This window comes from Helianthus annuus, chromosome 16 (genome assembly GCF_002127325.2).
Source record: "Helianthus annuus cultivar XRQ/B chromosome 16, HanXRQr2.0-SUNRISE, whole genome shotgun sequence".
In the NCBI taxonomy this organism is placed as follows: Eukaryota; Viridiplantae; Streptophyta; class Magnoliopsida; order Asterales; family Asteraceae; genus Helianthus; species Helianthus annuus.
This window is the reverse complement of record NC_035448.2, coordinates 13,328,764-13,400,852: the sequence shown is the minus strand read 5'-3', so window position 1 is coordinate 13,400,852 and position 72,089 is coordinate 13,328,764. Positions and strand designations below refer to the sequence as shown.

At 37.2% G+C, this 72,089-nt stretch overlaps 2 protein-coding genes across 16 annotated transcripts; one reads left to right on the top strand and one right to left on the bottom strand.

Moving 5' to 3' along the window:
* The first annotated feature begins 22,883 nt into the window (after nt 1-22,883).
* On the top strand, nt 22,884-24,902 carry LOC110918955 (protein FAR1-RELATED SEQUENCE 4-like). Its single transcript, XM_022163233.1, has 4 exons — nt 22,884-23,022; nt 23,350-23,485; nt 24,145-24,403; nt 24,603-24,902. The coding sequence occupies exons 1-4, from the start codon at nt 22,884-22,886 to the stop codon at nt 24,900-24,902; spliced, it is 834 nt and encodes a 277-aa protein (XP_022018925.1).
* Nucleotides 24,903-32,742: 7,840 nt separating this feature from the next.
* Nucleotides 32,743-42,889, bottom strand: LOC110915900. Of its 15 annotated transcripts, none has more exons than XR_004884820.1 (6): nt 42,389-42,884; nt 40,001-40,084; nt 39,175-39,254; nt 38,555-39,076; nt 37,281-37,433; nt 32,743-33,977 (listed from the first exon to the last, which is right to left on the bottom strand). XR_004884820.1 is itself a non-coding variant. In XM_022160647.2 (6 exons), exons 3-6 carry the CDS (start codon nt 38,587-38,589, stop codon nt 32,923-32,925), a joined length of 324 nt encoding a protein of 107 aa, XP_022016339.1. In that variant the 5' UTR covers nt 38,590-39,254; nt 40,001-40,089; nt 42,389-42,889; the 3' UTR covers nt 32,743-32,922. The 15 variants fall into 15 exon arrangements, 8 of the variants coding, with proteins under 8 accessions (XP_022016339.1, XP_022016342.1, XP_022016341.1 ...); XR_004884818.1 differs by having other exon boundaries at nt 32,743-32,969; nt 33,068-33,147; nt 33,894-33,977; nt 38,555-40,084; nt 42,389-42,872; XM_022160647.2 differs by having other exon boundaries at nt 32,743-32,969; nt 33,894-33,982; nt 38,555-39,254; nt 40,001-40,089; nt 42,389-42,889.
* Between the last annotated feature and the right edge of the window lie 29,200 nt (nt 42,890-72,089).

Below are 72,089 nucleotides of genomic sequence, written 5' to 3'. Positions count from 1 at the left end.
GATGGATGTTGAAGTGGACATGAGCCATTTGAAGGCATTAGTTGATCATGATGTAGTAGAGGATGAACTCCAGGATGAGCATAGTGATGATTTAGACAATGATACTAATGTTGATATAGACAACCTTGACACCAATAGTGAAAATGATGATGACGTTTCAGCTCTAAAATCGGCAGCACAGAGAATAAGGAAGCAAAGAGAAAGAAGAAAAATGTTGACCCATATAATCTATTTTATATTGGGCAACTAATAGAAGATAAGTAGCAGATGAATCTGATTGTTAAAGCATATGCACTTAAGTCTAGAAGAGATATTTACATAGGTAGAAATGAACCTTGAAGGTTATAGTAGTTTGCAAGGGTTCAAATCCGATATTGGTAGGTGTTAAAGGTGTAGAAGGGCAAAGTGCTCATCACTAGGGGTCAAAGTGTAAAAACAAAACAAAAACTTTGGAAAAGAAAAACCAAACCAACTTGCCCATTTGTTATTCAAATCTCTAGATAAACAAGCTGAGATTTTTGGTTTGTTAAAACAATTCAGCCTGAACACAAGTGTCTACAAACTAGAGAGCTTGGTCTTTATACCGTGAGTTTCATGGCGAAAGAAATAGAACTGATTGTTAAAATGTCACACCTTGTATTTCTCAGTGAGCCCGAACTTGGGGTACATGACGAGTTGATACAGATACACAGACAACACAACGGAAGTCTTGGGAATTAAAATACTATTACAAATTATAAGTGCCCAAATGTTCATATATTATACAGACGGGCGTGTTCAAAAGATCCACAGTCGGATCGAAAATAACAAAATAAATATGTAAGCAGACTACTAGGCTTCAATGCAAAGAGTTGCAAATTCCTCTTAAGCATTTACCGGGAAACTTCTAGCCTATTTACCTATCCTTGCAACCTGCGCTTAGGGTCTGTTTGGTATGGGGTAATGGAATGGACGAAGGAATGGAATGGACGAGGTAATAGAATGGACGAGGGAATGCAATGGACCATTACCATTCCACGTCTTGTTTGGTAACCATGTGTGAATGGAATGAATTATTATTGTGTATTGTACGATAGGCAAGAAAAACGGAGTAATAAAATAAGTGGTGAGTGGTGGTAGTGGTGGTGGTGGTCAGTGGTAGTAATTGTGGGTGGTTATAGGTGGTGGTGGTGGGTGTCGGCGGCGGCGATGGGTGGTGGTGGTGGCGGCGAGTGGCGGTGCGACGGTGACGACGAGTGGTGGTGGCGGTAAGGTGGCTGTTGGTAGTGGTGGTGGCCGGTGGGCGGCAACAGAGGTGGCGGTGGGTGGCGGCGGCGACGGCAGTTGATGGTGACGGTGGTGGTGGCGTCGACGATGGTGGTGGGCGGTGGCGGCGAGTGGCGTTGGCGGTTGGTCACGGTTGTGGGTGATAACGGTGGCGAGTGGGTGGCGGCGACGGTGGCTATCGGGGTGAGGTGGTGGCGGGTGGCGGCGATGGCCTCAGTGGTGGGTGGTGGTGGTGGTGGTGGGTTTTGGCGAAGGTGGTAGGTTGTGGTGTTGTTGATGATTGGTGCAAGAGGGGATGGAATGGAAAAAAAACATGGGGGGTGGAAGGAATGATTTTGAGGGAATGGAATGACTTTTGGAATGGGTGATTCCATTCCATTGACCAACCAAACATCCTTTTCTTCATTCCCTCGTAATCATCCATTCCATTCCACCTCTCATTCCCGCATACCAAACACTACCTTAGTCTTTTGGAGATACGTCAATTTTCACTAATAATACAAATAACCGACACATTTTGAAAATATTTCAAAATTTGTTTTAAGTGCACCAGGCACATGTAATTTCATAAATAACTTGGGAAATATAAAAATATCGTGTATACAGTTTTACTTGCTTGTCAATACATATGGGCCCGATACTAAACACCGATAACATGATTAACCGACACGCCACTTTAACCCATAAAGGGTATCCCCAGTATGGGTAGAAAAATATTTTATGATGGCAGTAGCATCTGCCGGGTGTATGCCTACACCTCGTGCTTAAGTTGTGGCCATTTGCAATTAAATGAGCCGAGGATATCCAGGACATGGTCACGTTAACCCCCCAATGTTTAAGTTATCAAGCAAAACAAATTAAAACGGGTTATGCAGATTTTTAGTCACAATCTGACATTGATCCCATACCCGACCAAGCGGTAATAATTTACCGTATCCCAAGCTCGTATAGGGAAAATAGGTTAAGAGTATTTACCTGGCTTAATATCTTAGAATCCAAGATATATATATATATATAAGCACACCCGATATAAAAAATAACTTAGCAAGGTTGCAATCTACTGGACGCCCTAGTCTGGAATGAATGGTATAATAACCAATTAGAATGTTAACAGGTCCTATTTAAGTCATAGACTTGGACCGGTTAACTTATAAATAAGGAAAACGGTACGGTACGCTAGATTAAGTGGCGACCGGATAGAATGTAGTTTAACCCTCACAAGTACTAAGATTGTATACTTCTGGAATATAAAAGAAATTTGAAGAATTTGACCCAATTCGATAAACTTACGTAAACTAAGTTACATAAGCTAACCGTACGCGCATAGGCGGTATCGGGTGATCGGATGAGTCATAAACAAGTTCATTATGCCAAAACATCTTAATTACATTACCAAGTCAGTAGGTATTCTATTTTATATGCACGTTATAGTTTTGCATCCCATTTATGCACAAAAGAGCATAATTGGTATTTTTATGGCATAATTCAAGAACTTGTATAAAAACCCAACAACTTATTATGATCAAGTAATATAACCACAGAGGGTTATCCTAAACATAAATATGATCATAATGCAACTTCAAATCAGTAGTTAAGTTGGCTAATTCGGGTCAGAATCGAAAGTCAAAGCAGAGAAATTACATGTGCCTTGTGCACTTAAAACAAATTTTGAAATATTTTCAAAATGTGTCGGTTATTTGTATTTACCAGTGAAAACTTACGTATCTTCAAAAGACTAAGTGCAGGTTGCAAGGATACGTAAATAGGTTATAATTTGCCCGGTAAATGCTTAAGAGGAATTTGCAACTCCTTACATTGAAGCCTAGTAGTCTGCTTATATATTCATTTTGTTATTTTCGATCCGCCTGTGAATCTTTTGAACATTTCCGTCTGTATAATATTTGAACATTCGGACACTTATAATTTGTAATAGTATTTTAATTCCCAAGACTTTTGTTGTGTTATATGTGTATCTGTATCAACTCGTCATATACCCTAAGTCCGGGCCCACCGGGAAATACAAGGTGTGACATGAAAGCAACCCTCAGATACCCTTGTCTGCTCTTCAAGATGTAATCCAATAAAAGCATCAGGTGTAGGTTTCACTAATGAAAGTTTTTAGAGCTAAATGTATTGCTTATAACAAATTAATTTGTGATTATAGAAATCAGTATGATTTGTTAAGAAACTAGTGTCAAAATTGATAAAGGCCAATCCAGGTGATTATAGAGATTTGTATGGTTTGTTAAGAAGTTATTGATTTTTATGATGTTTAAGACATGTTTGAAGACTCTATGTTTCAATGTTGTAATGGTTTTTAAGACAAGTGTGGTTTGTTTGCTTGTTTGTTTGATATTACTTTGAGAGATGTTTGACTTCAGTAAGTCAAACTGTTTGGTTTGTTTTTAAAGACAACTTTGGTTTGTATGGTTTGGTTTGACTTCAGTAAGTCAAACTGTTTGGTGTCTTTTAATACAACTTTGTTTGACTGATTTGAGAGTGAGTACTGCTAACTCATGTTTTAGTTTTTTTTTGTATTGGTTATATGTTTTGGTTTAGATTAGCTTTGTTTGACCTCAAAAAGTCAAATTCACATGTAAGTATCATATGGGTTGAATTCTTGACAACTTTGACTTATAAAAATCAAAATGCAATGTAACTTTGAAGATGTATTTATTAAATCACCCGTTTGACTTTTGCAAGTTAAACGACAACATGTAAATCTCATCATCAATTTGACTTCAGATAGTCAAACTAAATGTAAATCTCATATGTGTTGAATTCATGAAAACTTTGATCTTCAGTTTGACTTTCTAAAGTCACTTTCTGAAGTCAAATTGCAATGCAAGACTGATATGGTATGTAAATTGCAATATTGATCAAAAATAATAAACGAAAGTACCAATATTTGCCATTTCTAAATTCAAATATTACAATTCATAATCCAACCATTACATAAAACAAAAATTTATAATCTAACCACTTCATAAGTCAATTATGAGTTTACACATTACAAATTAATCATTTCGTTTCTAGTGAAAGTCTTCGTTTGGCCATTCAGAATCTGATTCATGTTCGCCTTAGTACGGATTATGATATCAATCGTCATCCTCTAATTCAAGGCTTTCATAGTCCCAAGCGTATTTCAACACCTCACTATCATATTCCAACTCCGTATCCTTTTTATACTGCTCTTCCACGTATTCTATGAAGCTGTTGTAATCCATTGCATATTTTGTTTGCAACTCTTCTTTGGACATATTGTAGATGTTAACAACATTATCTTTAACATTTCTTTCTCTTCCACGTTGAAAACTTTTTTTTCAACATCGTGGTTACAACAATGCTATCAATACAATCAACATATTAGACAAATTGCAACATACATCTTAGATCATATCCATTATGAGAAAGCTCCGTAGGAGAGGATTAGACTTAGCATGAGTAAGCTCTGCTAAGGAGGATTAGACTTAGCATGAGGAAGCTCTAACCTCAATTATGGGATGCTTTAATAGCCTTTCCTTAATAGAAGATTCATTTAAGATATTATTAATATGTATGCATATTTACAATACCTATGTATCTATGCATAAACAAAAGAAATAAAGGTTAAATGCTAAGTTGGTTAAACACTTTTTCGCTGCAAAATGTTGTTCCCCATGCTAGGGAAGATGTAGCAGTCATCATGTAAGGGGAGGCAGGTAGAAGAAGGAGTTAGTTCTCCTTGTGTATATATATATATATATATATATATATATATATATATATATATATATATATATATATATATATAAACGGGATCAGGAGAAAACACTCAAAAGTTTGAGAACGGTGAGAACGCATCCTGGCCCAACACGTGTCACGCGGCATAGAGAAGGACGGAAGGGCTTTTTTGTCATTTCATCTTCTCCTTTTCCAGTTCCGCTTTTCCGAATGTTGTTTTAATTTTTGGGGTTTAATATTTTTGGCGTTAACCAAATTCAATAATTAATGGCGTTTAATGGTTTCATCGTATTAACATTTTGCCGTTTATTCAAATCGTATGCCATTGGAATCCATGATGGTCAGGAAATCTATCTGAATGGCGTTTTTCAAGGCGTTTTAAAAAGATGGCCCGTTGTTCTATTATTTTTTATAAACATTTTGGCGTTTGTGGTATCTTGATGTTTTACAATTGTTAGATTATATTTCAGCAACATTAAAAAAAATACAAGCAAAGAAAATAAACTAAAAATCCTAATCGGTTCTCTTTTCACAATTTTCACTGTCATCAGTCTCTCTTTTCTTTAATAGTACAAGAACTGTCACCAAAAATATGGCGTTTATGTAAAACTTAACAAACCCATCGGTTTGGTTATTTTTCCTGCTCGTCTATTGAAGTGGCTTTTTTGTGGATGTTTGGGGACATAGATCTATGACATGTGGGTGGGTTTTTCTCTTTTTCTTCATGTTGATCTTCATCTTTATAATCGTCCCACTCTTCAGTGTCATTGATCTCTTCTCCTCATCCAAGCCTTATTCAAGAACAAAAAATACCAAATGCCATATGACTGGCATCAGTATCTTTTTCTTGGATTTTTGTCCATCTCATGCAGCAAAATCTTTCTGAGTTACTCGCCTCCGCTAACAATTCATTCAGTGAAACTTCACGAATAACAATTCTGAATATCCAAGAAAGCATATTAGTCATCTTTGATTTTTTTGGGCGTTTTACAGTGAGTGGTATTTAGTAGTATTGGCGTTTGTTTTTTTGGTTTGATGAAATGGAAGTTCCTGAGACGTATCATTTTATAGGATCTCTTTTTGGTGCCTAAGTTAGGCGGTGCGTTATTATAATAAAGTATTAGTCTTTTCAGTTAGTGTTTGTAATTATTGTATTTGAGAAGCTTTATATCTGAAGTTTGTAACACGTCCCATCTTTCAAGTTTGACGTTTTAGATTCTAATTTAATAAATTTTCCATATCTTCAGTATTACTGATTTGTAGTTACTGTTTCTAGTTACATTTTCAAATTTGTTTTTTTATTTATTTTATTTATTTATTTTTTTTTGGTTTTTTTATAATACTTGTCCAAAGTAAATTTATGATGGTTTGATAAACACCAAAGGCGTAAGACATTTGGCTTTTTGGCGTTTTTATTAGATATGACGTTGTTTCTATATAACAATCAACTGAAAAAGAAAATAAAACAAAATAAATATTGATCTTCTAAATCTTCACTGTCACCAGTCTCTTTCTTCTTTTGTAGCATCTTCACTTGTTGTTTCGACTTTTGTATGATTTTTTTTTTATTTTTGTTTTTTGAAGTAGTTTTTTGGTCGCCGTTTGGAAACCCAAAGTCTGAAATCAGCCTCTTTTTCTATACTTTTTGTCCATCTCATGCAGCAAAATGTTATTGAGTTTACACCCTTTCAGCCAAAATGTTATCTTTTTTGGCGTTTTACCGAGAAAAAGAACGCCATAAAATAAACTATCTTAAAACTGTAAATTTGATCATGCTAAAATCAATAAAGTGTTGTTGTATGGTGATGGATAACATTGTTAATCCTCAATTAAGAAAGATAACTGACAATGTTGTACACCCTTTACAGCTACACTTTATTGACAACAATATATTTGATGTTTGGGTTTTCTGGCGTTTTATCAGATGAATGGTGTATATTAAATATGGCGTTTGGGGTTTTTGTGTGTGTTTTTAATTGAAGGTCTGAGTTGTTGTCTATATAGGATTTTTTTTGGCAGTTTTTCAGGCGGGATTTTACTATAATTAACTTTGGCGTTTTATAACTAATGGCGTTTTTACTGGGAATGGTCTATGATTTTTGTTTGGCGTTTTATTTTCATGAGATGGCGTCCACGTAACAAAATTGATGTTATTTACGAAAACGCCACCGCGCCAATCTAGTCCATAGATTGTTTTGATCGGATGATCCATAAGCGTTCTCACCGTCCTCACACTTTCCACCGTTTTCTCTAAATCCCGACCCTATATATATATATATATAGTGAGAGAGAGAGAGAGATAGAGGATGTTAGTGGTGGTGTTTCCTATTTGTAAGTAAGATGCATCTTAATATATGGGGTGGCCTAGTGTTTATAGTTGAAAAATGAGCCTTGATGGGTTTTTTCCCTTGTAGGCCACCTTAGATTTAATTGGGCCTGTTATAGTCATGGGCTTCAATTGTTTTAGAAGGCAGAGGGGGAGGGACCAACCCTTTCTTTTCCTGTGTTGGTTAATGCTTATAGGAAGGGGGAAGTGCTTTTCCTGTTTTGACGTACCCACCACTCAGGGGAGGAGAGACTGACATGTCACACCCCTATTTTACACGTGTCACCGGTGGGCCCGGTGGGGTTTCCGTGACGTAGTTGATATCGTCATAGTCAAACAATACAAAATATAAATGCACAGCGGAAGCAAAAGATAGATTTATTTCAACCACATAAAATTGTAATATCAAGTATCACAAACAGTTGAAATAGATCCACAGGCGGATCAAAAACAAAGAGGAAACTTTTGTTCAACAGACTTCATGCATCCTAAGCTTGCGAGACTTTTATTTATGCTAAGGAGTGGCCAGCCTATTGCGCGTAGTACCTGCACTTAGCCTTTTTGGAAAATACGTCAGTTTACACTGGTAAATACGATTTAACTGACTCATTTTGAAAAGGTTTAAAATTGATTTGAATGCCCACGGCACAAAACTTTTTATAACTTGGGATAATTATTTGCTTATAATCTTGTAAAAGAATTACATGTTTGTTATGCGTTCAGTTTTCCGGGTCGTGCCGGGTTAAAGATTAACAGACACACCACTTAGTAAAGTTCTGCCGTGAGACTTATCTCGTACCGACGATTATACTTTATTGATTTGAACGCACTACGGGTGTACGCCTACACCCATGTGCTAAGGTCGTGGCCATTCTTTGAATGATGCCAAGGATATCCGGGACATGGTCATTAAACCCCCAAAGGCGTTAAACAAACAAAACAACATTTTCAAATGGGTCATTTTGACAACACTTAACCACCGACCGGTTAAGGTCAATTACCCGACCAAGTGGTATTTTATATACCGTACCCCAAGCCCGTATAAGGGAAAATAAGTTAAATGTATTACCTGAGCTAAATATAAATTTAATCCCAGCCGTATCAAATCAGCAAGTACAGATAGCTTTTACTGGGCTCCTATATCTGGAATGAAGGTTTTTAATAACCTATTAGAATCCTAACGGGTCTTTTTAATTCAGCCTAAGCTTAGACCGGTTAGTTTTAAATGAAGATTATGGTTTAAACGCACGATAAGGCGAAGATTATGGTTTAAACGCATGATAAGTTATGCTTAGCCTAAAATTAAATAAAAATATTTAAAAATCCTAAAATATTATTTTTATAGTAGGTACAAAGTTTTGTATAAAAATTGGGTTTAGATAGGCTATATGCAATTTATGCCATTTAATTACTAAAGAAGCTTCTAATTATGCTAATGAGCATAACTCTTAATCTATACCTCCAACTGATCTCAAATTTTAGGTGCAAGCTTTTAAATCAGTAGCTAAGGTGTGTACCCTTTTATATTTTCAAAAATCATATTTTAAGGTCATTTGGGCATAATGGTCAACATATAAGCATTTAACGGAAACATGCATGTGAATAGGATATCTAATGAACCAAGTCGTATAATCACAGAGGGTTATACTAACATGAAAATAGGTCCAAAAGAAGCTCTAAGGCAATCCTAAACTTGGCTTAAACGGATCAGAACTGAAAATCAAAGCAGAAGTCAAACTATGCGACTTTCGGTTCCAAACCGAGCCTAAACTGAAAATTGTCGAGTTGAACATGTTGGGACATGTTCTTACATCAATTACCAAGTTATATTAATGATCAAACAGGTTGCATGTATCCTACATTGCTAATTATGCATTAATTTGAAAATAAACATTTTGTTGACTTTTTAAGGTAAGCTTTGAGTCGACAATTAACATAGTTAGAGTGGGAATTTGAGAATACCCTTTTAAGGGTTTATTACCCACATAATTACCTACTCAAAGGTATTTTTAATTCGTGATTTGACTGGACAAATTTTAATTAATCACGAAGTCAAACCTTAATTACGACGGTTTGACTTTTAGCTAATTAACTAAGCTAAAACGAATTTAGAAAGGTTAAGAGCACTTACAAGAGTCCTAACTATGATTTAGGATCACTAAGAAGTTGGCTTGATGTCTAGAGAGCTCCAGAGATGAAGTTGTGAACTTTTGCAAATGAGTGCACAAAATGGTTACAACTTGAGGCAAAAGTTCACAACTTGAGCTCCATATATAGCCAATTTAATCTCTCAAGATGATGCCACAATGGTCTACAATTGTTACCAGATGTTTACAGGTGCCCCTATGCATGAAAAACCATTGGAGGGAGCTCTGGTATAAGAAAACAACCCTTTAAAGTCGGTTAACAGACCTGACTGGTAGCTGTGCATGTTTTTCTGTTACTGTGTCTCTCTCGCGGGCCGCGTAACCCTTAAGGGTTTCTTACGCGGGCCGCCTGGCCTGCCATGACCAGCCAAACAAGTTTCAAACTTTGCAATTTTGGTCCCTGGACCTTTGTTACGTGGTTTTAACTCTTGTTCTTGCATTTTTTCCCTTTTAAACTTATTTTTAAGGGTTCCAAAACATGTATAAACATAGGCAAGTCCTTGATCAACTTGTAATCACCCGAAAAGTCATAAATTTCAACGTTGACGCTTTTAACCCTTCGTACACGAATTTGACCATAACTTTCTTATACGATAACGAAACTTTATGAAATTTTTACCACATATTCTAGTTAGTATAATTTACCGTTACAAAGCTTCGGGTCTGCTAAAAGGTCACTCAGAGGTATGCTTTACACATGTTGACATATTTTGCCCCTGTGGTTTGTAATTCCTCACTTCCTTTCATATTTAGCCTCGTATGATCCATTATTTATTCGTTTGAAGGTATAAACATCTTGTAGGGCTATTTTTCAATATATTTATCCATTGTTGACACTTTGGACCCTTATATTCACATAGTTTCCTTGTTTGTCAACTTTAGTCCCTCTAAAGTATTCTTTAACACGTTCAGAGCTTATGACACTTGTTCATACATTATTGGACATGAATTTTCAAGGTGTTACATCCTCACCCCTTAAAAGAAATCTCGTCCTCGAGATTTACGGAAACAATTGAGGGTATTTCTCTTTCATTGTGGACTCTAATTCCCATGTGTATTCAGGACCTCTACGGGCGTCCCATTTCACCTTGACAATAGGCACAAGCTTCCTTCGAAGCCTCTTTACCTGTCTATCCTCAATCGACACAGGTTTTTCCACAAATTTCAAGTTCTCATCTATGTGGACATCTGTATGTGGTATGACTAGCGATTCATCAGCTAGACATTTCTTCAGATTGCAGACGTGGAATACATTATGGATACCACTGAGCTCTTCTGGTAAGTTTAACTTATAAGCCACTGACCCTACGCACTCGATAATCTTGAATGGTCCTATATACCTCGGGCTTAACTTACCTTTCTTGCCAAAACGCATCACCCCTTTCCAAGGTGATGCCTTGAGCAAAACTTTATCACCAACCTCAAACTTGAGAGGTTTTCGCCTTTTATCAGCATAGCTCTTCTGTCTATCCCGGGCAGCCTTTAGGCGGTCGCGAATCTGGAAAATCTTGTCCGTTGTCTCAAAGACTATATCAAGACCTGATAATTGAGTGTCTCCTACTTCTGCCCAACAGATGGGCGTTCTGCACTTCCTACCATATAATGCCTCAAAAGGCGCAGCCTGAATGCTGGTATGATAGCTATTATTATAGGAGAACTCGACCAATGGCAGATGCTTATCCCAACTACCACCTAAATCAATTACACATCCACAAAGCATGTCTTCCAAAGTTTGTATGGTACGCTCACTCTACCTATCCGTCTGAGGATGGTAAGCCGTACTGAAGTTTAAGCGCGTGCCCAAAGACTGTTGGAAACTTTTCCAAAAGTGTGACGTGTATCTGGTATCTCTGTCAGAGATAATAGCCACTGGTACTCCATGTAGAGACACAATCTTATCAACGTACAGTTGGGCTAACATGTCGGAGCTATAAGTCTCCTTAATGGGTAGGAAATGTGCTGATTTAGTCAGTCTATCAACTATGACCCATATAGTATCATTTCCTTTCTTTGTCTTTAGCAATTTGGTGATGAAATCCATCGTCACCATTTCCCATTTCCAAGTGGGAATTTCAGGTTGTTGCAGCAAACCTGACGGCTTTTTGATGTTCAGTTTTGACTTGTGCGCACGTCAAACATTTAGCCACATAGGCAGCTATAGACTTCTTCAAGTCTATCCACCAATAGTTTGCCTTCAAATCCTGGTACATCTTATCAGCTCCAGGATGAACGGAATATTTGGAACTGTGGGCTTCCTGAAGGATAACATCCCGAAGTCCTCCATAAACTGGAACCCATATTCGTCCATTTAATCTTAGGATTCCGTCCTTGCCATAGGATAACTGTTCTTCAGTCACTCCTAGCTTTTCAGTAGGATAGTTAGCTTCCAACACAGCCTCCTTCTGTGCAGCTAACAATCTTTCATTCAAACTATTCTTGATCTCAATGCTCTTGGCATTGATTCTTATCGGCTTTACTCTTTCTTTTCTACTCAAGGCATCTGCGACTATGTTGGCCTTGCCTGGATGATACCTTATCTCACAGTCATAATCATTCAAAGTTTCCATCCACCGTCGTTGCCTCATGTTCAAATCCTTCTGATTGAACAGATGCTGAAGGCTTTTGTGATCAGAGTAGATCACACACTTAGTTCCATATAGATAATGCCTCCAAAGCTTAAGTGCAAATACAACGGCACCCAGTTCCAAATCATGGGTGGTGTAGTTCTTTTCGTGCACCTTTAGTTGACGTGAGGCATAGGCAATAACCTTGCCTTTTTGCATTAACACACAACCCATTCCGGTGTGTGATGCATCACAATATACCACAAACTCATCAATACCTTCAGGTAAAGTTAGCACTGGAGCATTGCTCAACTTCTGCTTCAAAATATCAAAAGACTCTTGCTGCTTAGACCCCCAATCAAACTTGCTATTCCTATGAGTGACGAGAGTCAGGGGTGCTGCAATTCTTGAGAAGTTTTCGATGAAGCGTCTGTAGTATCCTGCCAATCCTAAGAAACTGCGAATCTCCGTAGGCGTTTTCGGCTCTTGCCAGTTTATGATAGCTTCAATCTTAGCGGGATCTACTTGGATACCACACTCACTAACAACATGTCCAAGAAATTGGATTTCACGAAGCCAAAATTCACACTTAGAAAATTTGGCATAGAGCTTTTCTTGATGAAGCAGTTTCAGAATGCAACGGAGATGCTTCTCGTGATCAGCCTGGTTCTTTGAGTAGATGAGAATGTCGTCGATGAAGACGATGACAAATTTGTCTAGATAAGGCTTGCAGACGCGATTCATGAGATCCATGAATGCGGCAGGTGCATTAGTGTGCCCAAAAGGCATCACTAGGAACTCGTAATGACCATAACGAGTCCTAAATGCAGTCTTGTGCACATCTTCATCTTTAACCTTCAACTGATGGTAGCCTGACCTCAGATCAATCTTGGAAAAGTAGCTCGCTCCTTGTAGCTGATCGAATAGATCGTCGATCCTGGGCAAAGGATACCTATTCTTGATAGTAACTTTATTAAGCTCACGGTAATCAATGCATAAACGCATGGACTCGTCCTTCTTCTTGACGAACAAGATTGGTGCTCCCCATGGAGACGAACTAGGTCTAATAAAACCTTTGGCTAGCAAATCATCTAGTTGCGTCCTTAATTCCTTCATCTCTGTTGGTGCTAATCTATAAGGCGCTCTTGCGACAGGTGCAGCTCCTGGAATGATGTCGATTCTGAACTCTGCTTGTCTATCTGGTGGCAAACCAGGTAGTTCTTCCGGGAAAACTTCGGGGTATTCAAAAATGACTGGAATATCTTTAATCTTGGGTTTCTGCTCATCAACAGTCACTTGTGCCATATAAATGACACAACCCTTCTTTAAGCATTTAGATGCTTTGAGCATAGACACCTGCTCAGGTAACCCGTACCGGGTGTCTCCTTGAATGGTAAGCGACTCACCAGACGGAGTCTTGATCACCACATGCTTCTTATTGCAAACTATCTGAGCTTGGTTATGCGATAACCAATCCATGCCTATTACTATATCGAATCCAGCTAACTTAAATGGAAGGAGGGACAAGGGAAAAGAGTGGTTCCTAATGGATATGACACATCCGTCTAATACAGTTGATGCGGTTTCTATGGTTCCATCAGCTAATTCCACTTCATACTTCACACTTAAGGTCTTAACAGGCATTTTCAACAATTCACAAAACTTATCATCTACGAACGATTTATCTGCTCCTGAATCAAATAATACTCTTGCGTAGACATCATTAATGAGAAAAGTACCTGTTATGACATTGTCATCCTGAACAGCTTCCTTCGCATCCATGCGGAAGACCCTTGCATTGGTCTTCTTCCCCTCCTCAGCCTTCTTTGCAAGCTTTGGGTAGTTAGTCCTAAGATGTCCCTTTTCATTACAATTATAGCACGTAGCATCCTTGATTTTCTTACAATCCAGTGCCTTGTGGTCTAATGACTTGCAAATCCCACATGCTTTCGGCTGGGACTGGGACTTCGACTCATACCTGCACCTCCCAAAATGGTGCTTCTTGCAAACCTTACATTTGGGTTTATCACCTGTCTGTTGATCTCCTTTCTTGGATCCCGACCCTTTCTTGTGGTCGTTGTTTCCTTTGTGCTTCTTATCTGAGCGTCGTGAACCGTCATCTTCGCGTTTCCTTTTCTCGGCATCCACATTTCTCAGCGATCTCTGTCTAACTGCGTCCAGCGTGAGGGACAGAGATATGTCAGCTGCTGATCTGAATGTAGCGGGCCGAGAGGCCTTGATACTTGCTTTTATTTCTCGGGCCAGACCCCTAATAAAATGAGCTATCCTCTTCGGTTCAGGTGTCACAAGGTAAGGAACTAACCTTGACATAGTATTGAAGCTCGTGAGATAAGCCTGGCAATCCAGGATCTTCATAACCAGAGATAGAAAATCAGACTCTATCTTTTCAACCTCATGCTGAGGGCAGTAGTTTTCCTTGATGAGGGTAACAAATTGTTCCCAAGACATGCTGTACAAATGTACCTTTCCGGTGGCTTGAATTAACGATCTCCACCATGCTAGGGCTTCACCCTTGAAAGACTGTGACACAAACTTCACAATGTCTCTTTCAGCACAACCACTTATGTCTACCACCGTGTCCATCTCATCCAACCAAGTCATGCAATCCACCGCCCCTTTCTCCCCAGTAAAATCTCGGGGTTTACATGAAACAAAGTACTTGTATGTGCAACCTTTGGCACGAGGCTTATCATCCAATACAATCCTTTTGGATGGAATGCTGTTTTCGTTAGAGGAATGTCTGTCATCATCTTTCTTAGACTTTGGTGGGATAGGTGGTGGCTTGTTGTGTGCCTTAGAATGGGTCTTAGTCTTGGAATGCGGCGTAGATAGGGTCTTACTTCTGGTCTCACTATATTCACTATACTGGCGTTCCATAGCCTTTGCAACAACATTGTCAACTAATGCTTGCAGTTCCGCGCCAGTAACCTGTATTTTAGCATTCTCGTGGTTCTCCACCGGACGACTGTTCACCTCGTCCGACCCAGCCATGTAGCTTCAATTGCTACATATAGAAAATAATGGGCAAGGTTTTATTTAGAAGCTTTTACAGAATTTTATAATTTATTAACCATGGTTTTAATAGCCATTTCTGGTTAATTTGTTAATTATTTATTTATTCAGGACCTTTATTATAATCCTATATCATATTTTAATATTAGCATAAAAGTCTAGTCCCAAGGACAGTTTTAATTTATAACCAGGATTTTCACAGAATCAAGGTATTTGGGTCTGAATCGCGGTTCAAAACCCCTTCTAGACAGTGAGTTGCAGACTTCTACTTTCTCTTAGTACCGGAAGACGTTAATTATTACCCGTAGGCACTTCATCCTTAAGGGATGGTCATATAATTATAGGGAAAATAAATTAACCCATTTTAAAGATGGCCTGTGTGATTTTTACTGCATCACAATTTGCCCAGCATGTTAACATACTTACAGATGTTAACAAAATTTGGAATCTTTTGGACAGGTTCTACCATCTTGGCCATGTCTACAATGACACGTGGCTAGGTTTTACCCCTAAGATTCTCTTTTAATATTAAACGCAGAACAATCCTATGTTGAGATGTTAATTATGGATCTGAATCTAATTATGGAGATACCATCTTGGCCTTGTCTTAAAATGACTCATGGCTAGGTCTTGTCCCTTTTTAGATTTTCCCATTTTATAATAATGGTAGATCTTCTTTAATAGGAATGTTATTTTCATTTTACTTTGTGTTTTAAGTTTATGCATATACTTAACAATAAACAAATATGAAAATTTAAATTTAACCATTCCATTACTAAAATTAAACAAGTACAACATTTGCCCTAAACGGGACTTTCTAAGAAACAACATGCCCACGCAGGGGCGAAATACAAACAAACAAACCCACGCAGGGGTTAACTAAAAGACATGCCCACGTAGGGGCAGATTACTAAAAGACAAGCCCACGCAGGGGCTGAGTACAGAAACAAAAAGTCCACGCAGGGACTGGATTACAACCAAATAAAATAAACAACAAAGGTCTTCAATGACCCCTTCTCTTGGACTTCCCTTTGATCAGGTCTGACAACCCCTTGAAGAAGCCTCGAGTGTTACTGCGCTCGGTTTGAATCTCCCATTCACATCGGTCCAATCTATCGAGGACCTCTTGTTGACGTTCCGGCGGGATTAGCTGCGGTCCAAAGACCACCATAGGGTCCCTCTGGGTGACGAGCATTGTAGTCCCATGCCTCCTGGTATGGGTCCACATTGGCATAGTCGTACTGGGTATGAGCCTGCTGCTCAAAAGGGTTATACGCCGCTGAACCAGCGTAGGCAGGAATTGGGTTATCAAAACCCAATGGTGGCGCCATAGGCGCAGAGTTTATCTCTGGGATGGGTTTGATGGACCCCCCATCTGCAGGTCTTCTTCTTCTTGGAGTGGCGGATAATGACTGTCACTCGAGGGCCGAGAAGTGCTGATGCGGACTCCTCCTCGCACGGACATCCGTGCGTTTGACCTTCTCCGCCTCGGTGGCTCCGGAGGCGGTTGCTGTTCCACTGGTGGTGGCGGTGGCGGAGTAACTGCCACAAATCGAGAATCCTCCGAAGGATCCTGCTGCTGTTGCTACTGCTGCTGCTGGTAAGGAGACGAGTGGTGAGAGGGAGTGAAATACCAGTCAATCTGCCTGAACCTCGCCTCGTAGCTGTCAGGACCACGGTAAGGTGATCCATGAAATGATGACCCATCGGAGATTTCGATGGGGTGGTTCGGGGTCCCAGTAGCAAGCTCCATGGGATCCGTATCTTCGTCCATGTCATTTTCTCCCGAGAAGTGATCCTCGGGTCCTAGTGGGTTAAAACCCACGGGTTCTTGAATAAAATTAGCCGGGTTGAACCGGCTCTGGAAAGCAGGGGTAGGGTCACCAAAAGAATGGTGCGAGTTTGACCGCTGCAACGGTATGAAGGAAGGCGCAGGGTTGTCGGGCTTGTTTTCGGATTGCGGCCCGAAAGAATGCAAATAGGACGGTGAGGAACTTAAGGAGACTGATCGCCTCCCGGGTTCAACGTAAAACCCTCCACGGCTCCTGGGGGCTAGTGCTCATTGTGATAGATGGGGTACGCCGGTGTGAAGGCCCGGCTTCATGGTCATGGCCCGTAACTGGGCCCTTGCCTCTTCCTCTCAAAAACCTTGGCGGCATTCTTAACTTGCAAACATGATTAAGATAACAACAACGAATATATAATAAAATAAAGACCAAATAAAACAAAACAAAACAGAGTTTGTCCTATGTTCTTCGTCTAGACTCGGAACTCGAGGAATGTACATTTATTTAACTGAGATTAAACACAAAAGGCAAGTGTTTGATTCACTCAGCATTGGCTCTGATACCAACCTGTCACACCCCTATTTTCCACGTGTCACCGGTGGGCCCGGTGGGGGTTCCGTGACGTAGTTGATATCGTCATAGTCAAACAATACAAAATATAAATGCACAGCGGAAGCAAAAGATAGATTTATTTCAACCAAATAAAATTGTAATATCAAGTATCACAAACAGTTGAAATAGATCCACAGGCGGATCAAAAACAAAGAGGAAACTTTTATTCAACAGACTTCATGCATCCTAAGCTTGCGAGACTTTTATTGATGCTAAGGAGTGGCCAGCCTATTGCGCGTAGTACCTGCAATTAGCCTTTTTAGAAAATACGTCAGTTTACACTGGTAAATACGATTTAACTGACTCATTTTGAAAAGGTTTAAAATTGATTTGAATGCCCGTGGCACAAAACTTTTTATAACTTGGGATAATTATTTGCTTATAATCTTGTAAAAGAATTACATGTTTGTTATGCGTTCAGTTGTCCGGGTCGTGCCGGGTTAAAGATTAACAGACACACCACTTAGTATAGTTCTGCCGCGAGACTTCTCTCGTACCGACGAGTATACTTTATTGATTTGAACGCACTACGGGTGTACGCCTACACCCATGTGCTAAGGTCGTGGCCATTCTTTGAATGATGCCAAGGATATCCGGAACATGGTCATTAAACCCCCAAAGGCGTTAAACAAACAAAACAACATTTTCAAACGGGTCATTTTGACAACACTTAACCACTGACCATTTAAGGTCAATTACCCGACCAAGCGGTATTTTATATACCGTACCCCAAGCCCGTATAAGGGAAAATAAGTTAAATGTATTTACCTGAGCTAAATATAAATTTAATCCCAGCTGTATCAAATCAGCAAGTACAGATAGCTTTTACTGGGCTCCTATATCTGGAATGAAGGTTTTTAATAACCTATTAGAATCCTAACAGGTCTTTTAAATTCGGCCTAAGCTTAGACCGGTTAGTTTTAAATGAAGATTATGGTTTAAACGCACGATAAGGCGAAGATCGTTTTAGAATGTGGCTTTGACCCGACAAGCTTGCATACTTGTTTAATATGGGTAACTTAATCACATTCTGGATTTTGAGACATAAATGATATGGTTTGACTCGTTTCGGCTAGAATGGGTAAACTAGTTACATAAGCCGACCCGAACGCGTAAAGTGCGTAACGAGTAACCATAAGAGTCATATACAAGTTTCCTAAGTTAATATGCCTTAAACATGTTGTGATATCAATAGGATACCTTCCATTATGCCCCAAATGGTTTTAAACCAAAACTATGCCTCATAAGGGCATTTTGGTCATTTTAAAGGGTGTAAAAGAGTTTAAATAATAACCTAGGTTACAGGTCTGATTAACTCAGTGAATATACTTAGTTTAATAAGTTATAACAGTAAGGTGTCATATATATGTGAAATTTATTACTTATAACCATACTATGCTCCGTAGGGGCATTTTGGTAATTTCACATAGGCCTAAAAGGTCAAAAGTGGAATTTTGAGTTTAAAATATTCACCTACTATTAAAATATAAAATTTTACTGAATACATCAGTAGGTTTCAACCCCATATGCTTAAAAAGGTTCTAGTACATACTATGCGTTAAAGACGCTTAAAAGGCGATTTGGAGCCATTTCCGGGTTTGGTATGGAAAGCTGACATTTTTAAAATTCCAGAAGTCTGAAAATACTTTATTTAACATATTAGATCAGTAGAAAAATGTTTGGGGTCAATAGGATTTATAAAACTCATTTTATAGCCCAAAAGGGCAAAACCGGCATTAGCCGAATTAAGCTTAGAACACTAAGTTATGCTTAGCCTAATATTAAATAAAAATTTCTAAAAATCCCAAAATATTATTTTATAACTGTAGGTACAAAGCTTTGTATAAAAATTTGAGTTTAGATAGGCTATATGCAATTTATGCCATTTAATTACTAAAGAAGCTTCTAATTACGCTAATGAGCATAACTCTTAATCTATAGCTCCAACTGATCTAAAATTCTAGGTGCAAGCTTATAAATCAGTAGCTAAGGTGTCTACCCTTTTATATTTTCAAAAATCATATTTTAAGGTCATTTGGGCATAATGGTCAACATATAAGCATTTAACGGAAACATGCATGTGAATAGGATATCTAATGAACCAAGTTGTATAATCACAGAGGGTTATACTAACATGAAAATAGGTCCAAAAGAAGCTCTAAGGAAATCCTAAACTTGGCTTAAACGGATCAGAACTGAAAGTCAAAGCAGAAGTCAAACTATGCGACTTTCGGTTCCAAACCGAGCCTAAACTGAAAATTGTCGAGTTGAACATGTTGGGACATGTTCTTACATTAATTACCAAGTTATATTAATGATCAAACAGGTTGCATGTATCCTACATTGATAATTATGCATTAATTTGAAAATAAACATTCTGTTGACTTTTTAAGGTAAGCTTTGACTCGACAATTAACATAGTTAGAGTGGGAATTTGAGAATACCCTTTTAAGGGTTTATTACCCACATAATTACCTACTCAAAGGTATTTTTAATTCGTGATTTGACTGGAAAAATTTTAATTAGTCACGAAGTCAAACCTTAATTACGACGGTTTGACTTTTAGCTAATTAACTAAGCTAAAACGAATTTAGAAAGGTTAAGAGCACTTACAAGAGTCCTAACTATGATTAGGGATCACTAAGAAGTTGGCTTGATGTCTAGAGAGTTCTAGAGATGAAGTTGTGAACTTTTGCAAATGAATGCACAAAATGGTTACAACTTGAGCTCCATATATAGCCAATTTAATCTCACAAGATGATGCCACAATGGTCTACAATTGTTACCAGATGTTTACAGGTGCCCCTATGCATGAAAAACCATTGGAGGGAGCTCTGGTATAAGAAAACAACCCTTTAAAGTCGGTTAACAGACCTGACTGGCAGTTGTGCATGTTTTTCTGTTACTGTGTCTCTCTCGCGGGCCACGTAACCCTTAAGGGTTTCTTACACGGGCCGCCTGGCCTGCCATGACCAACCAAACAAATTTCAAACTTTGCAATTTTGGTCCCTGGTCCTTTGTTACGTGGTTTTAACTCTTGTTCTTGCATTTTTGCCCTTTTAAACTTATTTTTAAGGGTTCCAAAACATGTATAAACAAGGCAAGTCCTTAATCAACTTTTAATCACCCGAAAAGTCATAAATTTCAACGTTGACGCTTTTAACCCTTCGTACACGAATTTGACCATAACTTTCTCATACGACAACGAAACTTTATGAAATTTTTACCACATATTCTAGTGAGTATAATTTACCGTTACAAAGCTTCGGGTCTGCTAAAAGGTCACTCAGAGGTATGCTTTACACATGTTGACATATTTAGCCCCTGTGGGTTGTAATTCCTCACTTTCTTTCATATTTAGCTTCGTATGATCCATGATTTATTCGTTTGAAGGTATAAACATCTTGTAGGGCTATTTTTCAATATATTTATCCATTGTTGACACTTTGGACCCTTATATTCACATAGTTTCCTTGTTTGTCAACTTTAGTCCCTCTAAAGTATTCTTTAACACGTTCAGAGCTTATGACACGTGTTCATACATTATTGGACATGAATTTTCAAGGTGTTACATGACTCCACCCTTGACATTATTCATTTGTTAAAAAATGGGGAAGTAGCAATGGGCCTACCCCTTTCATCAGCCCCTAGTCTAACTTGATGTAATTCTAACTACATTATACTAGACTTATTCTTCATATATTTGCTTTCTTCATATGTGTTTGCTTTGTGAACTTTAACTTTCCAAACTTTATTTTATGAGAAGTTCAAGGACCTTATATTAGTATGCCCATAGTAAGAATTCAAAGCTCTGCTAACATCATTGCTAAATTGATCCAGTTAGAAGCTCTTCTAAAAGAACTTGAAGTAGACATAAAATCTGCTCCTACTCGCAGAGTGACAATCTTAGTGCAACCTATCGTTATGCAATTCATGCCCGAACAAAACATGTTGAACTTAATTTCACTTTGTAAGAGAAAGTGTTACTCAACAAAAGATGCACGTACAATTTATATCAACAAGAGATCAGAATACAGATGCCTCTGCAAAATTGCTACCAACTCATATATATATATATAGTGTGAGGTTCATTGGGGAACACTAAATAAGTGGGGAACAGTGGGGAACCGATTCAAACGAACTCCAATTGGACTCATTCCAGCGGCGTTGGAACCGGCTCGTCGAACCCTAACTATGATCTCTTAACCCTAAACCCTAAATCATAACCACTAAACCCTAAATATATTAGGGTTTGGCTTTTAGGGTTTAGCTTTAGGGTTTAGCCTTAGGGATTAGCTTTAGGGTTTAGCTTTAGGGTTTAGGGTTTAGCTTTATGGTTTAGGGTTTAGCTGTAGGGTTTGGCTTTAGGGTTTCGCTTTAGGTTTAGCCTTTAGGGTTTAGCTTTTAGGGTTTATAGTTTAGATTTTACGATTTAGCTTAGGTTTTAGCCTTATTTTTTAGCTTTAGGGTTTAGAGTTTAGGAGTTAGGATTTAGGGTTTACGGTTAAGAGATCTTAGTTAGGGTTCGACGAGCCGGTTCTAACGCCGCTGGAATGAGTCCAATCGGAGTTCGTTTGAGTCGGTTTCCGGCTGTTCCCCACTTTTTTAGTGTTCCCCACTAAACCTTCCCCTATATATATATATATATATATATATATATATATATATATATATATATATATATATATATATATATATATATATATATATATATATATATATGGAGAGGATCATGAGAAAACTACGTATGAATGAGAAAACTAGAAAAAAAAACTAAAAAAAAGCTAAAAAACATACCAATTTTTTTTTTTACAATTTTTTATAAAAAAATCGCTAGTTTTTATATATAAAAAAATTTCAAAAAAAAAATTGTTGAACTGCACATGTGCATTATATGTGTACTACACATGCGCACTATATCCGTAATAGTGCACATGTGCAATACAACAAAAAACTTTTTTTTTATTTTTTTGAAATTTTTTTTCCATACATAAAAAGCTGCGATTTTTTTATAAAAATTAAAAAAATTTTGGTATGTTTTTTTGGCTTTTTTAGTTAGTTTTTTGGTGTTCTCATTTAAACTAGTTTTCTCTTGATCCATCCCATATATATATATATATATAGAGAGAGAGAGAGAGAGAAAGTATAATGTACAAAAACCCTAATCATACTTCACGTACACGACAGGGAGATTTGGACGCATGGCACTGATTAAGATTTCTCATTAAGGGCAAATTAGACATTTTACGTTCTTGAGGCAGGGTAATTCAGACATTTACTAACATCAAGAGAATAATGCGAGTTCGTTATCTCCTGCATCCCGGTAATTACGAATTGAATCAGTTTCAAATATTTTCCATTTTTCGAAGTATCAAATTAGCGGTTATAGGTGTTCAATTAGGGTTACGATCACTTATTGTTTGAAATGGATCCACATAGCAGTAACGCACGAAATGCAAATTATATTGAAATTGAAGATGCTGAAGTCCATGCCGTTCTTGATGCTGCTGAGCATTTGATGAATCCGACATCAGAAAACCCCGTTATATTAGACGCTCAGACCAGTAAGTTGTCAATTAATTCGTTTTAATTTCCAGAAATCATCGAAAGTATAGGTGGCTGATGTTTTGTGTTTGATCGTGCATCATTATTTGATAAATATTTTTTTTGAAATGAATCCGTCATAAATCACGCATGTTTTGTGTAATCCCACCAAACTTGCGTGATTATTATAAACTATACAGTTATGTCTGGTTTTTTTTACCTGCGTGATTTTATGAGCTTAACATGCGTGATTTTTTTCTTAGCGTGATTTATTTTTTTATTTCATAGATGAGTGATTGTGTGTCTTGTTTTAGAGCTCAATTTTTTTGTTATTTCAAAATTTGCAGATGAAAGATTGTATATTCATGAGGTAGCTTCATCGTGTGTTCCCGTTATAGGAATGGAATTCAGTTCCATAGAGCAAGCATATGTTTTTTTATCAGACATATGCCAAGAAGGCAGGGTTCTCTGCGCGAAAAGGAGGTGAACATCATAGTGGTGGTATTATAAAGACTAAATACTTTGTGTGTTCAAAGGAGGGGCACAAACCACAAGCTTTTATTGATCCTTATTTAAAGTTGTCTAAGCCATATAAAAGTAGGAACTGATCGACTATTCGAACTGTGTAAGCACAAATTAAGCTTTGTTCGACGGATGGGGTGTTGTATAAGGTTGATAAGTTTGTTCAAGCGCATAATCTTTCTGAAACACAAGAAGAGATGATATGGGAGCTTGGTACATTAAATCTTGGGCAAGTGAAAGCCTTCAATATAATGAGACAAAGATACAGAGGTTTTGAAAATGTTGGTGCAACTAAAGACGACTGCAAGAATTTTAGAGCTAGGATACATAGCTATATAGGAGAGTAGGATGCCGATACGGTTATCAATAGGCTGACCGATAAAAAGCAGTTTATGGTTGATTATTCATTTGTACATTCAGTTGATGAAAAGAAGTGATTGTCTGGCCTGTTTTGGGCTGATGGTTTGTGCAAACGTAACTATGCTGAGTTTGGAGATGTCATATCGTTTGATGCTACGTTCAAAACCAACAAGTTAGTGTTAATTATAGTTTTTTAACTTCTAATTTTTTCTTGTATAATTTTGTTGTTTTTTTATTCAAGTTATTTCATCATTTTGAAGGTATAATATGGTTTGTGTACCCTTTACTGGTATCGATAACCACTGTCGGAATGTGATGCTTGGAGCCGGGTTGCTAGCATCCGAAAGCATTGAATCATACAAATGGTTGTTACAATCATTTTTAGACTCATTTGGTAAGCAACCGAAGGTGGTTGTCACTGATCAGGACCCGGCGATGAAACAAGCTATTGAGGCAGTGTTCGATAAGAGCAGGCACGGATTATGTATGTGGCACATAATGAAAAAAGTTGCCGATAAGGTTAGACTCAACTTCAATATGCGTTATTATTGTTACAACTTGCGTAATAAGTATGAAGATTTCTGATTTTTATATGCACTTTTACAAAATGTTCATCATGCGTTATTATTTCATACACTCAGTTTTTTTTTATTACAAAAACCGTGAATAATTATAGAGATTTCTTATTTTTGTTCATCCCAATCCTTTTTTTTAATAGGTTGGATACAAGTTGTCTAACAATGAAGACTTCAAAAGACGTATGTGTGATATAGTGTGGATTGATTTGATTGCTCCAGAAACGCTTGAGAGAGAATGGAAATTGATAATGATTGAATACGGTCTAACCGAGAATAAATGCATTGACGATATGTTTGGCATGAGATCTTCATGGATTCCAGCTTTCTATCGTCATGAGCCTATGTCTGGGCTCATGCGGACCATCTCCAGATCAGAGAGCGAAAACCATTTTTTCTGTCAGGTGGCGAATTCTCAACTTACCCTTGTTGAGTTTTTTTAAGCATTTTGATGGTGCAATGGACGTTCAAAGATTCAACCATCGGAAAAATGACCATATTTCTAGAAACACAACCCCAGATAACATAACTGAAGCTACCTTAGAGGATGATGCTATGAAAATTTACACCAGGTCCATCTTTGCTGATCAACAGGCAGAGTTATATGGAACACTGTCTGAGTGCCTTCCTATGGAGACTAAAATCTAGGAACCGTTCTTGAAGATAAGTATGAAGGATTGGAAAGCGCACGGTGACGGTTTATTAGAGGTAACAGTATCTAGACCAGCTAACATGCGTTATTACATAAGATCTTGCGCTTTTTCCTTGATTTTTAATTTTCAATTTTTTTATTTAGGTTCGCTTCAAGAAGGGGGAGGATGTAATTGCATCATGCAGTTGTCGCAGGTTTGAACAATATGGATTGTTGTGCAAACATATATACTTTGTGTTCAAGATGTTCAAAGTGAAAGAAATTCCCAACAAGTATGCTATGAGAAGATGGACCAAAGAGGTGGTACCGAATGATCTAAATAACACATTTGATTTAAAAGTTGATGATAATGACGGGAATAAAAAGGCCAAGGAGGTTGCGTATGAGATAATGCAGACCGGAGAGTATCTTATTGGTCATTTGATGACAGATTTTGATCATCTAGTTATAGTCAGGGATCAGATGAGGGAGATGAAAGAAATGGTTGATGAACTTCGCATAACCAAGCCTATCGACCCTAAGTTTGATATATATTCAAGGTTAATCGGTTACGAGAAACCGGGCACTGATGCTCCGCCTACAGTCCGTGTGCCAACCGGTATTAGAAACAAAGGACGCGGTTCACATAAGCGGATGAAATCAAAAAAAGAACAGATAATTAGTCTAAAAGGCAAGAGAAGTTGTACATGCAGTGTTTGCAATACCAAAGGTCATGATATCCGAACTTGTGAAGTTTTAAAGGGTAAAGCTAGTGCTGCCGACAAGAAGGGGAAGAAAAGAAGAGCAGTTCAGTTAGATACTGATCCTGGTTTATTAGACGAAGAGGATGAGGAGGCAGAAACTGGTGAGGGAGAGGAAGAGTATGATGACGTAGACGAAGCCGATGATAGTGATTCTGAATGGGAAGAGGTTAACGATGATGACGAGTGATTTTTGAACTACAATTGCATACATTTGAACATCATTTTTTATGCCTTTTTTACTAAATAACATTCTGTGTTTTGTGATCTTGATACATAACTTGCATCATTTTAACACCAAACTTGCGTGATTTATGTTATTTCTCATAGCATGCGTGATTATATATAACATTCTATGGAGTTTACATCAGCTGACCCTTTTTTCCCCCAGCCTGATCGTTTCGAATTTCTTTCATTCATTTTTATGATGATGAGTGGGAAGAGCTTAAAGATGATGATGATGAGTGATTGCATTCATTTTTTCATTTTTATGCCTTTTTATACCAAATAAGATTCAGAAGTCAAATTTTTTTCTACTAACTAGTGTTATTAAAGTTATGATTTTTGCTAGCTTATATATTTCAACTAGCGTTAAAATGAGCTATTAACCTGCGTAACTTTTTCACCTTCCTTTTTGTTTTAGTTATCTGTTGAAACATCCAGCCAACCGTATCAAACATGTAAAAATTAACGATATTCCTAAACATATCCACATATCATTTCCGATTGCCAAATACTACCACAATTGTAAGTTTTCCAAATACCAACATTATAACATCCCAAAAATCATCAAAAGACGCTAGTTTCGAAAAACAGACATTCCAAAAACAGACATACCACTGCATAGCTACTTCGATTTGAATATCTTCTCAAGCTCCTTCTCACTTGTTTCCATCTTCTCTTGCATCATATCCACTACATCTTTCAGATACGAGTAAACCAAGTGATCAACAGATGACTGATCCATCATGAGGTTTATGCCTTCGTCCCTCAACGGAGATTTTGGCTCTTGTAGTAGCTTTCCCCAGATTTGTTGGTTCATCTTCTGCTGTTCTAGGACCTTCCTCTGCACATCAAAATACTGTTAGTGGAGTTTAGATTAGATGCAAGCTCTATCAAACTGCGGCTTGAGAGGAGCTCCTTGATTGCTGTGTTTGCTTGGTCACTCGACATTGCTGTAACTTAGTTAGGGTTGTTATGTTTGCCAAAAATGGAATGGTGGTTATATAATATGTATGAAAAGTTTGATTTAATAGGGTAGTTAGGGAAGATTTGGTAAGTAAAATTGAATATGCTACTTAATTAACAGTCTTGTCGATTGGAAGCCTATTTGTAGAAATCATGATTATTAACAATTTTTTATTTAAAATCAACTTGCAACTTTCTTACTATTAATAAGATATCCAACTTACTTAAATTCACTCGTTCAATGTACAAGTTTCATTTTTTATTAGGCAGAATATGCATTTTGCATTTTTTAAAACCATGCGTGATTATGTATCACATGCGTGATTTTATCAAAATGCGTAATTTTTGACCAGCCCCAATTTCTTTGATCAATTAATTTGAAGTACTACATCATGTGTAATTTTTTTATGCTTAGGCACATACATACGTGCGTTATTATTGAGCTTCAATAATATTCTAACATGTGTAGTTTTTATAAATATCTGTACTGGACCAACAAAATTCCAAAAAACACCAACAGTGTATTCTAATCCAATAATTGGTATGCTTTATAATAATAGATGTCATCTTGTTGGGTTTTTCATTTTAAATTTCATTGAAACAACATTTCAATATTACCTTCAAAGATGTCAGATTCTCTCAATTCATCTATTGGATCTTCTTCATCATCTGGTATGAGTGTTTACCTCAAAAAGAGGATCCAGGAACAAATTGCCTAAGACAGGTCTTGTAAAGACTTGTTGGAGACTAACGTTTCTAGGGTAAGAGAGAACATGAAGAGGAGAGAAGAAATATTCAACTTGCTGTCCGGAATGAAAGAGTCCTGTGTCCGAGAGGTAGCTATGATGTTCATGGTTGATCTAGGAGAGCGCGATGAGAAACAGCTAAAGGAGCTTTTGGATGCAATAGCCGTTTTAAGATGCTCTATGGACACCAAGATCAAGTTTTTAGAGTCCTTCTTTTGAAGTTGTCTAAGCATGTGTGTTTGTTGTATGTTTTCGAGTAGTTTAACCATGTTTTTTTTTTGTTTATCTAAGTGGTTTTCTATGTATTGTACCTGTTTTTGTATAACGAAACTTAGGCGTTGTGTTTTGTTATTAATGTCGTCTATTAGTATACTATACAGAAACATCAACACAAGAAAAAGCTGAATAAAAAATAATTACAAACACAACAATAATAATAAAAAATTTTGTTCACATATCACTGTAACAAAAACAGTTTAAATACATAACATTTTTGTTTACTTTTTTTTGAAGATTAAAGAACTCATCTAATCGTTGACTGATTTTTTTTTATCTAGATCTTTCAACATATCCACTTTGGCCGAGTTCTTCTCAAATTCCTTAGCTGCTTCAAAGACTTGTTTTCTTATAAGATTGTACTCCGACAATACAATCTTACTAAGGTAGCGATACCTCAAGAACCGAAGCTGTGAATCTTGAACGACTTTTCTATCTTCGTTGACAAACCCCGGATTCCATGGTGTTTTGCCCTTGTATGTCTCCATATGCCTCATAGTGAAGACACCACAATCAACCCCATTTTCAAGAGTCCTCCAATACATTTCTTTCCTTATTATTGTTGCTTTTTCCAATTTTTTTTATCCATTCTTTTTGTCGTATCTTGTTTTTTAGGTACTGAATGAGAGCTTTACGCTATAATCAGATAAAAAAATCATATTAGTACCTACGTATTATAGTATATAAAGATAAAATCTGTAGTTTTGCCAGCATTTCGGGACGCCCACGGTAACGTTTACCAAACGCTTGTTTGATCTTAGAGTTATCAATTAACTCAATATCGCCCTTCTTTAAGCGAAAACATATACAGAAGAAATGTTGAGATAACAGCACTGGAATGAAGATAAGATCCAGTGTTTCAAGATTCTTCACCCCATATTTAACCAGTGTATCTTCAAGGTTTGATGTAAATACATTCAATCGTGCATTGTCATTGTACTCGGGCCCATAAATTGGTTCAGGCTGCAAAAATGAGTATGTACCCGGTAAGTATAGTATCTACATATTTATAAACAAGCGTAATTCAATTATAATATGCGTGATTAATACATAATGATCCTACGTGCGGTATTACCACACATATTTCGTGAATATTTTTAAACAAGCGTAATTATTTGATAACATGTGTGATTAAATGAAAATGAACTCGCGTTATTAATTGTTTCAAATAAATAACTTGCGTTATTAACTTACAATCATTGAAGTTGGCAAGAACAGCCTGTACGGTGATGATTTTTTGTCCCTTTTTTTTCTTCATAGTTTAACACATCTACAAAAGCGTCCACTCCATTAGAAGCTACAAATTGTGATGGGTGGAAGCTTTCAAAAACTATTTTGAAGGTTTCCAACCCACTTTCTGACTTGTACATCACTGACCTGTTTGATATAACCAACAAGTCAATTAGTGGATCTTTTTAAGTGTTTTAAAGAAACAAAATGTATTACTTACCCAAAATTACCGACCGGAGATAAGAGGTATGAGATGATCGTTTTGTCACGATCCAATAGTGGCTTATATAAGCTTACTATCCTGTTGCAGTAAGGTGATCAGTATGCATCACCTAATTCTGTCATTCATTTTTCATTCATATCCTTAATCTTTTTAATATGCGCCCTCACTATTTCATCCTTTTCGTTTTCATTCAATATTTTTTTTTGTTTACGCCCGTAGTAGTATTTTGTGTACTCCCCGGTGAAGTTGTTTGTAGGATGGGAGCCAATTTTAAAAGCGTCTCCACCGACTGCATTTCTGCATCCGTTACCTCATCATTTGTTTCTTCAGCGGATGTGTTGGATGTCTTTTTTTACCATACACGTCAGGTTTATGTTTTCTAGCTCATTCAACATCGAGTTGGTTACCGTATTTTGTGTTGGTGTTTTTTGTTGACTAGACTCTGCTAAATTTACCTCTTGTTCTATTTCTTGTTCCATATCTGTCGCGGCGTCAATCACTGTTTGTATGATAAAGTTCATCAGTAAGAAGACAGTAACTACTGTAGTAATGATTAAATTTGTTACCTTCTCTCGTCTGGTCAGGGTGTCTGTATACTCCTGGTTATACAGTTTGTAATTGTGCCAGACATGTGTCTGAAATACCTCCATCTTCTTCAATCCCAATCTCATCATCGTCACAACCTTTATAAAACATAAAGGTTTTATCATAATTTAACTTAAATTTGTAACACCTCGAAAATTTTTGTCCAATAATGTATTGACACGTGTCATAAGCTTTGAACGTGTGAAAGATTACGTATGAAGGACTAAAGTTGACAAACAAGAAAAGTATGTGAATGTAAGGGTTAAAAATGTCAACAATGAATAAATATGTCTTTCAATAACCCTACATGATGTTTACATCCTTAAACGAATAAATCATGGATCATACGAAGCTAATTGTGAAAGAAAGTGAGGAATTACAAACTACAGGGGCTAAATTTGTCAACATGTTTAAAGTATACCTCTGAGTGATCTTTTAGCGGACCCGAAGCTTTGTAATGATAAATTATACTCACAAGAGTATGTGATAAAAATTTCACAAGGTTTCGATTAAGTATGAGAAAGTTATGACAATATTCGTATACGAGGGGTTAAAAGCGTTAACGTTGAAATTTAAGACTTTTCGGTGAACGTATGAATAACCGGGGACCAAACAAAGTTGGTTTATGACTTGAAGTCCTTAAAAGTCAAGTTTGGGGGTTTATAGTGCAAGAAATGAGCTTAAAATCAAGTTTGGAAGGACCAGGGACCAAAATTGCAATTTATGAAACTTTGTGACCGGATCAGACTAGCCACTCGGGGCGCATAAGATCCTTATGGATCCTTACGCGGGCCGCGTCAGAGTGCCAGTTACAGAAAATGATGGCAGCTGCCTGTTCCAGCCGGTTTAACCGACTTAACTTACCATTTTTCAATACCTGGAGCTTGTTTGATGGTTTTAAAGAGTATAGGGACACTTGGAATGATCCCATAACAATCCTAGACTTGTTTGGCATGATCAAATTGATCCAAGAAACCTATATAAAGGCCTTGAATTTGGGTTTTCATTTGCTCATTCACTTGTAACCATCACAACTCACTTCTTGGAGGTTCCTGGAGCTCAAGCATCTTTCCTAGTGATCATTAGTTGTGATTAGGACTATTGTAAGTATGCTTGACCTCCTTTAATTCAGTTTTGCTTAGTTTATTAGCGTTTAGTCAAACCGTCGTAATTAAGGTTTGACTTCGTCATTAATCTTAATTGCTCCAGTAATTTGTGAATATGAAAGTACCTAGGAGTTGGTAATTATGTGGGCATTAAACCTCTAAAAGGTCTCCCTCTGATTCCCACTCTAATTAGGTCAATTGTCGAGTCAAACTTGATTATAAAAAGTCAACAGGAAGCTATTTTGTAAATAAACACATAATTATTAATGTGTAAGCTATGAAACCTGTTTTGACATTAATATAACTTGGTAATTAATATAAGAACATGTCTAAACATGTTCAACTCGACAATTTTTAGTTTAAGCTTGGTTCGGGACCGAAAGTCGCATAGTTTGACTTATGCTTTGACTTTCAGTTCTGACCCGTTTGAGCATGATTTAGGAATGCCTTAGTGCTCTAATAGGACCAAGTTACCTATAAGTATAACCCTCTGAGATTATACAACTTGGTTCATTGGTTATCCAATTCGTATGCATGATTCCGTTAAATGCTTAAATGTTGACTATTATGCCCTTATGACCTAAAAACATGATTTTTGATAAAGTGAAAGAATAGAAACCTTCACTACTGATTTATAAACTTGTCCCTAGAATTTGACATCAGTTTGAGGTCTAGATTAAGAGTTATGCTCATTAGCGTAATTAAGAAGCTTTTAAGCAAATAAACCGCATAATTAGCATATAGCCTATCTAAACCCAATTTTTAATACCAAACTTATTACCCACTGATGTAATATAATATTTTGGGATTTTTGAAGATTTTTATTTATTTTTAGGCTGAGCATAACTTAGGATTCTAAGCTTGATTCGATAATTGCCGGTTTTGCCCTTTTAGGCTATAAAATGAGTTTTACAAATCCTTTTGACCCCAAACCTTTTTCTACTGATCTAATATGATAAATAGAACATTTTAAGCCTTCTGGAATAGTAAAAAATATCAGCTTTCCCTTAAGAACCTGGAAATAGCTCAAAATCGCCATTTTAAGCGTTTTTAAGCGTTTTAAGCACATAGTATGTATTAAAACCGTATTAGACATATAAGACTTGGTACCTACTGATATTTTAAGTTAACATTTATGTTTCAACAGTAGGTAAAAGTTTTGAAGTCAGATTTCCGGATTTGACCTTTAAACCTTAGGTGAAATTACCAAAATACCCTTTCGGTGCATAGAATGGTTAGAAAGGATAAATTTCACATATAGGTTATATCCTACTGACATGAATTAGTAAATTAAGTATTTTTACTGATTACATCAGACCCGAAACTCACAATTATATTTAAACTCTTTTATAACCTTTTAAATGACCAAAATACCCTTACGAGGCATAATTTGAGTTTAAATACATTTGGGGCATAATAGAAGATATCCTACTGATATCACAACATATTTAAAGCATATTAACTTATGGAACATGTTCATGACTCTTATGTGTTACACCCTAACACGTTTAACCTTAAAAATAACGCAGCGGAGAAAGAGCTTTAAAATTTTCTTCCGTATTAACAACATTTCTTTCACGAAGGATCCAAATCCTAAAAATGTTAAACGTACTATAAAAGAATTTTACAACATTCATACTAAAATTTAGATTTCCAAACGTTATATACTTCAACTATGTGACCAATCTATCCGTACAATCCTTGCTCTTGACTCGATCTACGTCCGCTTCACTTCCATAGCAGCAGAAGAAGTCCGTGTAACACCTGTGGGCATCACATACAACTTAACCATTAGTCAAAGGCAGCATCATATAACATTAATCTCATGTAATTAAAGATTGAATAACGTTCATCAATTTAACATTAATTCATCCAATTATTCTTTCTCATCCTCTTATTCCGGGTTCGGTTTAAGTTTCGTAAGAATCCGGTGTACTTGTTCCTGCATCACATACCAACCTCAAACGCATAATTAGTAACGTTAAAATTCTACGTATCTAAATCATGCACATGTACATGTTTACATGTATACATATGCGTCTACATACGTACATGTCCTCCTATATTTCTACATACCTGCATATACTCATACGTACCTTCTTATATACCAACCCCATATCTACATTCGCGCATGCATTACTACTTCTCTACATACATTCATATATACCTACGTATCTTCGCATACGCATAATACACATCTACATACATACATACCTTTACTTGCATACCCACGCATCGAATTACATACATACATGATTACATCTTCGCATATGTATTTACATACATACATACATAACTACATACACACATACCTACTCACATACATACATACATACATACTTACTTGCATCCACATATATATATACATTCGTACCTACACACGTATGTACTTTCATATTCAAATACATAATGCTCATGCTCATACATAACTACTTACGTACATACATACACCAATACCTACATATATACATACATGCATACATAACTCCATACTTACATACATTCATAAAATGAATCATAACTACACCCGTGCATACCTTAGCTCACACGTGCATGTACTTACGTAATTTTCCTAAATGCATTCATACATACCTACTTGTCGGCCATTTTATATACATCAATCATCCCATTCAACCATAACAAGAAAACTCTATATGTATACTAAGAAGTGAATCGAAAGTCACTTACCTCGAGCGTTAGTGTTCACGCTTGTTTCCTCGCCTCTGCTTGACCCGTTAACCTTCCGTTTTCGAGTCCTTGCTAATGTGATTCCTATTCTTTCATGTCATCACAATTACATTATGGTTAGCACACATGCTCATTCATACTACATTCGTTTCTTTCCATTCATACATTACTTGACTTTTTATTAACCAAATACCACATACATAAGGCATATAGACTAAAAGTCACCTTGTTCCTTATTCAAGCAACTCAATTATCATCATACGCGACACATAGATTATCTACTACAATACGCCTGACTTCTCTACTATTACAATCATATCCGAGAGGCTAACCATGCTGTACCTTAACGCCAATTTTACACATAGTAACGCTTTAAACACACCTTAACAACTGTAACATTCACCCGAAGCAATATTTAGTGTTTAGTAAATTGGTGACTAGAAAATCATATGTTTTAAGTTCACAAAACACATTATTTTCATTGCCGCATTTTTTTTTTCACGCAGCAGCTGTTCGGGGTCATTTTCCCCCTTTTTAATCACCTAATCCGACTTCGACTTTCAAATAAGAATTGTAATATGCGAAACAAGCTTTCCAACGATATAAGGCTCGTTGTCTAATTCCTAATAACGAATGAGATACGACCTTTACAAGATGGCTATCTAGGGCTGTCAAAATGACGAATTTACTAACTTTTCATGCTGTTTTGACCCACTAACTCTCGTAACCAGCATCTTGTGACCAAATAAGAATTGTAACATGCGAAACAAGCTTTCCAACGATATAAGGCTCGTTGTCTAATTCCTAATAACGAATGAGATACGACCTTTACAAGATGGCTATCTAGGGCTGTCAAAATGACGAATTTACTAACTTTTCATGCTGTTTTGACCCACTAAATCTCGTAACCAGCATCTTGTAACCAAATAAGAATTGTAACATGCGAAACAAGCTTTCCAACGATATAAGGCTCGTTGTCTAATTCCTAATAACGAATGAGATACGACCTTTACAAGATGGCTATCTAGGGCTGTCAAAATGACGAATTTACTAACTTTTCATGCTGTTTTGACCCACTAAATCTCGTAACCAGCATCTTGTGACCAAATAAGAATTGTAACATGCGAAACAAGCTTTCCAACGATATAAGGCTCGTTGTCTAATTCCTAATAACGAATGAGATACGGCCTTTACAAGATGGCTATCTAGGGCTGTCAAAATGACGAATTTACTAACTTTTCATGCTGTTTTGACCCACTAAATCTCATAACCAGCATCTTGTGACCAAATAAGAATTGTAACACGCGAAACAAGCTTTACAACGATATAAGGCTCGTTGTCTAATTCCTAATAACGAATGAGATACGGCCTTTACAAGATGGCTATCTAGGGCTGTCAAAATGACGAATTTACTAACTTTTCATGCTGTTTTGACCCACTAAATCTCGTAACCAGCATCTTGTGACCAAATAAGAATTGTAACATGCGAAACAAGCTTTCCAACGATATAAGGCTCGTTGTCTAATTCCTAATAACGAATGAGATACGGCCTTTACAAGATGGCTATCTAGGTCTGTCAAAATGACGAATTTACTAACTTTTCATGCTGTTTTGACCCACTAAATCTCGTAACCAGCATCTTGTGACCAAATAATAATTGTAACATGCGAAACAAGCTTTCCAACGATATAAGGCTCGTTGTCTAATTCCTAATAACGAATGAGATACGACCTTTACAAGATGACTATCTAGGGCTGTCAAAATGACGAATTTACTAACTTTTCATGCTGTTTTGACCCACTAAATCTCGTAACCAGCATCTTGTGACCAAATAAGAATTGTAACATGCGAAACAAGCTTTCCAACGATATAAGGCTCGTTGTCTAATTCCTAATAACGAATGAGATACGGCCTTTACAAGATGGCTATCTAGGGCTGTCAAAAGTGACGAATTTACTAACTTTTTAACACAAACTTGAATCAATTCAAGTTGCGTGTAGGCATTTTATCAAACACTTTGTGGGCGTACAACAAAAAGGCACAATGTACAAGTATTTCATGCTCATATTCTACCACTTGTTTCCAATCCTCAACAATAACACTACATCATATTTCTTTCAAATCCTACTCAATCTAACTAGTAAGAATCGATCATATAGCACGCCATACATCAAAATTATACAAGAATTGAACATGGTAATTCATTCATCTCACCATTCTTACTAGCACAAGTGGGTTTTATCCCAAAACATCAAATTGCTTAGAATCTTACATAGTTCATGTTCTACACGGTGATTCTAACACATATACATGATTAATTTCACACAATTTCACGGATTAAACCTAAACCACTTCATACAAGATCATCAAATCATAAATTGCAACTTACCTTATGATCAATATACTTAGATTAAGTTGTATCCAGTCTCATGCATTCGATTTGTGTCAAGAACCACCATTAATTTGCTGAATTTTGACCTTGATTGAACAAGTAGGGTTTCACCCTTTCTTTCCCCCTCCTGGTCGCGATACCCACCACGCACCCAACTACTGGGTTTTTAATTTTATTACGTTATTTATCAATCTTACACATTCAACCCCCATGCTATCTATTGTTGTCACCTAATAACCCTTTTCCAAGTTTTATAAACTTTCTTGATACTTTTAAACTTATCTAATTATATAAAACACTTAGACATTTTAAGAAAACAACTTTCAAGTTGTTCACTTTGGTCCCCATGTTTCGTTTTAATTAAATAAGGCTACAACCACTCGTTTAATACCAACGATACTAATATTCAACTAGGTTAATTATTCCTAGTTAATATTCATTTACGGGTTCACTTTTACCCCTAACGGTATTTTACCCGTTCCTTTATATTAACCGGGTTTAAATTACCAAACCCGTTTTTGGGGTGTTATAAGTCTACCCCCCTTAATAGAGGTTTCGTCCCCGAAACCTTCCTTATTCGAATCAAACCAATTCTACTCTTACCCCTTTCAAGTTCCAGAGCTCTTATTAGTGTCCTTCATTTCATATTGCTAGTTTCTAGCACATATCATCCCTAGCATTTCATTTATTGAACTTAATCCAAAAGTATACAAACCTTACTCGTATTGATTTTAAATTTACGGCTTGTCTCTAACTTCCTATTTAAGCATATTACCTTCATATATCGAAATAAATTAATTTATTTCATTCTACTCATACATCATGTACAATCTTTCATTTTATTCGCTTTGAGATCTACTTAGCATCTCATTACTAATGTTACTTCTAATTATCTTAATGTTTATACGAGAGGACAACATATCATTATAGGCATACTATAATCATTTATTTATATCAATACTTACTCATAATCACAAGCTAAACATCTTACTAACCTTGACTTCGTCGTGTATGCCAGCGGTTTGTGGCCCGAGTCGGCCCGTTTCTTCATGGGTTCATGTAATGCTTTCATTGATTGCTTCCATTGATTTGTTGAGCACCCGCCTATGCGCATCCTTTCAATAATGCCTTGTTCAAATGAACATGGCCTACAAGCCCAACATCAATATTAGCACTTTCCATCGATTCTCATCATTATTACCTTTTCTCCATACTTATTTTATTTGGGGTTTTACACGCTCCTAATTCTTTTATTCTTAAAATTATTTCATTAACCTTTTTTCAAAACTTCCTCTTCCCGACCATACTTAAGTTATCGTTTAGGTTGCATCCCGTCGTTCATTCCGACTCACACGAGTCAATTAACAACGTGTCTAGTATGTGGCTTAATCAAAGTTTTCTTTTCTTGACTCGAATTTTAAGTTTTGCATATCATTTATGGTCATTCTTTCATCCTTAAATCCGTCTCGCGGATTCATACTTATCATTTGTACCTTTAATTGTGATTATGTTTGAATCCGTCTCGCGGATCAAATATTGCATTCATACATTTCATTCCTTGAATCCGTCTTGCGGATTCAAGCATTGCATTAACATCTTTCATTCTTTGAATCCGTCTCGCGGATTCAAACATTGCATCTACGCTTTTCATCCCTTGAATCCGTCTCGCGGATTCAAGCATTGCATTTATGCATTTCATTCCTTGAATCCGTCTCGCGGATTCAAGCATTGCATTAACATCTTTCATTCTTTGAATCCGTCTCGCGGATTCAAACATTGCATCTACGCTTTTCATCCCTTGAATCCGTCTCGCGGATTCAAGCATTGCATTCATACCTTTCTTTCATGTTTCGAATCCGTCTCGCGGATTCTAACATAGCATTTCATGTTTCGAATCCGTCTCGCGGATTCTAACATAGCATTTCATACTCTCATTTTTGAGAGTCTTACATTTCTCTTCACCCTCACGTCCACCTACTACTTAATTCTAACGGACACACCTGTAACAATTATCACGGGCTCACGAAAGTCATGCGTTTCTTGTGTACTGGCCAGGTACACAATCCACACACTAGTTTCGTGTCTTCGTGTAATTGTCACCTTATGTCCGAAGAATTAGGTTTCGGCACGTGTAACATTTCCAAAACTTCATTACCATTCTTATCATTATTTTTCACTTAAAATTTTCCTTTCATTGTTAGGTTTTACCATCACATGTACTTACATATATTAAACATATGTACTTGGGTCAATATGTCAAATTACATACCTTGGCGTCGGTGCTAGACCGCATCCACAAATCATTCTTTCCAAGCAACCATGCTTACCTTACACATAACATATAGTTAGTTATCTTCCAATACATACTTAAGCACATACTTACCTTTGCTTCTACCTTTAGATCTTGGTCGAGTCTCGGATTGTATGGGTTTCTTGTCATAAGAGCACACAGGTTCGAGTTCAAGTACCTATCCTCTTGTACTTGATTCTCTCAAACCAGGGCTCTGATACCAACTTGTTACACCCTAACACGTTTAACCTTAAAAATAACGCAGCGGAAAAAAGAGCTTTAAAATTTTCTTCCGTATTAACAACATTTCTTTCACGAAGGATCCAAATCCTAAAAATGTTAAACGTACTATAAAAGAATTTTACAACATTCATACTAAAATTTAGATTTCCAAACGTTATATACTTCAACTATGTGACCAATCTATCCGTACAATCCTTGCTCTTGACTCGATCTACGTCCGCTTCACTTCCATAGCAGCAGAAGAAGTCCGTGTAACACCTGTGGGCATCACATACAACTTAACCATTAGTCAAAGGCAACATCATATAACATTAATCTCATGTAATTAAAGATTGAATAATGTTCGTCAATTTAACATTAATTCATCCAATTATTCTTTCTCATCCTCTTATTCCGGGTTCGGTTTAAGTTTCGTAAGAATCCGGTGTACTTGTTCCTGCATCACATACCAACCTCAAACGCATAATTAGTAACGTTAAAATTCTACGTATCTAAATCATGCACATGTACATGTTTACATGTATACATATGCGTCTACATACGTACATGTCCTCCTATATTTCTACATACCTGCATATACTCATACGTACCTTCTTATATACCAACCCCATATCTACATTCGCGCATGCATTACTACTTCTCTACATACATTCATATATACCTACGTATCTTCGCATACGCATAATACACATCTACATACATACATACCTTTACTTGCATACCCACGCATCGAATTACATACATACATGATTACATCTTCGCATATGTATTTACATACATACATACATAACTACATACACACATACCTACTCACATACATACATACATACATACTTACTTGCATCCACATATATATATACATTCGTACCTACACACGTATGTACTTTCATATTCAAATACATAATGCTCATGCTCATACATAACTACTTACGTACATACATACACCAATACCTACATATATACATACATGCATACATAACTCCATACTTACATACATTCATAAAATGAATCATAACTACACCCGTGCATACCTTAGCTCACACGTGCATGTACTTACGTAATTTTCCTAAATGCATTCATACATACCTACTTGTCGGCCATTTTATATACATCAATCATCCCATTCAACCATAACAAGAAAACTCTATATGTATACTAAGAAGTGAATCGAAAGTCACTTACCTCGAGCGTTAGTGTTCACGCTTGTTTCCTCGCCTCTGCTTGACCCGTTAACCTTCCGTTTTCGAGTCCTTGCTAATGTGATTCCTATTCTTTCATGTCATCACAATTACATTATGGTTAGCACACATGCTCATTCATACTACATTCGTTTCTTTCCATTCATACATTACTTGACTTTTTATTAACCAAATACCACATACATAAGGCATATAGACTAAAAGTCACCTTGTTCCTTATTCAAGCAACTCAATTATCATCATACGCGACACATAGATTATCTACTACAATACGCCTGACTTCTCTACTATTACAATCATATCCGAGAGGCTAACCATGCTGTACCTTAACGCCAATTTTACACATAGTAACGCTTTAAACACACCTTAACAACTGTAACATTCACCCGAAGCAATATTTAGTGTTTAGTAAATTGGTGACTAGAAAATCATATGTTTTAAGTTCACAAAACACATTATTTTCATTGCCGCATTTTTTTTTCACGTAGCAGCTGTTCGGGGTCATTTTCCCCCTTTTTAATCACCTAATCCGACTTCGACTTTCAAATAAGAATTGTAATATGCGAAACAAGCTTTCCAACGATATAAGGCTCGTTGTCTAATTCCTAATAACGAATGAGATACGACCTTTACTAGATGGCTATCTAGGGCTGTCAAAATGACGAATTTACTAACTTTTCATGCTGTTTTGACCCACTAAATCTCGTAACCAGCATCTTGTGACCAAATAATAATTGTAACATGCGAAACAAGATTTCCAACGATATAAGGCTCGTTGTCTAATTCCTAATAACGAATGAGATACGACCTTTACAAGATGGCTATCTAGGGCTGTCAAAATGACGAATTTACTAACTTTTCATGCTGTTTTGACCCACTAAATCTCGTAACCAGCATCTTGTGACCAAATAAGAATTGTAACATGCGAAACAAGCTTTCCAACGATATAAGGCTCGTTGTCTAATTCCTAATAACGAATGAGATACGACCTTTACAAGATGGCTATCTAGGGCTGTCAAAATGACGAATTTACTAACTTTTCATGCTGTTTTGACCCACTAAATCTCGTAACCAGCATCTTGTGACCAAATAAGAATTGTAACATGCGAAACAAGCTTTCCAACGATATAAGGCTCGTTGTCTAATTCCTAATAACGAATGAGATACGGCCTTTACAAGATGGCTATCTAGGGCTGTCAAAATGACGAATTTACTAACTTTTCATGCTATTTTGACCCACTAAATCTCATAACCAGCATCTTGTGACCAAATAAGAATTGTAACACGCGAAACAAGCTTTCCAACGATATAAGGCTCGTTGTCTAATTCCTAATAACGAATGAGATACGGCCTTTACAAGATGGCTATCTAGGGCTGTCAAAATGACGAATTTACTAACTTTTCATGCTGTTTTGACCCACTAAATCTCGTAACCAGCATCTTGTGACCAAATAAGAATTGTAACATGCGAAACAAGCTTTCCAACGATATAAGGCTCGTTGTCTAATTCCTAATAACGAATGAGATACGGCCTTTACAAGATGGCTATCTAGGGCTGTCAAAATGACGAATTTACTAACTTTTCATGCTGTTTTGACCCACTAAATCTCGTAACCAGAATCTTTTGACCAAATAAGAATTGTAACATGCGAAACAAGCTTTCCAACGATATAAGGCTCGTTGTCTAATTCCTAATAACGAATGAGATACGACCTTTACAAGATGGCTATCTAGGGCTGTCAAAATGACGAATTTACCAACTTTTCATGCTGTTTTGACCCACTAAATCTCGTAACCAGCATCTTGTGACCAAATAAGAATTGTAACATGCAAAACAAGCTTTCCAACGATATAAGGCTCGTTGTCTAATTCCTAATAACGAATGAGATACGGCCTTTACAAGATGGCTATCTAGGGCTGTCAAAAGTGACGAATTTACCAACTTTTTAACACAAACTTGAATCAATTCAAGTTGCGTGTAGGCATTTTATCAAACACTTTGTGGGCGTACAACAAAAAGGCACAATGTACAAGTACTTCATGCTCATATTCTACCACTTGTTTCCAATCCTCAACAATAACACTACATCATATTTCTTTCAAATCCTACTCAATCTAACTAGTAAGAATCGATCATATAGCACGCCATGCATCAAAATTATACAAGAATTGAACATGGTAATTCATTCATCTCACCATTCTTACTAGCACAAGTGGGTTTTATCCCAAAACATCAAATTGCTTAGAATCTTACATAGTTCATGTTCTACACGGTGATTCTAACACATATACATGATTAATTTCACACAATTTCACGGATTAAACCTAAACCACTTCATACAAGATCATCAAATCATAAATTGCAACTTACCTTATGATCAATATACTTAGATTAAGTTGTATCCAGTCTCATGCATTCGATTTGTGTCAAGAACCACCATTAATTTGCTGAATTTTGACCTTGATTGAACAAGTAGGGTTTCACCCTTTCTTTCCCCCTCCTGGTCGCGATACCCACCACGCACCCAACTACTGGGTTTTTAATTTTATTACGTTATTTATCAATCTTACACATTCAACCCCCATGCTATCTATTGTTGTCACCTAATAACCCTTTTCCAAGTTTTATAAACTTTCTTGATACTTTTAAACTTATCTAATTATATAAAACACTTAGACATTTTAAGAAAACAACTTTCAAGTTGTTCACTTTGGTCCCCATGTTTCGTTTTAATTAAATAAGGCTACAACCACTCGTTTAATACCAACGATACTAATATTCAACTAGGTTAATTATTCCTAGTTAATATTCATTTACGGGTTCACTTTTACCCCTAACGGTATTTTACCCGTTCCTTTATATTAACCGGGTTTAAATTACCAAACCCGTTTTTGGGGTGTTACATTATGGATACTCGTTACGCATGTTTCGCGTTCGGATCGGCCTATGTAACTAGTTTAAATATATTAGCCGAAACGGGTCAAACCATATCATTTTTGTCTCAAAATCCAGAATGTGTTTAAGTTACCCATATTAAACAAGCATGCAAGCTTGTCGGGTCAAAACCACATTCTAAACCGGTCTTCGCCTTATCGCGCGTTTGAACCGTGTTTTCCTTTTGAAAACTAACCGGTCTAAGTATAAACTTAATTAAAGACCCGTTAGGATTCTAATAGGTTATTAAAACCTTCGTTCCAGATTAGGAGCCCAGTAAAAGCTACGTGCACTTGCTGTATTTGAATTATACTATTGCTCAGGTAAATACCCTTAACTTATTTTCCCTATACGGGCTTGGGATACGGTACTATAAAAGTACCGCTTGGTCGGGTGTATGTAGTCATTTAAATCGTATTGTGATTGATGTATTTACATAACCTGTTTGATATGTATTATTTGGTTTATGGCCCTTGGGGGTTAAATGACCATGTCCCGGATATCCTTGGCATCATTCATGAAATGGCCACGACCTAAGCACGGGGTGTAGGCGTACACCTGACAGCTGCCTTATGTAAAAACTGGTATCCCACTGTAAGGAATCGACCTTGTGGGCATTATACATGTGGTGTGTCAGTTAACTTAAGTCCGGCCCTACAAACCGGCCCTAATGGACGACAAATGAGTAAAACTGTATTCAAGATTATTTTGAATAATTGTCCCAAGTTATAAAATATTTTTGGCCGAAGTGCATTTAAATCAATTTTCAAACTCTTTTCAAAATGAGTCAGTTAAGTTGTATTTACCAGTGCAAACTGACGTATTTTCCAAAAAGGCTAACTGCAGGTACTAGACGAAATAGGCTGGCTGCTCCAGGCATCATTACTCAAGTCTCGCAAGCTTTAGATGTCAAAGTCTGTTGAACAGTTTCCTTTTTATTTGATCCGCATGTGGATCTGTTTCGACTGTGTTGTAACACTTAAACATTACATTTTGTTCAGTTGAAATAAATCTATATCTTTTGCTTCCGCTGTGCATTTATATGTTGTGTTGTTTGACTATGATGATATCAATGACGTCACGATACTCCCCACCGGGCCCACCGGTGACACGTGGAAAATAAGGGTGTGACAGGTTGGTATCAGAGCCAACACTGAGTGAATTAAACACTAGCCTTTTGTGTTTAATCTCAGTTACACAATTGCACACTCTTGAGTCTAGACAAAGAACATAGGATTAATCCTAATTCGTTTTATTTCTCCTTATTTGTTTCCTTTCTTAGTTTTTCTGATTAGTCCTTGCATGGGCAAGTCATTTTCAGTTAGAAGTCCCGTTTAGGGCAACCATGTATTGTTTAAATTTTAGTGGAACGTTTAGGTTCCTATTATAAGATCTACCATTATAATAAAGTGGCAAAGTCTAAAAAGGACAAGACCTAGCTCATGTAAGACAGGGCTTATAATGTGGCAAAGTCTAAAAAGGACAAGACCTAGCTCATGTAAGACAGGGCCAAGATGATAGTTCCTCAATTAGATTCAGATCCTTGCATACATCTCAATTTAGGTTTGCTCTGCGTTATGTTAAAAAGAGAATCTTAGGGGTAAAACCTAGCCACGTGTCGTCTCAGACATGGCCAAGATGGTAGAACCTGTCTAAAAGATTCCAAATTTATGTTAACATCTGTAAGTATGTTAACATGTTGGGCAAATTGTGATGCAGTATAAATCACACAGGCCATCTTTGAAAATTGGGATTTATTTAAAATTCCCTGTAAGTAAAATAGCCATCCATTAAGGATAAAGTGCCTACGGGTAATAAATAACGTCCTCTGGGACTAAGAGACAGTAGAAGTCTACAACTCATTGTCTAGGAAAGGTAATGAACTTTGATTCAAACCTTAAATACCTCGATCCTGTAAGAATCCTGGTTTATATATTAAACTTGTCTACGTGACTAGGCCTTTTATGCCATTATTAACTTATAATTTAGGGCTATAATGAAAATCCTGAATAAAATAAATATTATTCCTTTTCTGCCAGTATTTATATTAAAAAGAATCTCAAAGGGTATAACCTAGCTTGAATGTCATTAAAGGCCTGGCTATGATGGTAAGACCTGTATAAGAGATTCAAATCCTTGTTAAACACCTGAAAACGTGTTAACACCCCTGACAACAGTGATGCGATAAAATCACATTTGTCATCCTTATATTAAGAATTTCCAAACCCCTCTTTTAGTCTAAATGATCAGTAGGAATCATGACTAATAAACGTCGAACATGATGTACACATCTAAACATCCATCTGGGATGTATACCTACGGGTAAGGATGTATACATGAAAAAGATAGTTTCATTTCATAACTTCTTGTCAAGACAATGAACTATGAAATTTTCCGATCCAAAGGAATCATTGATTATGTTTTAAAATTTCCCTAGTGACAAGGCCTCTGTGCCACCAAAAGTCCTTTGGAACAAGCCCTTGTGCTATATAAAATGTCGGTACAACATTGACAGTCGTGACTTATGTCCCCTGTCTAATAGATATGAAAGATTATATTCCGTCTAAACGCCAAAGATGGTTTATTTAAAAACCTAGGCGAAACATAATCAAATAAATACTATCTATTGGCCTATATGGTTGGTTTACACCATGGCTATTTAATCATCAAGTTTGACAATTCAGCAAATTATTACTGCCTAGTCTATAACCTTCAAAGCTTCATCATGGATGACTCATGTGAAGCTCACCATCATCCAGTCGATCAGAATAATAATACAAGACTGAAATTAACGGGCACTGAGCTACAGGCTATGTTAGATATAGCCGTAAACAAAGCAGTGGACCGAGTATTAAAGGATCATAAGTGAAAGTGCGAGAATATCCCAAATAAGGGTTACAAAAGGGTAAGACTGGTCCAAGTTGCAACCAGTCCAAGCCAAAGGAGGCAAAACCCAAATGTAAAACCTGCGGGAAGAAGCACTTCGGAAAATGTTCCTATGAACAGACTAGGGGATGTGTCATCTGTGAGGAGATGGATCACGAGACCCATGAATGCAAGGACTTGAAGGACGCCACGTGCTATGGTGGTGGCGAGAAGAGGCGCATAAAGACCCGCTGTCCAAAGAAGGCAACTAAAGGAAAGTGCACTTTAGAGTCACAAGCTAGGCCTTGTGGAATTTGTAACAAGAAAGGGCACAAGACTTTGGAGTGCCAAGACATAAAGGACGCAACCTGCTATAGTTGCAGTGGAAAAAGGCACGTCAAAACAAAATGCCCAAATAAAACCAAGCAGCCTGGAGAGGTTGAGAAGACCAAAGCTGAAAACTCTTAAATGGATGCTCAAGAGGCTATTCAGGATGACAATGTCACAATGGATACTATTCTTTATCAATAACGCTCGTACTAGAGTATTATTTAATTAAGGATCAGATAAGTCTTTCATAGACAATGGATTTTGTAAATCATTAAATCTGCCTGTTAAAACTCTAAGCATTAAATATAAAGTAGGATTGGCCAATGGTACCTCAGAGACTGCTTCAGCAATATTAGATGGATGTTTTGTATCCATTAGGAGCCATTCTTTTCCACTGTCCTTGTTTCTGTTGAAATAGAGGGACTCGATATAGTAATAAGAATGGATTGGTCGTCTTATAGCTAAGCCCATATTGTGGGTAATAAGAAGCAAGTAATTATCAAGACTCCTTATGGTGAGCTTTTGACAATTTAAGGAGACACATGGTATGGAATGCCTATGTATCTACTGAATTTGGTATTTAATACCAAAGCTTCGAGTATGGAAACTCAGAAAAGACAAACAGCAGTCGCGATGCTAGGAATGCGACAAATGTTAATGGTGCATCAAATATGAACCTTGATGTTAATAGAGTTAATCTCCAAAACTGTAGTTAACACAGCCATTGGAAAGGCTATGAGAAAAGTCATGAAAAGGATCAAGAAGCTGAATGTTGTTTGCTTTAAAACACATGTCGCTACTCATGAGAAGAGCTTCATTCATACTTCAAATGCAAAGAATAATCTTAACAGAATCATATATGGCAAGGAGCCCATTCCTTTTAGGATGTACTTAAAAGTACTTCGTCTCTTGGAAGCCAAGAGACTTCAATAGTAAAAAGGGGCCATCGATTACAGGAAATTGTTGAATGAAGTAGAAACCATTAGGTGGATCGGCAGATAAGCTGGAATGGACAAGGTGAGGTATGCATCACAATCAATTGATGGCGGTACCCTTAATTAGTGAGGACATTAATGAAGTCCACAAGAAAGATCCCCTTATACAATACGGGGTGGTCCAAGTTTTAGGAACCTTATTAGGATAACCTATTATCCGCATCACGAATGGAAAAGGATGAAATAAGAATTTTCTGATTCTCTCCATAAAAGTTCTAGGATGTCGACAGTATGTCGCAAATTTTAATTCTTTGACTAAGATAGTACCCCATTCCAATTACCCAAAATCCAAGCTTAAACGCAAGCAATTGATGGTGGTTAGCAGATGTAACACCTTGAAAATTCGTGTTCAATAAAATAAAGACATGTGTCATATGGGACAAACGTGTCAGGGACCCGGATCAAATACGGACGTATGGTAGGATTTAAGAAGGGCGTCATGTTATTTAAATACCTCTGAACGACCCATGGGCGACATGTTATTAAAATACCTCTGAGCGACCCAATATATAAATCCCAAGACCATGAATCGATACGATAAATGTCCAATAAATTAGCCGGTTGTTCCTAGATAAATTAATTTCATAGGTATCAAAGCTTGCTCATTATAAATCCATAATGGATCTATCTCAGCTACTCACGTTGTATAGATTAAGAAACAACCAGTTAAAGCTGAGACTACCCTAAATTTTGTCAAAAGATTTTGCAGCTAAGTTTAAAGGGATTAAGAATGGAGGTGTTTAACCCTCCTGATGAATGATTAGAGGCATTCTACATTAATAATGACATTAGATAAATCCCTTATGGTGATTTTATTGCTAGGAGTTATGTTTGGTTTCAGATCCTGCTAAGTCTCTCATAAAACCATAAGCTTAGTAAACTTTTAGAAATTTCCCGTAAGAACCCCATATATTAAGTGTAAGGTAAAACTTACAGGCGAAATCATAAGAACCATTTCTTCTGTACCTGTCAGAAACCTTCAGTCGTAAAATTCTAGTGTACCCTCTCTCCAGATGAAGTACGTCAGAATATGTAGTTGATATCTCTTGATCTCTATCGATTAAGAATACCAGATGGTATGGCAAAAAGCGCCATATGAGGATTGATGTATCTTAATAAGTTCCATAGATTGCTTCCATGCCTGATCAGTATGGAGGTTTAATGCATGGAACCACAAAGATATCCTGATGGTCATATGGTACTAAAGTCAACTAATGGTATTCAAAGAAGATATCCAGCATGGAATCGTTCAAGAAAATATCTTCGATTAAGGATTTCGTGGACTCGTAACATAAATGTGTCACTTATCTGACACATAATATGATAGATGAACTGGAGCCTGAGATTTGGAAAATCTCTATAACCTCCTTGTATCTTGATTATCTTCTCCTAAGATTACCCTGTATACCCCCTAAGAGGCTAGTAGAGTTAAGATTTATATCCCATTTAGGGTTGTATTATTATGAATTCTCTAAGATGGCCAGTACCATCATTAGAAGAATCGAAACCCTGATTAAGTGAGTTTTAAAATAGAGGATTCATATAGCCTAACTTAATATTCTGAGAATTCAGGTATAGTTAATTAAGAAAGACGGTTCATTTTGCGTTTGCATTGATTACCGTAACCCTAATTAGGCAGTAATTAAGAAGTGCCATCAGCTGCCCAGGATCGTCGATCTGTTCGACAAACTGTAAGGATTAGCTATTACTTGAAATTAGTTTTAAGCAGTTGTTGGAATAACCATCTCACCTTAAAATAAGCTTTCCTATAATAGTTGCTATATAAGTATCAAGGTTACTCCTTTGGAGACCTTGTATAGATGAAATATCAAAACGTCCGTTTGATGGACGAGACTTTGGGAAGTCCAATTATCAGGATCTGAAAGTTGCCTTGGAAACAACGAATAAGATCATGCAAATCCATAATCATCTGTAAGTTGCCAGTATTCGGCAGAAAATCAAGGATTAATGAAAATAGCAACCTTCCTAAGTTTTTGTTAAGAAATAAGGTTCAACAAAAGATATCACCCTGGAAGGGTGTGCCAATTTGTTTATAATCAGACTATTTAAGCTCTGAATATATAAAATCATTCGAAGGAATCGAATGTATCAAGATTAAATAAGCTTATAAGCTAAAACCTACTTAAAGAGCTTGGCGGAGATTGCCATGTATTACACACTAATGGTTTGGGGATATGTTTCACCAATAAGTTGAAAAGCATTATCACATAATGATATGCAGATTTATGATATGATGGGAAACCTGCATCGATTAAGGATCGACAGGTTAAGAAGCTCCAAAAAGGGTACCTATACCTATTATAGAGGTCAACTTGGAAGCGTAGTAAGGCTCCAGATATGCTGTAGAAGTTAAAGTCCATTATGCGACAAAAAGTACTTCCAGCATTTTAGCAAATCTCAAGGTCGAGATTTATTTTAAGGGGGTGAGGATGTAACACCTCGAAAATTTTTGTCCAATAATGTATTGACACGTGTCATAAGCTTTGAACGTGTGAAAGATTACGTATGAAGGACTAAAGTTGACAAACAAGAAAAGTATGTGAATGTAAGGGTTCAAAATGTCAACAATGAATAAATATGTCTTTCAATAACCCTACATGATGTTTACATCCTTAAACGAATAAATCATGGATCATACGAAGCTAATTGTGAAAGAAAGTGAGGAATTACAAACTACAGGGGCTAAATGTGTCAACATGTTTAAAGTATACCTCTGAGTGATCTTTTAGCGGACCCGAAGCTTTGTAATGATAAATTATACTCACAAGAGTATGTGATAAAAATTTCACAAGGTTTCGATTAAGTATGAGAAAGTTATGACAATATTCGTATACGAGGGGTTAAAAGCGTTAACGTTGAAATTTAAGACTTTTCGGTGAACGTATGAATAACCGGGGACCAAACAAAGTTGGTTTATGACTTGAAGTCCTTAAAAGTCAAGTTTGGGGGTTTATAGTGCAAGAAATGAGCTTAAAATCAAGTTTGGAAGGACCAGGGACCAAAATTGCAATTTATGAAACTTTGTGACCGGATCAGACTAGCCACTCGGGGCGCATAAGATCCTTATGGATCCTTACGCGGGCCGCGTCAGAGTGCCAGTTACAGAAAATGATGGCAGCTGCCTGTTCCAGCCGGTTTAACCGACTTAACTTACCATTTTTCAATACCTGGAGCTTGTTTGATGGTTTTAAAGAGTATAGGGACACTTGGAATGATCCCATAACAATCCTAGACTTGTTTGGCATGATCAAATTGATCCAAGAAACCTATATAAAGGCCTTGAATTTGGGTTTTCATTTGCTCATTCACTTGTAACCATCACAACTCACTTCTTGGAGGTTCCTGGAGCTCAAGCATCTTTCCTAGTGATCATTAGTTGTGATTAGGACTATTGTAAGTATGCTTAACCTCCTTTAATTCAGTTTTGCTTAGTTTATTAGCGTTTAGTCAAACCGTCGTAATTAAGGTTTGACTTCGTCATTAATCTTAATTGCTCCAGTAATTTGTCAATATGAAAGTACCTAGGAGTTGGTAATTATGTGGGCATTAAACCTCTAAAAGGTCTCCCTCTGATTCCCACTCTAATTAGGTCAATTGTCGAGTCAAACTTGATTATAAAAAGTCAACAGGAAGCTATTTTGTAAATAAACACATAATTATTAATGTGTAAGCTATGAAACCTGTTTTGACATTAATATAACTTGGTAATTAATATAAGAACATGTCTAAACATGTTCAACTCGACAATTTTTAGTTTAAGCTTGGTTCGGGACCGAAAGTCGCATAGTTTGACTTATGCTTTGACTTTCAGTTCTGATCCGTTTGAGCATGATTTAAGAATGCCTTAGAGCTCTAATAGGACCAAGTTACCTATAAGTATAACCCTCTGAGATTATACAACTTGGTTCATTGGTTATCCAATTCGTATGCATGATTCCGTTAAATGCTTAAATGTTGACTATTATGCCCTTATGACCTAAAAACATGATTTTTGATAAAGTGAAAGAATAGAAACCTTCACTACTGATTTATAAACTTGTCCCTAGAATTTGACATCAGTTTGAGGTCTAGATTAAGAGTTATGCTCATTAGCGTAATTAAGAAGCTTTTAAGCAAATAAACCGCATAATTAGCATATAGCCTACCTAACCCAATTTTTAATACCAAACTTATTACCCACTGATGTAATATAATATTTTGGGATTTTTGAAGATTTTTATTTATTTTTAGGCTGAGCATAACTTAGGATTCTAAGCTTGATTCGATAATTGCCGGTTTTGCCCTTTTAGGCTATAAAATGAGTTTTACAACTCCTTTTGACCCCAAACCTTTTTCTACTGATCTAATATGATAAATAGAACATTTTAAGCCTTCTGGAATAGTAAAAAATATCAGCTTTCCCTTAAGAACCTGGAAATAGCTCAAAATCGCCATTTTAAGCGTTTTTAAGCGTTTTAAGCACATAGTATGTATTAAAACCGTATTAGACATATAAGACTTGGTACCTACTGATATTTTAAGTTAACATTTATGTTTCAACAGTAGGTAAAAGTTTTGAAGTCAGATTTCCGGATTTGACCTTTAAACCTTAGGTGAAATTACCAAAATACCCTTTCGGTGCATAGAATGGTTAGAAAGGATAAATTTCACATATAGGTTATATCCTACTGACATGAATTAGTAAATTAAGTATTTTTACTGATTACATCAGACCCGAAACTCAGAATTATATTTAAACTCTTTTATAACCTTTTAAATGACCAAAATACCCTTACGAGGCATAATTTGAGTTTAAATACATTTGGGGCATAATAGAAGATATCCTACTGATATCACAACATATTTGAAGCATATTAACTTATGGAACATGTTCATGACTCTTATGGATACTCGTTACGCATGTTTCGCGTTCGGATCGGCCTATGTAACTAGTTTACATATATTAGCCGAAACGGGTCAAACCATATCATTTTTGTCTCAAAATCCAGAATGTGTTTAAGTTACCCATATTAAACAAGCATGCAAGCTTGTGGGGTCAAAACCACATTCTAAACCGGTCTTCGCCTTATCGTGCGTTTGAACCGTGTTTTCCTTTTGAAAACTAACCGGTCTAAGTATAAACTTAATTAAAGACCCGTTAGGATTCTAATAGGTTATTAAAACCTTCGTTCCAGATTAGGAGCCCAGTAAAAGCTACGTGCACTTGCTGTATTTGAATTATACTATTGCTCAGGTAAATACCCTTAACTTATTTTCCCTATACGGGCTTGGGATACGGTACTATAAAAGTACCGCTTGGTCGGGTGTATGTAGTCATTTAAATCGTATTGTGATTGATGTATTTACATAACCTGTTTGATATGTATTATTTGGTGTATGGCCCTTGGGGGTTAAATGACCATGTCCCGGATATCCTTGGCATCATTCATGAAATGGCCACGACCTAAGCACGGGGTGTAGGCGTACACCTGACAGCTGCCTTATGTAAAAACTGGTATCCCACTGTAAGGAATCGACCTTGTGGGCATTATACCTGTGGTGTGTCAGTTAACTTAAGTCCGGCCCTACAAACCGGCCCTAATGGACGACAAATGAGTAAAACTGTATACAAGATTATTTTGAATAATTGTCCCAAGTTATAAAATATTTTTGGCCGAAGTGCATTTAAATCAATTTTCAAACTCTTTTCAAAATGAGTCAGTTAAGTTGTATTTACCAGTGCAAACTGACGTATTTTCCAAAAAGGCTAACTGCAGGTACTAGACGAAATAGGCTGGCTACTCCAGGCATCATTACTCAAGTCTCGCAAGCTTTAGATGTCAAAGTCTGTTGAACAGTTTCCTTTTTATTTGATCCGCCTGTGGATCTGTTTCGACTGTGTTGTAATACTTAAACATTACATTTTGTTCAGTTGAAATAAATCTATATCTTTTGCTTCCGCTGTGCATTTATATGTTGTGTTGTTTGACTATGATGATATCAATGACGTCACGATACTCCCCACCGGGCCCACCGGTGACACGTGGAAAATAGGGGTGTGACAAAATTGCTGATAATATTAGAAAAAAATACACAAAATGTTGTCTACCTGTTGTCTTTGTGTTTTCGGTGTTTTCCTTTTGTACTGTTGCATCTTTATCGCCTACGACCTGTTGAATATTAGCTGCATCCTCCACATCTTTGTTTAAAGGAACTTCATCACTACCACAAGTTTTATGATCAGCCGTTGAGACGGTATCCTTCAATGTATCACCCACCGTTTACACATTCTCATTATTTCTGGATCCCAGAAATACTTTTGCTTGGCGTCAATAACGATTTCGTTCATTTGCGTAACGAGAGCAATGTATTTATTCATGTTACGGTCCATGTTTTTCAACAATACCTACAGGATTTAAATGTCAATATTCACATTAGCTTTTCCTTAAACTAAAGTAGCTTCATTATTTTATCACTTTTTAAACAATAGTTATTATACATATATCAAGCATCATTATGTCAGATATCATTATGCATCGTGCATGATTATTTCAAAATAGTGTACCTTCTTATTTTTCTTCGAGGCTTCAGGCGCACCTTCATCACAGGGTACCCCTGTCAGCTGAATCGGTGTGCTGCAGTAGTCGATAAGTTTTTGCGTTTGGGTCTCGATGCCCGTAACTAGGTTTAACTTTGAAATATCACGAACTTCATACCAGTCATCAAAAAAATCAGATGTTGATGGTATGTAACATTCGTCGTTTGGATCTTTTTCACGCTCGTTTCGCCTTTTGTAGACCTTTGTTGTAAGGACCTTCAAAAATGATCCTAAAACGAGCCATAAATGAAAACCCGGACCCTGAAACCCTATTATACATGAAAAAACCAAGAAAAACAAGAAAATTGGGTTTGAGGCGAGCCGCGTAAGAAATAGCTTAGTCTTACGCGGGCCGCTACAACTTATTAATCACCGGATAAGCATTTAGGTGCTTCAGACGGGTCGTGTAAAACTTAAGGAATGTTTACGCAGGCCGCGTCAACTTGAAATTCATCCGGATAAGCATCCGGGACCACGTGTTGACCACCTGGTGACCCTACTTGTGACCAACCAGGCCTACGCCTAGACTAGGCGGCCACGCGGGCCGCGTAAAGTTTCGCTTATGTTTTACGCGGGCCGCGAGAACACCATTTTTCAGATTTAAATAGGTTAGATTATGAGCAGTTCAGTCGTGTCGACGAAAGTTTCAGAATCAAAGTTATACTGTCAAAATTATAATTTTCATATAGTGAGGTGCTGCCACAATACCAGGTAATAACTAGATCGCTACTACGATTAAATATCCGATCGGTTGAAACTATCCAATGGATGTTTAAGTGCTGCCCGCATTAGGGTTATACTTTGTCATTCGTCGTTAAATCGATGGATGTTTAGTATGGCACTTTGTCGTTCGTTGTGAGGGTTGTATCTCGTGAGTTATCGTAAATGCTGTATTAGTTACTAACCTGGTTCGTGTGCATTGTTGTTTAAACTAGGTTATTCGGCTTATCAGTAGGCTAAACCCTGCTCGCATAAACTTGCAATGTGAGTCATTCTCTTTTTATTAATAGTGCTTTACAATACTCCAAATTATTTTCAAGTTATAATTACAGGGATTAAGTCGTGGTTATCTTGAATCACTGGCTAGTGGGGTATTATGCACATTACTAATTTCTCACGGTTAGGTTAATAAGCCCTAACACAGGTTAGGCAAATAAGTCCTAACAGTGATAATCGTCACTACTTGGGGAAGGGCCCAATAGTGGCATGACCATTGTCACCAGGAAGTGACACCGGCGCCAAATAAAAATAAGAAAAATGCCATTGTAATCGCTCTTATGCTGTAATTTATAACTATGTGTCCTTTTATCAAAATGAATGATTCACTCAGTATTTCCCCGCTGACAAAATATTTTTACAACTTGTTTCAGGTGACCTATTGTGAATCAAGTACAAGTGCTACGGAGCACTCCCAAGCTTGAAATAGTGGCTCAAATAAATAAAATAAATAAACATGTTTTGTAAAATAAGGGAATTCCTATGAAATCCCTCTACAGTAAATTACGGGGTTTATCCCGAATTATGAAATAAATAAAACTTGGGTATTTTCAAGTTTAAAACGATCCTGTTAAGACTTTCGCTGTGCCACAAGTTTCTGTCCCGCGGCTCCTGGACCGGGTCAAACCGGGCGCGGGGGCCGTGACAGAAAAAGGTGGTATCAGAGCCACTGATTTAAGCCAATTAAGTATTTAGAAATACTTAATTATCTAATTGCCATTATGTGATTGTGTGAAGTTTTAGTTTACAAAATTTTAACTTAGGATTATGTGCATCTTCGTGTGTGCTAACAGCATGAACGAATTATCAGAAGCTCTACAGAATATTTCTATCCATAGTACAGATATGGATATCACCAGTATTACTACTGGGTACCAGGCAGATGTGGAAGAGCCTATGGTATTTAAAGCCCAACCTCAGGAAAAACCAAAAGTAGCGAAAAAGAGATATAGGTGGGTAGGTTGGAGGCGTGTACGCAGGAAGAAGCCAGCAACACAGAAAACCATCAAAAAGGAAGATCCAAAGGACAAAGGAAAGAGAATCCAGGAACCACTATCTTGGGAGGAAGAGTTGGACCGTAAACTGGCATTCGATGATATCATCGGACCTGCCGATGAAACTCTCTTTAACTACCCAGCTGAAGCCCTATTGCCTGTTAACTTAGAACCTGCCATTCCAGACCCTATTGTTCACCCTAGACCTTTACCAGGAGCACTAGAGGAGTGGTGGACTGCCGACTGGCAATTTCAGAACATTATGAATAGCCCTAACACTTTTCTCCCTCAATTCGACCCGGAACCTATACCTAACCCACCAATGAGCAATGAAAACTTAGCTGAACTCCGACACTATGGCGAGGAGTTGGTGGATGCCGGAAATAGGATTCGGGAGGTAGGAGAGCAAATCTCCTGGAAATACGACGAGAGGGAACGTCGTTTCTGAAATGCCAGCTAACATGGATTGCATGGGGTAGTGTGGTTGTAGTGTATAATAATAATAATACTAATAATAATAATAATAATAATAATAATAATAATAATAATAATAATAATAATAATAATAATAATAATAATAATAATAATAATAATAAGTAAAATATAAATATGTAAAATAACTTAAAATAAAACCTTGTAAGATAATCAGTGTGTACGGATGCATACTACTAAAAATATATAAAAATCAAATAGTCGCAAAGACGACAGTTTTTGCTGTACATGTTTGTGTGATTATTTGTTTCTTTATTTGTCTTTTCGTGTTATTTAACTACTTGTTAATGTACAGAATGGGTAAGCAAAAGCTTTCGGATATTTACCATCAACTAGATAATGTCCAAAAGACTAAGAGAACCTCGTCCCAATCCAATTGTAGGATCGTGATTCGACTCGAATGAGTCGTTCAGAGGCGTTCTTCTATGTTTCAGGTGCGGAATAACAAGAAACGTAGGTAGAAATAACTTGTTCTTTACTTAATCTACTGTTTTATTGATTTGACAATGATTACAGCTCGATCTTCACACCGGCAGCACTTCGGTATGGAATTTGACAAAGTTACAAATGAGTTCGCTTATGTGGTATTTATAGTGTTGGTAGGTTCCCACATACGGACATGTACTAATAAGCGGACCAGGTAGGTTCCCACATACGGACATGTACGAATAAGCGGACCAGGTAGGTTCCCACATACGGACATGTACGTATAAGCGGACCAGGTAGGTTCCCACATACGGACATGTACACATAAGCGGACCTACACCCTAGTTACATACATTTTCATATATTCTCGTAATTCGAGCCCTAATCTATACAATACAATGAAAGACTCGATACAAGACGAAGTCGACAGATGTAGTGCACCAACAGACTCCCCCTCAGATGTTGACGGAGTCGACAATCGAGTCACAACGATGTTGCGTCTTCACATCTTCAGTCTTGATCAGTCTCTGGGCTTTTCTCTCTCTCTGTCTTCGGACTCCCCCTCTCGATTTACTGGCATTCCTTTGTTCTTCAGTAACATCTTCAGGATCATTATCTGGCCTTCACAGAATCAAGATTGATTTCCAGAATCGAAACTTGGCTTTCTTCAATCAGAGGTCTTCAGGAATCGAGACCTGGCACTCTATCTTCAGATCCAAGATCGAAACCTGGCTATTCCTGCACATTCTTAACCCAGAAATAAATTTTCTAAAAAATAAAAATTTGAAAGCATCAACTACAACTCTCCCTCAAATTACTTTTTCTATGATGAACCACTTGTTGATTAAAAAAATTTTTGACATTTAAAGCACATTCCCCCTCACAATAATGTCATCATGTTTAGCACTCGGAGTTTTGAAAATCAGCTTTCCTACATCAGTTGTCAAAAATCTTTTTGTCTTTTTCAAAAGTTAATACTAAAACACATACAAAATCTTTTTGTATTTTTCTAAAAAAAATAATTGACACCACTTGTAAAAGCACGAGAATGTAGAAATGAAATATTTACAAACATATTTTTGTGAGTTCGTGTAAGAGGATCATATTAGTTTATGAGACATGTCACTAACACCGTTAAGCTTGATTACATTTTCAGTTCAAAACAATTCACCTAGATTGTCAGTATATCGGTCCACTGAAATTCTCACACAAAGTTCAATTGATCCGAGATACGATATTAATGTCTTAGATACTGACTAATTCGTGTGTCTCACTACTTGAATATACTCCCGTATCTAGATCCCAATATTCAGTCTTACAGGTGAGTATACCACAGCTGATATCTGTATAGGGGTTAGATGCGAGGGCCGTGAGAGCTCAGGTCGATACTTCCGTATACGCAGAGAGATGACGGATTCGACTTTTGGTGTGTCCCCTTTAGAGGATCTTTTTATTTCAACAGCAACGACTATCAATTTTATTGTTTCATCAGCATGCTGAGGGCGAAGCTATGTTTCAAGCTTTTGCGGAAAGCATTATCCGGGGACTAGGTCAGTACTTCCATACAGCAGAAGTCCCGGGATAATACCCAAGATATCACTGAGCATAAAGACCTAGTATCTCAGAATAATGGACCTTTCAAACAAGATTTCAGGGGCTACCTATATATTCAAGTTTGTGTTAACCCACAGAACAAGCAAGTTTGAAATTTAGTTTATATCTCGTTACAATTTACTAAATGTGCGAAAACCTACTGACACATCCACAGTAAGATTGTTTATCACATTTTTCTTTACATTTCTTTAGCATGTTGTGACAGTCCACTGATGTACTATCATTTCCTCTTTTCACAACAAAACTCATTTTTGAATTTTAAATGTTTTTGGATTTTCTGAAATTTCCCTACTCCCCCTAAAATGCAAACACATTTCAAAGGAAATTTGAAAACTACTAGACTTTTGACCCACTTGAAAAATAAAAAGTAAAACAAACTGTACAAAAACTTAACAACTGACATCGAATCACATCAAATCGCCATTCACTTGACAAAAACAATCTGAACTCCCCCTTCAACAAGCCATTTTCTCATTTAGATCTCAAAACACTTAATTTTGTTTTAATCGAAATGATTTTTCCGGAAAATGAGTTTGTTTTTACTAATTTTTAAGTTTACCACTTGTGAAGCATGGGGATATGGTTCATCATCTTGTTTATCAATCTCATATGTATAGTAAATCAAGTACAACTTAGGTGCTGTTTGTTTTTGCAGACAAAAACTGTCTGCAGTCTGATTTCAGCTGATTTTATGTCTGCAACTGAAGATGTGGTCTGAAGGTCTGGAAGCTGAAAATATAATACTGTTTGTTTTATAAACATCTATATAACATAAAAAAAACATAATACAACCACTACCTCCACAATAATTCTCTCAATCATAATAATACCCCACCACACTCCCACTCTCTCTCTCTAAACCTGATCGATGATGTTAAAAAAACCTAATTCTAATTCCTCAAAATTCAAACACAAATAATGAAATGAACACATATAAAACACTCCGGTAAACATAAATAATGAAATTAACACATATAAAATAATGAAATTAACACATACAAATAAAAGAACAGGAGAGCGACAGAGAACGAAGGAGGAAGAAGGGGGCGGCGCGGCCGCTGCGACGGCGGTGATGGAGCCGGTGACGACCGGTGACCAGTTTCGAGCGACGGAGGGGACAAAATCAAACATCGCAGCCGTATTTCACTCCGGTAAGCACCTGGGTCATCTCACTTTCAAATCGCAGCCGTATTTCACTCCAGTAAGCTTCTTTTTTTTCGATTCGTATCAGTTTCGGGTGTCGGATGGTGGTGGTCGTCAGCCGTGGTTACTGCACGGGAAGTGGCGGAGGTTTTGTGGGTGTTGTTGGGAGTGGAGCGGCTCAGCTGGAGTGGTGGTGAAGGCCGTGTGGTAATGCCGGCAGTGGTGGCCGTGAGACAGACGAAGGTGGAGGTGGGTTTTGAAGATCTAATGGTGGTGGTGCTGGGTTTTAAAGAGGTAGATAGAGAGATGAGGAAGATCAGTGGGTTTTGAAGATCTGATGGGTTTGTGAAGATGTTACATATAAGCTTTTTTTTAAGCTAATAAAAGCACTTTTCAGATCTTCTTTTAAACAAAAAACAAACAGTCTTCAAGGCTTTGTGTCTGCCCGCCTGCAGACATAGGCTCCTTGCAGATGTTTTAAGCAAAAACAAACAGCTCCTTAATGTCCTTGATTTACTAATTGCAGTTCAGAAACCTCTGTATCACTTGTAAACATAATCTCTTCAAGGTATAACCAACAAATACCACTTGTAAGTAAACCAAATAATACCACTTGTAGGTTTTCCTGTAGGAATGAGACATCTACAGAAACCTCTTTACCACTTGTCAAATTAGTCAGAAAGATGTCGATTCCTGCTTCTCAATTACCAACCTAGAAGCTCCGGCGTAGTCCTTTCACTTGTAAAATTCAAACACTATTCAAAATCTTTCAAACAAACTTTTCAACCACTAGAATGATGTCGATTCCTGATCCACGATATAAAGTTGGGATCTCCGGCGTAGTCCTAAGACTTCTATGGGAAACAAACTTCCATCCAAGTCTTTTCAGACTTGATGGCTTTCAACTCTTGCGCAGTGGGGTTGTATGTTGCCTTCTTAGTCGCATAAAAATCTTTAACCCCCTTTGCTTTCCCATTCAACGTTTTCCCAAAAATTTCCTTTACACTTCCATTAAATGTTTTCTCGACATCAAATTCTTTTTTCTCAGTGTAAAACTGTTTTGAAATATCAACTTTTCCAATTTTCTGTTTAACTTCTTCAAATTTCAGTGATGAAAAATCATCATCATTCACTGAAATTTTCTCCTCAACCTGTGGCTTTTCTGGCTTTGTGGAACCAGATTCATCGCCGACATTTTCATCATTCTTTTTAACAACCCACACTTGGTTGTCTTTTTCTTTCTTTTTGTAAAAATTCTTCTTCGAACACTCACCAACCTCATATTTTGAATTTTCAAAAATTTTAAGTCTATTGGTTGGTGGTTCAACATCAACAACTTTTTCTTTTAATTTCTGAGAAACTCCCTGTTTTGTTTTTGCATTTGTCGAACAGTTCCATGCAATGTGACCAGCTTCATTGCACTTGTAACAAGTTCGAGTCTCTCTTTGATAAAACACTTCAGTTCCATTCTTCTTTCTTTCAGCAAGAAACTCTTGATTTGACTGTCTCTAGAATGGTTTCTTCTGTTCATCTTCTGAGCTTCCACCTGACACAAATTCTGTTTTTGTTTTAGAATTTTTATCATTTTTATAGTTTTCTGGTGGAACAAAGCCTAATCCTTTCTTTTTGTAGCTACGATTTTGGTTAGGTTTCTTTTGAAAACCAGAACCAGAATTGTAACCCTTTTTCTTGTTTAGACGTTGTTGAACTCTTGAAGTGTACTTTTTAGGTTTTTCAGTAAGATTTAAATCTTTTATTTCAGAAATATTGATTTCTGTCATTTTGAAAACCTTTTTGATCATGTCAAAGAGAACACTTCTTATTGGAAATTCGTTGTCATAGTATAATTTGTCCGAATCATTTAAAGTGTATACAACTTCAAATGTTTCATCATCCAAATTTGCTTTCGATAATAAAAATTCTTTACTGTAAAACCGTTTAACCGACGAATTTTGACTGTTGACTGACGAATTTGACCCTCCAGACTCAGATTTTGACTCGGACTCCTCATCAGTATCCAACACCTGATCGACCACCTTTTTAATTAAATCAGACTCATGATCGGTATCGGACGAGGTAAACGTGACATCAATGTTATCTGGTAAAACGTCAGTTGTGTTGGTTTTTAGCTTTATATTGACTGCTTTCTCAAGTTGCTCCTCGTTTGGTTTTCTAGGAGAATACCCTTCCCAAATTGGAGGCGGACACTTGTTTTAGCTAACAGTCGGTTTCTTACCACAATCTTTCTTCTTCTTTGGCTTCTCGTCTTGAAAAGCTTCCATTCCTGCAATAGTTGGGTAAATACGATCAATGAGATAATCAGAACTAGAATAACTTTGTAACAAACGTCTAATTCTCTCATTCTCTCATTCTCTATCTTTTCTGTCTCCAACTCTTGCTTCCACTTAGCACTTTCTTCGATCTAAAAGTTGATAGTTTTCTGCTTTGTCATCATGACTGCATTCATCATCGTTAATGCTTGTTCTCTCTCTGAGTTTGTCTTTTTGGAGACCAGTTACTGTTTTGTTCAAGACATCATATGATTCTTTTACATAGTTGAGATTGAACAATAACTGCTCCTTCTTCTTCTCATACTCAGCTATTATGTCATCTTTTGCTGCACATTCCTTGCAAGCTTCCAAACACTTTATGCAAGGCTTGACAACTTCAACAATCTTCTCAACCTCGATTGTTTTCACAACATGAATCACCTTTTCTTCTTCTTTCACCTTCTTAGTTTCAATTACTTTCTCAACTTCAGTAATCTTCTCAGCAACACTTTCAACATTTTGAACATCATCTTCAGATTTCTTTTGTTGTTCTTTAGCAGTTATTTTCTCCTTCAGTTTCTCCAAGCGTTCTGCAAAATAGAAATGAAAACTTTCAGGAGAAAGATGAGATTTTGCAATATTGATATGTTTTTCTTCCTCATCATCACTGCTACTATCAACTGGTGACTGATCAAACTGTACAGATTTTTCTGAATCAGCATCTGATAAACAAGAATCTGACGGTGTTTGATCAAATACAACTTCTTTTTCTGAATTAACAACATTTTGTTCACTCTCATCTGAAATCTGTGACTTTTCATCAGAACTTTCTGAGCTTTCATCAGAAGTAACAGACTTTTCATCCTCACTCTTCACATTCACTCCAATAGACTTCATCCAGGTAGCGAACATGTCTGGCTCTCTGACAATCTTGGCAATGAAGGCTTTGTATTCTCCCTTTTCATCAACAAACATATCCCAGTTGAATCCTTCAGGCAGTCTTTCATCATCTTGATCAACTATACACGCTTTGCTATCAGGAGATATGTAGTTGCTCCAGTTGAAGTTTACCAAACACGCTCTCTTAGAATCTTCAATCTTTCTACCATGAGCCGTCTGTGAATCTTGTGATTGACCAACCTGCTGATAAATGGCTTTCCGGTAGTAATCATCTTTACCAAATGGATTCTGAGCACCGCTAGCTTCTCTATTCTTACATTCCCGTTTGAAATGGCCTTTCTCCCTGCATCGAAAACAAGTAACTTTAGATTTATCAAATCCTAAAGTAGATACATGAGCATCAAGAAAGTCATTTTTCCCGGTGATTGTTTTGAACTTTTCAGCACGTCGAAGAACACTTGAAAGACACCATTTGATATCCATTAATTCCATCTCTTCGGCATCTATTTGATCGTAATCCTCTTTGGTGAGCATGGGATTTCCGATCCGACCAGCTACTAGACCCTCATAAGATAACAATACAGAACCAAGTAGAGCCATGTGGTCTTTAGCAGTGTCTTCTGAAAAGCTTTGGCCTTCTGGAAGATTTAGCGCGATGTTACACTGAATCACATATCCATTTCCCGTTTTTGTGCTTTGTGACTGAAAACTTGAATTTGACTCTTTAGGATTAACACTCGGAAATGATGAGAATCCACTGCTGCTTTTGCCAGAACCCTGATCAGCCTTTTCTGATGAATCCCCAGCACTGAACGCAGTTTGAATTTTCGGACTTCTCTCAGCTTCAGGAACTGGAATACTACCTTTATAGTACATCTTCACATCCTGTTGACCACTCGGACTATTCATCCTCGCGATTTTTTGCTGTTCCAAATCCTGACTCTCGATCTTTTCGATAAACTGAGAAATCGTTAACCCATCATAAACACCCGTGTTTTTCAGAATCATCAGATATGTTCCCCACTCCTTCTGTGGTAACGCATCAGCAAGTTTATCTACCCACTCTTCACGATCTTTAGTAATACTCAACATCGACATTGATCGTACAAGGTGACAGTAACGTTCAATCAGCTTCTTTGTATCCTCTCCCGGTAAGCTGCTGAACAGATCAAACTCTTTCTTTAGTAGTGCCTTTTTGCTCTTTATCATATTCTCGCTACCCTCGAATTTGACTTTAAGTGCATCCCAAATTGACTTTGCAGTTTTGTCATGCTGTAGCAGAATGAATATATCCTCTTTAATTGCTTGTTGTAGCAGACTGATCATCATTTTCTCCGCTTTGTACATAACCCTTTCCTGATCCGTGAACTCAGATAACTCTTTAAGAACTTGTAAATCTGTTCGAGGCAACACATATTTCTTTAAGATGCATTCCCATGATCTAAGATGGTTTGCCTGGACCCAGTTCTCGAATCGATCTTTCCACTCGTAATATTCTTCGATACTCATCAATTTCGGGGGCTTTTGGGTGGTTCCCCTCTCGTTCTCTAAATTCATGGCCTGAGCAATCGCAGCTGGAGTAGACGGTGTTGCAAATGCGTTGTAGAACTCGGTATCCATGTTTCACACCTGTATCACCTGATGTACACAAACAAACAAAACACAATAAGTTTTTAAAAAAACTTATCAAACCAACTGAATCAAACTGATACTCCGTGCGAACTGAATCACTCAAACTGATGAATATTCTATGCGAACTGAGGATTGACAAACTATGCAAACTGAAGGTTGACAAACTGTGCGGACAGAACTTGATGCAAATCAAAATCAAACGACCTTTTCCAATGACCTGGCTAAAACACACGACCTTGAGCGAGTTTGAAATCAAATGGACTGAACCACCTTTTGTGAACTGTTATGCTTTGAGTTTGATTTTTTAAGAAAATTTGAACTTGGGCCGATGTTGTATGAATCCCTTTGATTGGGCCGTTTTCTAATATTGATCAAATCAAAAGACACACTTGAACTAATCGACAACTTTGATACATATCATTTGCTGATTGGACCGAGAAGTATACTTGTACCAGATTAATTCTTGCTGACACAATTCACATGTACAACTGAATGGTTGCCGACAATTATCAATGAACAAATGAAGATAATTGGGCCAATTATATAGGATAATGAGCTGCACACTTGCACAAGTCAACAACTTTAATTTTTTTTACTAATATCTGATTGGGCCGACTTAACCACTAATTTGATGATATACTTGGGCCACTCAAATCTAATAAATCGGTTCACATTCAAATGTCAACAATTTCTATTACCACATGCAATTTCTTGAACCAAGAAATTTTGTGACACTAACACACCTTAAAACTTTCATATGCAAATCTGACAAACACTATCTTGGGTCGATGACTTGATTTTATTTGATAGGGCCACACAATCCACCAACCTCTTTTTAGAATTTATTGATTGGGCCGTCAATTTGCAAACTTCTATTTGACCTCAACAATAACTCATAGACTATGATTGGGCCGACCACAATTGATGGACCCTGAACTCCACTAAACCGAACATATTAAGTATTTCTTGAACTATGCACTCACATGTCACCGACTGACATTCTCAAATTCAATGTTACACAATATTCGATGAACTATCACAAAAAGCGGGCCTGTGATGAACTTTTGGAGCGGAACTATTAATAAAATGTCTTTAGAGCGGACCTATCAAATTAAGTGACACTGGAGCGGTGATTGTTCTTATAAGCGGACTTGATGATTTGTCAAATAAGCGAACTTGAATGTTCTTATAAGCGGACTTGATTGATCTTATAAGCGAACCAGATTGTTCTTTGAAGCGGACCTACATGCAATTTGGAGCGGACCTAATGCAATATTTGTCCAAATAAGCGAACTTGAATGGTCAAATAAGCGGACTTGAATTGTTCAAATGAGCGGATCTACCAAATGTTCAAATAAGCGGAACCTAGTTCGAAGGTATTTTTGTCCATTTTAGTTCGAATTTCAAACTCAAACTTTCAAGGGTTTATCTATGAACAATTACCTACAACCTATGAAATTTTGAGCGGATTCCGACCGTTAAATCTCGTTCTGATGAAGAAAGAAGGTGTAGAAGTAAGAATTTTAGATGAAATCCAGCAAATCTCTATAGAACTCCTCCTCCTGAAGCTCTGATACCACTTGTAGGATCGTGATTCGACCCGAATGAGTCGTTCAGAGGCGTTCTTCTATGTTTCAGGTGCAGAATAACAAGAAACGTAGGTAGAAATAGCTTGTTCTTTACTTAATCTACTGTTTTATTGATTTGACAATGATTACAGCTCGATCTTCACACCGGCAGCACTTCGGTATGGAATTTAACAAAGTTACAAATGAGTTCGCTTATGTGGTATTTATAGTGTTGATAGGTTCCCACATACGAACATGTACTAATAAGCGGACCAGGTAGGTTCCCACATATGGACATGTACGAATAAGCGGACCAGGTAGGTTCCCACATACGGACATGTACACATAAGCGGACCTACACCCTAATTACATACATTTTCATATATTCTCGTAATTCGAGCCCTAATCTATACAATACAATGAAAGACTCGATACAAGACGAAGTCGACATATGTAGTGCACCAACACCAATTACTCAAGATATTCAGTGAATACTAATGAAGGAATATTTATTCGTAAGGCACACTATGAAAACCCACTTACTCCCAAGAAGATAGATTGGATTATTAGAAAAAGCCACGAGAAAATAGGGACGTCCAATTCAAAAGAAGTAATAGTTAATAAAGAGATAGGCAAAAACCCACCATGGGAAGACGAATTAGATGAAAAATGGTCAGACCTTTATATGTGAGCCACTACTGCAGTGAATCTTGATCCTTAATTAAGATAAGTGGCCAAACCGAAACCAACCATGGTAAATAAATAAGTACGAGGGAATAAAATAAATGCAGGGCGTAATTGTCATATTTAAAATAATAGTTTGTTTTTGAATTTCAGTTGTAAGTTGTAATAAATCTATAAGGTTGTTGTGTTACTATCTTAAATAAAAGTTTGATTGTACAGTGTACTAAAATGTTTATACTAAATAATAGTTCGTGATTGATATACATCCAGATGGAACACGCTGTTAATGAACAAGTTAATGAAGTTAACCAATCGGAACACAATAACGAGGATCACTTCCTAAACCGACAAGACATAGAAAACATCGTTGTTCAGGGAATAGTTAATGCTATTCCAGCTATCGTCGTTGTGGTAAAAAGTCCTGTTGAGCCTTCGCAAGCTCACCCTAGTAAACGTACGCACGACGATACTGCTAGTAATAGTATCAATGGGGGCGGTAATAATAATAACGGAATTCAAGCCCCGATATGCAAAAGAATGAAAGCTGCAACACCTGGTTGCACTTATAAGGAATTTCTTGCCTGTAAACCAGCTGAATTTGCAGGCAATGAAGGGGCGACTGCGACACTGCGTTGGTTGGAGAAAACCGAGGCAGTAATCAAAATAAGTAAATGCGCCGAGGAGGATAAAGTCATGTACGCTTCTCACCTTTTCAAGGAAGAAGCATTAGAATGGTGGAATACAGTATTGCAAGCTAAAGGAAGTGACGTGGCTTATGCCATGAGTTGGGAAGAATTTAAGCAATTGATATAAAGAAAATTCTGTCCCGAATATGAAAAAGAACAAATGGCAAACAAATTCTTGAGCCACCGAATGGTAGATGTGGACTGTCGAGGGTATACTTTAAAATTCTTTGAGTATGCCAGAATTGTACCTACTCTGGCTTCGCCGGAACCGGTACTTATCTCTCGCTATATTTGGGGTTTAATTAGCGAGATTCGTGACATTGTCAAAGTTGCTAGGCCCCGCACGATTGACGATGCGGTGGAGTTAGCCAATACCTTAACTGACGGACTAGTACGCACGCGGGAAGAAAATAGAAGGAAGGATGTAGCCCAAAAGATTACCCAAGGATTTCGTGTGGGTAATAGTAGCAATTTTAGAAAAAGAGGAATCGGGCGATCTTCCACTATCCCATTTTGCGGTACCTGTAAAAAGAAGCATTTTGGAAAATGCAAAGGGTACTGTAACTTCTGCAAAACTCCAGGACATCAAGAAGAAGACTGCAGGAGGAAGAAAGCAACAGTCTGCTACAACTGTGGAGAAATGGGGCATTTCAAGCCAGAATGCCCTAAATTGGTTAAACCAGCAGATAACAAAGCTAAAACTGCAGAAGGAACTACCAAAAAGAACACAAGAGCCTTTCAATTGACTACTCAGGAAGCCGAACTAATTCCTGACGTCATAGCTGGTACGTTCTTAGTTCACAATGTGTATGCAAAAGTATTATTTGACTCTGGTGCAAACCAAAGTTTTATCAATACTTCGTTTTGCCAAGCTCTTAAATTACCTTTAACCAACCTTAGGCAAATTTTCACAGTCGAAACGGCCGATGGGAATTCTGTTAAAATAGATAAAGTTTTGCGAGAAGGAAAGATAGAACTCTTAGGCCATAAATTTTCTGCAAACCTGTTACCTATGAATTTAGCCGGATTCGATGTCGTGTTAGAAATGGATTGGTTAGTAGCCAACCATGCTCGAAGTATTTGTGATAAAAATTCCATAGAAATCCATACACCCACAGGAGAATTAGTAATGATTACCGGAGATAAGCCACAAAAGCCACTGAAATTTATTTCAGTAATGAAGTTGGCTAGTTATTCAAGAAAACAAGGAATAGCGTATATGGTTTCGGTAGTTGTTAATACCAAAAATAAGAAACTGGAGGACATCCCGATAGTATCAGAATACACAGATGTCTTTCCAGAAGACCTACCAGGATTACCACCCGATAGGGAGGTAGAATTTAGAATTCATCTGATGCGTGCAAGTGTGTATATGTTTTAAATGTATTTTTTAAGCCCTTTTTACACTTTTTAGCCAAGTTTTAAATTTATAAAACACGATATTTACTAACACTAAACACACATATGGGCAAGTGCACCCATCGTGGACGTAGTATAGTGTTGGTAAGATACCGAGGTCGTCCAAGGACACAAGAGCTTTTAGTACCGGTTTATCCTCAACGTCTAATAAATTCAAAATGTTAGAAAAGATTTTTAAAACTAAGAAAATAAAACTAACTAAATGCTGAAAAATAAAAATAAAAATAAAAACAGATAGACAAGATGAATCACTTGGATCCGACTCGTGTATAGTGTAACCTTTGATTATTTTCGCACTTTTGCACTTGTTTAAGAGATTATCTTAGTTATTGTAGTAGGCCCCTCTTTTGAAGGTGACGTTACCCTCAACCCAGTAGTTTGAGTCAGCAAGGATACAATCCTAAAGGTCGGATTATTGAAAGATAATTAATTAAGTTATTAATGCAAATTATGGTAGGCCCCTCTTTTGAAGGTGACGTTACCCTCGACTAAGTAGTCTGAGTCAGCAGGGATACAGTCCTAAATAGCCGGGTTATAGTATTAATAGTAGTTTAACTTATGAGGGGGTCAAAGAGTTTGGATCCCCGCCATCCAATACCTTTGGGTATTGATGGAGATCCTACTAAATTTGACCCAGGTCCCTTGCAGGACCTCTAAACGCTGAACAAGGGCAAGACTCTTACCAAACCGTTCCCTTAACCCCCGACCAGGTAGCCAACATACCTTCATATAGACCGTGGAGATATGAATGGTGAAAATCTTTTATTTTATATAGACAGTAAAATAATGTCAAGACACCACGGACAAACGATAAGGAAGAATCACCTTCAACATAAGAAACTAGTTATTAAAGTCATTACTACAAAACCAAATAAAAAGTGCAAAAGATTAAAAATAAAAAGTATTACACTAGACACTTGTCTTCACCAAGTGATGTAAGAGACTTAGGCAAACATGGCCTTTGATTGTCAAGAACTCTTACGATCAATCTTGGATCCCGAGACGACTCACACACTCTATGATGGACAATGGATGATGGTGGTGGATGATGGTGTTATGGTGGTGGTGGGTGGTGGGTGAAGTGTGAGAGAGGTGGTGTGCCAAGGGATGAGTTGAAATGGCTCCAAGCACTCATATTTATAGGCTGAACAGAAGCCTGGGCACGGTCCCATGGCCGTCTGACACTCTCTCTCTTCATTAATTGTAATTCGCAATTACAATAAATGCGCCTTCAGTACTCTGACCACGCCCCCCGTGTCCGCTGGGCACGGCCCCGTGGTGGGCAATAGAAGCTTCTATTAGTTCGTCTTTTATGCTGCTTCTTGGGCACGGCCCCGTGGTCGCTGAGCACGGGGCGTGTTCAGTCTTCTGTCTTCTTTGTTTTGCTTGGGAGGATGCTGTCGAGGGGTCGGGCAATCCACTTTTGTCCCTTTTCCTGTATTTATGTTAGATTTTGCTGTCTTTTTGCTCCTTTTGTTAATTTGAGCTCATTTAATCCTGAAAATACAAAAGGAAGACAAAAACACACTTTTTCCAAGATTAATACTAAAAAAGGGTTAGTTTTATGCCATATTTGATATAATTTATATGTTGCATTTTGCTCGTATCAAATACCCCCACACTTGAATCTTTGCTTGTCCTCAAGAAAAACTCTTTATATTGTGGCTTTATTCACTCCCAAATGGAATGGGTAGAAGAGAAGGTTTTTGGGCTTGTCATAGAGTGTCGGGATTTTCCAAGATCGTTTAGGTTTTATTTTTATTTATTTACAATCCTATTCGTCATGATTTATTAAAAACATTTCGTAAGATAAATTATTTATTAAGGCATAACATACCTTTTTAAAATTCCATTTATATACAAGTTCACGTACCTCACGCGGGAAATCACTCACACTCGGCCGAATGTGTATTTTTAGTGAATCACTCGAGAGCGGCGTGGAACTTATTTCTACCATAAGCTTGCCAAGCAATCAATCCTCCTCCTTTTTAACTTTATACCTTTGTAAATATCAAGAGGACTTTTTGGGTGAAGGGTTAGGCTTGGGCTAAAGGTGGGTGGTTGGGTTAGTGGTTAGTTGAAAAGGGCGAAAGGCGTAAAAAGCGTTGGTTTTCGTAAAACATTTTGTTTTTGTGACTTTTTATTTTCAATGAAGTATTTATTCAAACAAGCTTTTGTTTGAGGAGCTTTGTTTGTTTATTTCCAACTTCATCATCATTCATCATTTTTTTTTCAAGAGTCACACGAAAACCAAGCTTTGTTACTAAAATAAGGGGTAAAAAATGAAAAAGGGGTTTTGGTGGGTAAAAGGATTTTGGGTTAAGAAATGAAAAGGTTTAGGCTCAAAGGGGTTAACTAGGGGGAATTTTTGGGTAGGTGAAAAGGAAAGTGAAAATAATGGTGCTGAAAGAAAAAGGGTTAGTCCTAATGCCTCCATCATTTACTTACTTGGGTTTAAGTTGGTAAGGACCGGAAATGAATTATTGTGGCAAGTTCTAGAGTCGTAAGAACCAAGCGGCTATTCACACAAGAAACGAAAAATGAGCATTTAGTATAAAGATATGTATTTGTATGCTCTATAAAGGCTCAAAACTCACTTTTGTGGGAATGGGTTTTTACGTGATCAAGTATATATAATCAAATTTTAACTAAGCTTGGCATGTCGTTTCATAATTTTCTTATGTTGGTTCTTTTTATCACGACGCTATCGGTTGTAAATTTGTAAAAATATAACCTTGTTGGAATTAGAATTCCCAACTTAAACTTAGACAAGTAAAAAAAATGCAAATTTTTGGAAATAATTTGGGGTGATTAGCGATTCCAAATAGAGTTTTGTGTAAGGCTTGTTATTAGGACTTGCAAAATTCAAGGTTTTAGCATCCCCCACACTTAAATTACACATTGTCCTCAATGTGTCCCAAAAATAAGTTTTTAGGATGATTGAATGTGTAAAATGGTGTTAAGAGCATAATTTTATGTTACTGGCAGTCTGGACACGGCCCCGTGGTGACCGGGCACGGCCCCGTGTTCAAGTGCCAGTAACAAAAATTAAAGAAAAGAAACAGAAGCCTGGACACGGGGGCGTGTTCAGTGAACACGGCCCGTGTCCAGTTACCTGAACTGGGCAATTTTCAGCAGGATGTTCAGCGCGGGGCCGTGTTGGCTGGACACGGCCCGTGCTGAGCTTACTGTAATGAAGAAATTGTTGTCGAATGGCCCTGTTTTCGTGCATGGGCCATGTTTCTCGTCTCCCTTGTTATCCTTCACCATCCAGAGTGTGTTTTATTTCTTATAACACGATTCAAACCTTAAAACCATCCATTCATTCATAGAGAGAATTACATAGTCCTAAATATTACTAAGTTAGATAAGAAAACACAAGAAGCATAAGCCATGAGTTCTAGCCTACAAGTTATTTTAATTAGCAAAATTTCCAAGAAGCTAATAGTCTTGGTTGGTTGTGGCTTTATAGAACTCCTTCTTTCGGGCATGGTCTCCTCATATGTCGGCCAGCCACTCCTCTA

Bases quoted from the DNA above. Each gene is read 5' to 3' on its own strand.
- LOC110915900 (XM_022160647.2), bottom strand. From the start codon at position 38,589: ATGATTTGTGGATGCGGTCTAGCACCGACGCCAAG. The intron at 37,434-38,554 runs GTATGTAATTTG...TTGGGCTTGTAG, and splicing joins GGTCTAGCACCGACGCCAAG to GCCATGTTCATTTGAACAAG. The intron at 33,983-37,280 runs GTTAGTAAGATG...ATGACATGAAAG, and splicing joins GCATACACGACGAAGTCAAG to AATAGGAATCACATTAGCAA.
- LOC110918955 (XM_022163233.1), top strand. From the start codon at position 22,884: ATGGATCCACATAGCAGTAACGCACGAAATGCAAATTATATTGAAATT. The intron at 23,023-23,349 runs GTAAGTTGTCAA...CAAAATTTGCAG, and splicing joins TATATTAGACGCTCAGACCA to ATGAAAGATTGTATATTCAT. The intron at 23,486-24,144 runs GTGAACATCATA...ATCATTTTGAAG, and splicing joins GTTCTCTGCGCGAAAAGGAG to GTATAATATGGTTTGTGTAC.